Source organism: Triticum urartu, chromosome 2, assembly GCF_003073215.2.
Source record: "Triticum urartu cultivar G1812 chromosome 2, Tu2.1, whole genome shotgun sequence".
Lineage (NCBI taxonomy): Eukaryota > Viridiplantae > Streptophyta > Magnoliopsida > Poales > Poaceae > Triticum > Triticum urartu.
Window position 1 is genome coordinate 392085689 of NC_053023.1, and position 72089 is coordinate 392157777.

A 72089-nucleotide genomic window follows, 5' to 3' on the forward strand; every position below is an offset into this window, starting at 1 on the left:
TTACTAGAGTCAATAATCTAGTTCACATCGCTATGTGATTAACACCCATAGAGTACTAAGGTGTGATCATGTTTTGCTTGTGAGATAATCTTAGTCAACGGGTATGTCACATTCAGATCCGTAAGTATTTTGCAAATTTCTATGTCTACAATTCTCTGCACGGAGCTACTCTTAGCTAATAGCTCCCACTTTCGATATGTATCCAGATTGAGCCTTAGAGTCATCTGCATCAGTGTCAAAACTTGCATCGATGTAACCTTTTATGGTGAACCTTTTGTCACCTCCATAATCGAGAAACATATCCTTATTCCACTAAGGATAATTTTGACCGATGTCCAGTGATCTACTCCTAGATCACTATTGTACTCCCTTGCCAAACTCAGTGGTAGGGTATACAATAGATCTGGTACACAGCATGGCATACTTTATAGAACCTATGGCTGAGGCATAGGGAATGACTTTCATTCTCTTTCTATCTTCTGCCGTGGTTGGGCTTTCAGTCTTACTCAATTTCACACCTTGTAACACAGGCAAGAACTATTTCTTTGACTGTTCCATTTTGAACTATTTCAAAATCTTGTAAAGGTATGTACTCATTGAAAAAATTTATCAAGTGTCTTGATCTATCTCTATAGATCTTGATGCTCAATATGTAAGCAGCTTCACTGAGGTCTTTCTTTGAAAAAACTCCTTTCAAATACTCCTTTATGCTTTCCAGAAAATTCTACAATATTTCTGATCACCAATATGTCATTCACATATACTTATCAAAAATGTTGTAGTGCTCCCACTCACTTTCTTGTAAATACAGGCTTCACCGCAAGTCTGTATAAAACTATATGCTTTGATCAACTCATCAAAGCGTATATTCCAACTCCGAGATGCTTGCACCAGTCCATAGATGGATCGCTGGAGCTTGCACACTTTGTTAGCATCCTTTGGATCGATAAAACCTTTAGGTTGCATCATATACAACTCGTCTTCCAGAAATCCATTCAGGAATGCAGTCTTTACATCCATTTGCCAAATTTCATAATCATAAAATGCGGCAATTGCTAACATGATTCGGACGGACTTAAGCATCGCTGCGGGTGAGAAAGTCTCATCGTAGTCAACTCCTTGAACTTTGTCAAAAACCTTTTTCGACAAGTCTAGCTTTGTAGATAGTAACACTGCTATCAGTGTCCGTCTTCCTCTTGAAGATCCATTTATTTTCTATAGCTTGCCGATCATCGGGCAAGTCAACCAAAGTCCACACTTTGTTATCATACATGGATCCCATCTCAGATTTCATGGCCTCAAGCCATTTTGCGGAATCTGGGCTCATCATCGCTTCCTCATAGTTCGTAGGTTCGTCATGGTCTAGTAACATAACCTATAGAACATGATTACCGTACCACTCTGGTGCGGATCTTACTCTGGTTGACCTACGAGGTTCAGTAACAACTTGATCTGAAGTTCCATGATCATCATCATTAACTTCCTCACTAATTGGTGTAGGCGTCACAGGAACCGATTTCTGTGATGAACTACTTTCCAATAAGGGAGTAGGTACAGTTACCTCATCAAGTTCTACTTTCCTCCCACTCACTTCTTTCGAGAGAAACTCCTTCTCTAGAAAGGATCCATTCTTAGCAACGAATATCTTGCCTTCGGATCTGTGATAGAAGGTGTACCCAACTGTCTCCTTTGGGTATCCTATGAAGACACATTTCTCCGACTTGGTTTTGAGCTTATCAGGATGAAACTTTTTCTTACAAGCATCGCAACCCCAAACTTTAAGAAACGACAACTTTGGTTTCTTGCCAAACCACAGTTCATACAGTGTCGTCTCAACAGATTTAGATGGTGCCCTTTTTAACGTGAATGCAGCTGTCTCTAATGCATAACCCCAAAACTATAGTGGTTAATCGACAAGAAACATCATAGATTGCACTATATCCAATAATAGTACGGTTATGACGTTCGGACACACCATTATGTTGTGGTGTTCCAGGTGGCACGATTTTGTGAAACTGTTCCACATTGTTTTAATTGAAGACCAAACTCGTAACTCAAATATTTGTCCCTGCGATCAGATCATAGAAACTTTATTTTCTTGTCACGATGATTTTCCACTTCACTCTGAAATTCTTTGAACTTTTCAAATGTTTTAGACTTATGTTTCATCAAGTAGATATACCCATATCTGCTCAAATCATCTGTGAAGGTCAGAAAATAACGATACCCGTCGCGAGCCTCAACACTCATTGGATTGCATACATCAGTATGTATTATTTCTAATAAGTCATTTGCTCGCTCCATTGTTCCGGAGAACGGAGTCTTAGTCATCTTGCCCATAAGGCATGGTTCGCAAGCATCAAGTGATTCTAAAATCCCATCAGCATGGAGTTTCTTCATGCGCTTTACACCAATATGACCTAAACGGCAGCGCCACAAATAAGTTGCACTATCATTATTAACTTTGCATCTTTTGGCTTCAATATTATGAATATGTGTATCACTACGATCGAGATCCAACAAACCATTTTCATTGGGTGTATGACCATGGAAGGTTTTATTCATGTAAACAGAACAACAATTATTCTCTAACTTAAATGAATAACCGTATTGCAACAAACATGATCAAATCATATTCATCCTCAATGCAAACTCCAAATAACACTTATTTAGGTTCAACACTAATCCCGAAAGTATAGGGAGTGTGCGATGATGATCATATCAATCTTGGAACTACTTCCAACACACATCGTCACCTCGCCCTTAACTAGTTTGTGTTCATTCTGCAACTCCCGTTTCAAGTTACTACTCTTAGCAACTAAACCAGTATCAAATGCCGAGGGGTTTCTATAAACACTAGTAAAGTACACATCAATAACATGTATATCCAATATACCTTTTTTCACTTTGCCATCCTTCTTATCTGCCAAGTATCTAGGGCAGTTCCACTTCCAGTGACCATTTCCTTTGCAGTAGAAGCACTCAGTTTCAGGCTTGGGTCTAGCTTTGGGCTTCTTCATGGGAGCAACAACTTGCTTGCCGTTCTTTTTGAAGTTCCCCTTCTTCCCTTTGTCCTTTCTCTTGAAACTAGTGGTCTTGTCAACCATCAACACTTGATGTTTTTCTTGATTTCTACCTTCATCGATTTCATCATCATGAAAATCTCGGGAATCGTTTTCGTCATCCCTTGCATACTATAGTTCATCACGAAGTTCTACTAACTTGGTGATGGTGACTAGAGAATTCTGTCAATCACTATTTTATCTGGAAGATTAACTCCCACTTGATTCAAGCGATTGTAGTACCCAGACAATCTGAACACATGCTCACTGCTTGAGCTATTCTCCTCCATATTTTAGCTATAGAACTTGTTGGAGACTTCATATCTCTCAACTCGGGTATTTGCTTGAAATATTAACTTTAACTCCTGGAACATCTCATATGCTCCATGATGTTCAAAACGTCTGTGAAGTCCCGATTCTAAGCTGTTAAGCATGGTGCACTAAACTATCAAGTAGTCATCATATTGAGCTAGCCAAACGTTCATGACGTCTGCATCTGCTCCTGCAATAGGTTTGTCACCTAGCGGTGCATCAAGGACATAATTCTTCTGTGCTGCAATGAGGATAATCCTCAGATCACGGATCCAATCCGCATCATTGGTACTAACATTTTTCAACTTAGTTTTCTCTAGGAACATATCAAAAATAAAACAGAGGAGCTAAATGCGAGCTATTGATCTACAACATAGATATGCTAATACTACCAGGACTAAGTTCATGATAAATTAAAGTTCAATTAATCATATTATTTAAGAACTCCCACTTATATAGACATCCCTCTAATCATCTAAGTGATCACGTGATCCAAATCAACTAAACCATAACCGATCATCACATGAAATGGAGTAGTTTTCAATGGTGAACATCACTATGTTGATCATATCTACTATATGATTCACGCTCGACCTTTCGGTCTCCAGTGTTCCGAGGCCATATCTGCATATGCTAGGCTCGTCATGTTTAACCCGAGTATTCTGCGTGTGCAAAACTGGCTTGCACCCACTGTAGATGGACGTAGAGCTTATCACACCCGATCATCACGTGGTGTCTGGGCACGACGAACTTTGGCAATGGTGCATACTCAGGGAGAACACTTTTATCTTGAAATTTAGTGAGAGATCATATTATAATGCTACCATCAATCAAAGAAAAATAAGATGCATAAAAGATAAACATCACATGCAATCAATATAAGTGATATAATATGGTCATCATCATCTCGTGCGTGTGATCTCCATCTCCGAAGCACCGTCATGATCACCATCGTCACCGGCGCAACACCTTGATCTCCATCGTAGCATCGTTGTCGTCTCGCCAATCTTATGCTTCTACGACTATCGCTACGGCTTAGTGATAAAGTAAAGCATTATAGGGCGATTGCATTGCATACAATAAAGCGACAACCATATGGCTCCTGCCAGTTGCCGATAACTCGGTTACAAAACGTGATCATCTCATACAATAAAATTTAGCATCATGTCTTGACCATATCACATCACAACATGCCCTGCAAAAACAAGTTAGACGTCCTCTACTTTGTTGTTGCAAGTTTTACGTGGCTGCTACTGGGCTTAGCAAGAACCGTTCTTACCTATGCATCAAAACCACAACGATAGTTCGTCAAGTTGGTGAGGTTTTAACCTTCGCAAGGACCGGGTGTAGCCACACTCGGTTCAACTAAAGTTGGAGAAACTGACACTCGCCAGCCACCTGTGTGCAAAGCACGTCGGTAGAACCAGTCTCAAGTAAACGTACGCGTAATGTCGGTCCGGGCCGCTTCATCCAACAATACCGCCGAACCAAAGTATGACATGCTGGTAAGCAGTATGACTTATATCGCCCACAACTCACTTGTGTTCTACTCGTGCATATGACATCTACGCATAAAACCTGGCTCGGATGCCACTGTTGGGGAACGTAGTAATTTCAAAATTTTCCTACGCACACACAGGATCATCGTGATGCATAGCAATGATAGGGGAGAGTGTTGTCTACATACCCTCGTAGACCGTCCGCGGAAGCGTTATATCAATGCGGTTGATGTAGTCGTACGTATTCATGATCCAACCAATCCAAGTACCGAAAGCACGGCACCTCCGAGTTCTGCACATGTTGGGCTCAGTGACATCCCCGCCTTCTTGATCCAGCAAGAGGGGCGAAGTAGTAGATGAGTTCCGGCAGCATGATGGCGTGGTGACGGTGTTGGTGAAGAACAATCTTCGTAGGGCTTCGCCTAAGCACTACGAAAACTATGACAGAGGATAAACTACAGGGGACGGGGTTGCCGGCACATGGCTTGGTGTTTCTTGATGTGTCTTGGGTGCTAGCCCTACCCCTCTATTTATATGTTGAGCCCTGGGGTCGAAACTTGGAGCAAAAGCCTCCTCAAAGTTGGTTTTGCCCGAAAGGCAAGAGTCCCACTCGGACACCAGGACCAAACGCCATAATCCATGGCGTCTAGCCCAGACGCCATGGGCCTCGGTGTCTGGCCCGGGGCCAGACACCAGGGTCTCCGGCGTTTGGCCCCCTGGCCTCCGCAAAACTCCTTTTGCACCGAGTGATAGCCCCGTGGGCCTGACCCCTTGGCCTAACCATATCATCCAATATATGAATCTTTACCTCCGGACCATTCCGGAGCTCCTCGTCATGTCCGTAATCTCATCCGAGACTCCAAACAACATTCGGTCACCAACATACATAACTCATATAATACTATATCGTCAACGAACGTTAAGCGTGCGGACCCTACGGGTTCGAGAACTATGTAGACATGACCGAGACACTTCTCTGGTCAATAACCAATAGCGGAACCTGGATGCCCATATTGGCTCCTACATATTCTACGAAGATCTTTATCGGTCAAACCGCATAACAACATACGTTTGTTCCCTTTGTCATCGGTATGTTACTTGCCTGAGATTCGATCGTCGGTTTCTCAATACCTAGTTCAATATCATTACCGGCAAGTCTCTTTACTCATTCTGTAACACATCATCCTGCAACTAACTCATTAGTTGCAATGCTTGCAAGGCTTAAGTGATGTGTATTACCAAGTGGGCCCAAAGATACCTCTCCGACAATCGGAGTGACAAATCCTAATCTTGAAATACGCCAACCCAACAAGTACCTTCGGAGACACCTGTAGAGCACCTTTATAATCACCCAGTTACGTTGTGACGTTTGGTAGCACACAAAGTGTTCCTCCGGTAAACGGGAGTTGCATAATCTCATAGTCATAGGAACATGTATAAGTCATGAAGAAAGCAATGGCAACAAACTAAACGATCAAGTGCTAAGCTAACGGAATGGGTCAAGTCAAGTCAATCACATCATTCTCCTAATGATGTGATCTTGTTAATCAAATGAAAACTCATGTCTATGGCTTAGGAAACTCAACCATCTTTGATTAACGAGCTAGTCAAGTAGAGGCATACTAGTGACACTATGTTTGTCTATGTATTCACACATGTATTATGTTTCCCGGTTAATACAATTCTAGCATGAATAATAAACATTTATCATGATATAAGGAAATAAATAATAACTTTATTATTGCCTCTAGGGCATATTTCCTTCAGAGGTGTCGGGCGAGCCATTCATCTCGGATGCTGTGTTTGAAGGCCGTTAGGGCTTCGGCGTCCGGACAGTCGACAATTTGGTTCTTTTTAGTTAAGAACCTTGTCCATAGTTTCCGGGCTGACTCTCTGGGTTGCTGAACTATGTGACTGAGGTCATCGTCGTCTGGGGGCCGTACATAAGTACCCTGGAACTTGTCTCTAAAGGCATCTTCCCGATCTTCCCAGGTGCCAATAGAATTCTCTGGGAGGCTGTTTAACAAGTGCTGAGTTGGTCCCTTTAATTTGAGCGGGAGGTACTTGATGGCATGTAGATCGTCACCACGAGCCATGTGAATATGGAGAAGAAAATCTTCTATCCATACTGCAGGATCTGTCATGTCGTCGTATGATTCGATGTTAACGGGTTTAAACCCTTATGGGAACTAATGTTCCATTACTTCGTCGGTGAAGCATAGGGCCTGTGCGGCGCCTCTGTACCAGGCGACATCGTGGCGTAGTTCAGACGGAGGCCCTATGCGGTTTTCAACCCATGTGACGTTGTGTCTATCACGTTAAGTCTGATGGCCATCCTTGCGCGTTGGAGCACGCCCCCTTGATCCGTAGATTGATCTGGTCTGACCGGCTCTATTGTCCAGGTCTTGTCGTAGGTCATAGGTGTATCCTGGGCCGCTGGTTCTCTACCTCTATGGCGAGGTGGTGCGGGATGGTGTTCGGCTTGAGCTGTCGCTCTGTCCGGGCCACGCGGTGGTCGGTCAGGTTTGTCAGCATCGCGCACTAGCGGTATGGGCTCTGGGGCCCCTCGTTAAATTGTGGCAGTAGCTTGCGCTTCGGGTAGCTCTTTGGGGGTGCGAGGTCGTATTCCTCGGCTACCAAGACGTTAGTCTATCTGTCGTTGAGCAAATCCTGATCAGCTTGAAGCTGTTGCTACCTCTTTTTCAGGCTTATTGCAGTGGCGATTAGCCGTAGCTTAAAGCACTCTTGTTCGTGGGGTTCCTCTGGCACGATGAAGTCTTCGTCGCCGAGGCTCACATCCTCTTTGGAGATCAGTAGGTAATTACTGTCCTCCGAGTCCTCGTTCCCAACAGGATCATCGGGGTTACTTGCCCATCCTCCCAATCATCTTGTTCGGATGTTGGCTTTAGAGAGGCTTCAGGGTCTTCGGCATTCTCTGGATTGTTATTCTCTTCGATGCTGATATTGCTGTCTTTTTGGCGACACGATTTTGAGCGGCGCCGCTGGCGTCGATGTTTTGGAGGTTCTTCGGCAGGCTTATGCTCAACCGGATTCTCCTTGTCGTCGTCGCCGTCCTCTTTGGGTGTGTCCACCATGTACACGTCGTATGTGGAGGTGGTCTTCCATCGTCCGCTAAACGGAGGGTTTTTGCCTTGTTCGTCTCCAGCAGCGTCGTCCATACCGTCGACGTCTTTGGAGGCGTAATCCAAGATGTCGGTTAAATCCCCGATAGTGTCTATGAAGTGGGTGGTGGGTGGGACATAAAATTCCCCGCTCTCAGCCCCTAGTCTGGGCTAGGCATAATTTTGAAGCGATCCTTCCGCAATGGCGAGTGGTCACATTAAGTCCAGAGCCTCGTTTAAAGGTGAGGGTTGGACAGAGAAGTGAGAGTCCGTGGGGTCGTCCGGAGTTGGAGCCTCCTGGCGGCGCCCACTTGGCACGGACCTCGAGAGTTCGGACTTAGAGTCCGGCGGAGTGTCTGGCGCTTCTCTGGTTGCAAGCTCCATAAGTGCAGAGAGTCCGACGGGCTCTAGACTCCTGTCTTCAGACCTAACATCCTGCTCTAGATCTGAGGCCAGGGCGGTAATCGGGGTCGCAAACCCTTCGAGGATCAAATCTCCTCGGATATCGGCAATGTAGTTTAGGTTCCCGAAACTGATCTGATGACCAGGGGCGTAATTGTCGATCTGCTCAAGGTGACCAATCGAGTTGGCTCGCAACGCGAAGCCACCGAACACGAAAATTTGACCCGGGGGGAAATCTCCCCCTGAAATAGCATCATTGTGGATGATCGAATGAGCAATCGAACCCTTTGTCGATGACAAAGGGGATCTCTCAATGAAAGCACCAATGTCGGTGTCAAAACTGGCAGATCTCGGGTAGGGCGTCCCGAACTGTGTGTCTAAGGATCGAAGGTAACAGGAGGCAGGGGACACGGTGTTTACCCAGGTTCGGGCCCTCTTGATGGAGGTAAAACCCTACGTCCTGCTTGATTGTATTTGATGAGTATAGGGGTTACAAGAGTTGATCTACCCCGAGATCATAATGGCTAAACCCTAGATGTCTAGCATGTATGATTATGACTGCCTCTACGGACTAAACCATCCGGTTTATATAAATACTGGAGGGGGCTAGGGTTTCTACAGAGTTGGTTTATAGATAAAGGAATCTTCATATCCGAATGCCAAGCTTGCCTTCCACGCCAAGGAGAGTCCCATCTAGACACGGGGGAAGCCTTCTATCTTGTATCTTCATGGCCCACCAATCCGGCCCACGTCACATAGCCCAGACGCCCGGGGACCCCCTAATCCAGGACTCCCTTAACGGGCGCGCGCTGCACCCCTACCCGCGGGCCCGGCGAGGCTGGCGACCAAGGCGACCACCGTGTCTCCCTAGCCAGCCCCGCAGTCATGCCGCCCTATACGACTTCCTCCGCCGAACCAGAGTCCAAGACACTTCCTTTCCTCCTGCCAAGCTGGACGACCCGTCCCCTGCTGACTTCGATCCAGATCTCGCGCCCCCAACTCTGGGGAGAACCCCCCGGTCCGGTTGCACGCCGCACTTCCTGCTCCCAACGCCCCGCAGCACCGCCGCCCTGAGATTCCATGGCGCCGCTGCCATTCCCCAGCGAGATCCGCCGTGCGGAGAGCACTACTCGAGCAGCTCCTCTCTCAGGCGTGGATTCCACCACGGCTTCCACCTCATCCACGTCCGCCACCCCAAGCACCCAAAATGACCCCCGGCACCTCGCCCGAGCCCCCCCTCCCCACCCCCCAGGGGGAAGAGCACCTGGCCCCCCCTGGCCGGCGAGCCGCCCACCGGAACCACCCCTCCGGCAGTGGCGCCCAGCGCAGGGGAACGGTGAGAGCCGGACGAGAGTGCAATGCGCGAGCACGCCCCAACGGTCATATCTCCCTTTCCTAGAGAGTCCAGTCTGCCAAACAAAAACCTCCGCTAACACATCCGGAAAAGCGCCGATCACCACTCATCTGTCCGCGTCCACATTCTTCCCATTATATTTCACATAGATCATAGCACATAGTTCATCCCCCCTCCCCACTCCGCATGTTTTGCCAAGACCCGGGCAGGGATATCCTCTGCGGCCTTGTCCGACGCACCACAGGGTGACTCGCCCTCCATGGAGCGGCACGCCTTGGCCCTCCCATGGAAGGAATGCTAGGCCTCGGACTCGAAGCCTAACGCCACGGGGATCAAGCCCCAACACAAGGCTTACTCGGACTCCTCGGCTCGGCTTTCGGATTGGTCACGGGCCTCGAGCCGCTATTGGATCCATGCCACACTTGCTTGGACGCGTTGTCGAAGGTGCGCGATTGGGTATCCTCTCAGGTCCGGCGGAGAGCCAGCCGGACGGCTCGCTCCTCCTCGTGCATGCAAGGGATGAGATCCTTGTCGACGGATCTGGAGTTGTTGGACTTAGATCTGCTGCCCGCCGTGCCAGAAATGGTCGGAGATCACAAGTGGTACTCGGCGGATCGGAGTAGAAATGGAGTGGAGTGGCAAACACGACTAACATTTGGTCTGGGCGGCGGATAGGGACGAGATATATGTGTTGGGGAACGCAGTAATTTCGAAAAATTTCCTATGCACATGCAAGATCATGGTGATGCATAGCAATGAGAGGAGAGAGTGTTGTCCACGTACCCTCGTAGACCGTAAGCGGAAGCGTTATGAGAACGCGGTTGATGTAGTCGTACGTCTTCACGATCCGACCGATCCAAGTACCGAATGTATGGCACCTCTGAGTTCATCACACATTCAGCTCGGTGACGTCCCACGAACTCCGATCCAGCAGAGCTTTGAGAGAGATTTCCGTCAGCACGATGGTGTGATGACGGTGATGATGATGCTACCGACGAACGGCTTCGCCTAAGCACCGCTACGATATGACCGAGGTGGATTATGGTGGAGGGGGGCACCGCACACGGCTAAAAGATCAACTGATCAACTTGTGTGTTCTAGGATGCCCCCCTGCCCCGTATATAAAGGAGCAAGGGGGAGGCCGGCCGGCCCTAGCAGGGCGCGCCAGGAGGAGGAGTCCTCCTCCTAGTGGGAGTAGGACTCCCCTTTCCTAGTCCCACTAGGAGGGGGAAGGAAGGAGAAGGGGAGGAGAAGGAAAGAGGGGGCGCAGCCCCTCCCCTAGTCCAATTCGGACTAGGCCCATGGGGGCGCGCGGACAGCCCCCGTGGCTTCTCGTCTTTTTCCCTTAAATCCCAGTAAGGCCCATATGTACTCCCGTATTCCCGTAACTCCCCCGGTACTCCGAAGAATACCCGGATCACTCGGAACCTTTCCGATGTCTGAATATAGCCTTGCAATATATCGATCTTTACGGCTTGATCATTTCGAGACTCCTCGTCATGTCCCCGATCTAATCCGGGACTCCAAACAAACTTCGGTCATCAAATCGCATAACTCATAATACAAAATCGTCATAGAATGTTAAGCGTGCGGACCCTACGGGTTCGAGAACTATGTAGACATGACCGAGACTCATCTCCGGTCAATAACCAATAGCGGAACCTGGATGCTCATATTGGTTCCTACATATTCTACGAAGATCTTTATCGGTCAAACCGCATAACAACATACGTTGTTCCCTTCGTCATCGGTATGTTACTTGCCCGAGATTCGATCGTCGGTATCCTCATACCTAGTTCAATCTCATTACCAGCAAGTCTCTTTACTCGTTTCGTAATGCATCATTCCGCAACTAACTCATTAGTCACAATACTTGCAAGGCTTATAGTGATGTGCATTGCCGAGAGGGCCCAGAGATACCTCTCCGATAATCGGAGTGAGAAATCCCAATATCGATCTATGCCAACTCAACAAGTACCATCGGAGACACCTGTAGAGCACCTTTATAATCACCCAATTACGTTGTGATGTTTGGTAGCACACAAAGTGTTCCTCCGGTACTTGGGAGTTGCATAATCTCATAGTCATAGGAACATGTAGAAGTCATGAAGAAAGCAATAGCAACAAACTAAATGACCATCGTGCTAAGCTAATGGACGGGTCAAGTCAATCACATCATTCTTTAATGAAGTGATGTTGTTAATCAAATGACAACTCATGTCTATGGTTAGGAAAGATAACCATCATTTATTCAATGAGCTAGTCAAGTAGAGGCAAACTAGTGACACTCTGTTTGTCTATGTATTCGCACATGTACTAAGTTTCCGGTTAATACAATTCTAGCATGAATAATAAACATTTATCTTGATATAAGGAAATATAAATAACAACTTTATTATTGCCTCTAGGGTATATTTCCTTCAGTCTCCCACTTGCACTAGAGTCAATAATCTAGTTCACATCTTTATGTGATTAGTTCACATCTCCATGTGACTAATACCCAAAGGGTTTACTAGAGTCAATAATCTAGTTCACATCACTATGTGATTAACACCCAAAGAGTGATCATGTTTTTCTTGTGAGAGAAGTTTAGTCTACGGGTCTGCAACATTCAGATCCGTACGTATTTTTGCAAATTTCTATGTCAACAATGCTGTGCACGGAGCTACTCTAGCTAATTGCTCCCACTTTTAATATGTATCTAGATTGAGACTTAGAGTCATCTAGATCGGTGTCAAAAGCCTGCATCGACGTCATTCTTTACGACGAACTCTTTTTATCACCTCCATAACCGAGAAATATTTCCTTACTCCTCTAAGGATAATTTTGACCGCTGTCCAGTGATCTACTCCTAGATCACTATTTTACTCCCTTGCCAAAATCATGCTAAGGTATACAATAGGTCTGGTACACAGCATAGCATACTTTATAGAACCTATGACTGAGGCATAGGAAATGACTTTTCATTCTCTTTCTATTTTCTGCCGTGGTCGGGTTTTGAGTCTTTACTCAACTTCACACCTTGTAACACAGGCAAGAACTCCTTCTTTGAACGTTCCATTTTGAACTACTTCAAAATCTTGTCAAGGTATGTACTCAATGGAAATATATCAAGCGTCTTGATCTATCTCTATAGATCTTGATGCTCAATATGTAAGTAGCTTTACCGAGGTCTTTCTTTGAAAAACTCCTTTCAAACACTCCTTTATGCCTTCCAGAAAATTCTACATTATTTCTGATCAACAATATGTCATTCACATACACTTATCAGAAATGTTGTAGTGCTCCCACTAACTTTCTTGTAAATACAGGCTTCACCGCAAGTCTGTATAAAACCATATGTTTTGATCACTTTATCAAAGCATATATTCCAACTCCGAGATGCTTGCACTAGTCCATAGATGGATCGCTGGAGCTTGCTCACTTTGTTAGCACATTTAGGATCGACAAAACATTCTTGTTGTATCATATACAACTCTTCTTCAAGAAATCCATTAAGGAATGCAGTTTTGACATCCATTTGCCAGATTTCATAAAATGTGGCAATTGCTAACATGATTCGGACATACTTAAGCATCGCTACGAGTGAGAAAATCTCATCGTAGTCAACATCTTGAACTTGTCGAAAACCTTTTTGCGACAATTCGAGCTTTGTAGGTAGTAACACTACTATCAGTGTCCGTCTTCCTCTTGAAAATCCATTTATTCTTAATGGCTCACCGATCAACGGGCAAGTCAATCAAGGTCCATACTTTGTTCTAATACATGGATCTCATCTCAGATTTTATGGCTTCAAGCCATTTCATGGAATCTGGGCTCATCATTGCTTCCTCATAGTTCATAGGTTTGTCATGGTCTAGTAACATGACTTCCATAAAGGATTACTGTATCACTCTGGTGCAGACCATACTCTGGTTGTCCTACGAGGTTCGGTAGTAACTTGATCTGAAGTTTCATGATCATCATCATTAGCTTCCTCACTAATTGGTGTAGAGATCACTAGAACTGATTTCTGTGATGAACTACTTTCCAATTCGGGAGAAGGTACAATTACCTCATCAAGTTCTACATTCCTCCCACTCACTTCTTTCGAGAGAAACTTCTTCTCTAGAAAGGATCCACTCTTAGCAACAAAGATATTGCCTTTCGGATCTGTGATAGAAGGTGTACCCAACAGTTTCTTTTAGGTATCCTATAAAGACGCACTTTTCCGATTGAGGTTTGTGCTTATCAGGCTGAAACTTTTTCACATAAGTATCACAACCCCAAACTTTAAGAAACGACAGCTTAGGTTTCTTTCTAAACCACAGTTCATATGGTGTCATCTCAATGGATTTAGATGGTGCCCTATTTAATGTGAATGCAGTTGTCTCTAATGCATAACCCCAAAACGATAGTGATAAATCGGTAAGAGACATCATTGATTGCACCATATCTAATAAAGTATGGTTATGATGTTCGGATACACCATTACGCTATGGTGTTCCAGGTGGAGTGAGTTGCAAAACTATTCTGCATTGTTTCAAATGAAGACCAAACTCGTAACTCAAATATTCTCCTCCACAATCAGATCGCAGAAACTTTATTTTCTTGTTACGATGATTTTCCACTTCACTCTGAAATTCTTTGAACTCTTCAAATGTTTCAGACTCATGTTTCATCAAGTAGATATACCCATTTCTGCTCAAATCATCTATGAAGATCAGAAAATAATGATACCCACCACGAGCCTCAACACTCATTGGATTGCATACATCAGTATGTATTATTTCCAGTAAGTCAGTTGTCTGCTCCATTGTGTCGGATTTCGGGTTCCGGCAGACCCTTGAGGTTCGAACACTGGGGTGCGTGCGGAGATTTCGCCTCCTACCTACCTGCACTCCTCCGCCTTGCTAGGATCTAAACTACAGAAAGAACAACACAAGAGACACAGGGTTTATACTGGTTCGGGCCACCGTTGTGGTGTAATACCCTACTCCAGTGTGTGGTGTGGTGGATTGCCTCTTGGGCTGATGATGATGAACAATACAAGGAAGAACAGCCTCGCGAGGGTCTGTTCTTGGCTGGGGCGATGAACTGCTGGGAGGAGTTCAGTCACCTTTCTCTCTCTCTCTCTTTCTGATCGAAACCTCTCTCTAAAGAGCCTCCTTCTTCGAACCCCTCCACTTTCTCTTTCCCTCTTGCGGGTGGCTGATCCTATTTATAGAGGCCCTGGTCCTCTTCCCAAATATCGAGCGGGAAGGGAGCCAACAATGGCGGGCTAATTTGAAGGGGGACAGCTAGTATCAGCTATCCTGACAAAAGTAGTCTTCACCTGCGCAAAGCTCTGGTGATGACGCCGTCTTGGGCTCCACGGTGACCTCCGTCTCGTAGTCCTCCTGGTCTTGGTCTCGTTGCACCGAAATGGCAACCTTTGCCTGATGCCTCGGTACTCCACGGCTGCACTTGCCCCCTTTGCACCAAAGGGGAAAGGAGAACACTACGCGGGTTGGCACCCGTCTGGCGCCCTTGGTCATCATGGCTTGCGTCACGCGCACCTCGTGAGGTATCCTGCCTTGGTCTCTCCGCCTCCTCGTGAGCCAGCCTGACGAGGCCGTGCCTGAGGAAGCTCCGCGACGTCCGCCCCGCGAGGCTTGGCCCCTCGCGAGGGTCTTGGGTTTGTGTTGCTGAAGATGGGCCGCGCTGGGCCCCCCTTTGAGCCACGCCGCAGGCCGCAGGCAGGCAAGTCTGGGGACCCCCGTTCCCAGAACGCCGACGGTAGCCCCTGGGCCCAAGGCGCGCCCGGACTTGGCCGTGCAGGGAGGCGAAAGGGCAAGAGCGAAGCGCCGCGGGCCCTAACAGCCTGCGGCCTTGGGCGCCGTGTGGCGGTTGATTGGACGCGGGCGCCTCCACTTCCCCGTGGCGCCTCGGCAACCGCACGGACTGGACAAGTCCCTGCATGCAAAGTGGGTCATGATTACCTGCAATCGTGGAGGTCGGCAGTTGGCCTTCGCCGGCCATAAGTACAGAACAGCGCGCGCCCTTCTAGTCCATCCCCCCTTGCTTCTCCTTCTTCCCGATCCTTGCTCCGTCTTGCTGCGATGGCTCCGATCCGCTGGTTCTCGACGGCAGAGAGGGGAAAGGCTCCCCGAGAGGAACCATACCCACTCCCGCCGAAGAAACGGCTCGTCCCCCGTGGCCCGGACGAAGGGGCCCTTCAGGTGGTGTCGAGGCCTTGGTGCGAGCGGGCGCCGCCGGGGTTCCCGCTTCCATTGTACGCCCACGTCGAGGACCCCGAAGGAGCTGATGCTGACCGCCACGGGCGGCGCCTCCGTCGGCGCCGACGGGTCACGAAGGTGTGGGTCGTCCCCCCTGGGGTCCACACCGAGGGCTCCTCCCAAGAGTTCGTGCTCCACGTCGCCATTCCTCTTCAGTCTTGGATCCGCCTTCCTCCCTTCTTCGCCTCCATCATCCCGCAGGGGGAGCCCTGGAGCTCTGGCTGCAGCACGCCGGCTGCAGCACCCTCGCGACCGAGGCAGAGGTCGCGGTCGTTGCCCCGGGCGAGGTCTTCATGACTCGGGGCTGGAGAGAGATCTCCCGGGTTTGCAGGGTAAGGGGCGTCTTCGCGGTCCACTTGGATTACGACGGTGCTTCGGTGATGCTCTTCAAGGACTTCAATGCGAGCGGGCACCGGCTGGAGTGCTGCCCCGGGAAAGGTGGCCAGGACCCTGCCGCGATGAGGACTGGGCCCGCCAACCGCTCCCTTGGCGGCTCCTCAGGCGGTGGAGGCGTCGGAGGTTCCAGCGACTCCGGTGAGCTCTTCGCGACTCCGGAGATGAGCGACGACAGCTACGAGCCCCCGAGCCGGCGCCGCTCCTGGAGCAGGGCGGGCTCATCAGGCCGCCGCCGACTCTGATCTGGATGGGGTTGGCGTCGGTGCTTGATGGCTCACTGTTGATGATGGCGTCTTTTGCAGGGACGCGCGTAGTTTGTGTCCCTTTAGGATCTGTTCCCTGCGAGGAATCAAAAACGCGTCCCGTGGGGGCTTGTAAGGTGCCTGTGATCCTGTTTTGTTAATATAACCCTTGTCGTAGAATTGCGCGAGTTGCTCATTCCGTCTTAGCTTAGTCCTCCCTTTCGAACCTCACGAGGGCTTGGTGCTCTGCGCCGACAGGTCCCAGTCCCAAGGCGGCTTCAGCCGTCGCTGGTATGCCAGGTCGCGATGCCGTGGTCAAGGCCAGGAGGTGAGTGACCCGGAGTCCGGTAAGAGCCCCTGAGTCGCGATGCTCAGGAGGTCCCCTTTGGCGCCCAAGCAGCCGTTGTTTGGTGAGAAAGGAGAGCGGCGTCGATAACACGGGATAGCATTAGGTGCGGGGATGGTGCCACGGTAGCCGGCGCTTCCGGGTGATGACTTATCTCGAGGATCAGGGGCCGCTCTCTGGTGTGTCGCCGGGTCCGTGCATCGGCAGGTGCGAGGTTGCTTGGCGAGGTCCTCGTGTGTCTCTCCCCTCTCGCCTTTGCTCCCCTTTCTGCTCTACGTCCTCGGGTCCCGGCCCTCAAGCGAGTCTCGGCCGTCGCTGGTATGCCAGGTCGCGATGCCGTGGTCAAGACCAGAGGGTGAGGGCTAGAGAGCCAGTAGGAGCCCTGAGTCGCGATGCTCAGGCACCCCCCTTTAACGTGCAAGCGGTTCACGCGGACGAGAGCGAAGGAGACACCGCAAGGGCCTCTCCTGACGCGGCTCCTTCAGGAGGTCCTGCAGGTCCATCATAGAAAAAAAACAAGGGGTTGCCATGACAATTGACAGTCAGCCGTTGGTTGCTTCCGAGGGGTAGTGAGGAACTGAAGGCTTGATGAGGTGACGCTATGCGGGGCTACAGCGGCCAGAGCTCAGCCATCCAGGTTTGTCGGTGTTGCAGGGACGGATCCATGCGCAAGCGTCGTGCCGTTTGGGAGCAGCTCCGTTAGTTGGCGTCAGCTGAGCAGGCAACTAGGTAAAACACATTAGCCGCGAAGGAGTGGATTCGTTCAAATAGATGCTGGGAATGCGGACATCACTGGGTCAGGCCCGAGCAACTTGGGGGGTCATGCAGCCCGAGGGGCGCCCCCAACAAGGTAAGCTAACAACATGGAATAAAAAAGGGATACACGCCGCAGGGACGGACCCACGCGGCCTGGGAATAATGCTGCCCTGGGGGGGCGCTCCCAGCTGGAAATAAAACTAGAAAGATATCACCTGATGATGTTGAGGACGAAGGAGCGTTGATGTAGCAGGATCGGTGGGCTGCGGGAGCCGATCCTCACGAGCCCCCGGGCCCAGGGGCCTCGGGAGGCTCCGGAGACGCTGGCGGCTCCTTGCGGGCCATCTCCATCCCTGCCAGGGCCGCGGAATGCCTGGCCTCTCATGCCTCCGTGATGCCCCTCATGAGGCGCTGGTACGTGTCAGCCGCGTTCGGCAAGCCGTAAGGCATGCGAACGTAGCTGTGGGGTGGGCCTCCGCAGCGCCCCACTCGCGAGGGCCAGAGGCGCTCCAGAGAGGCGACTCGGTTGAGCCCTGGTATGTCGATGCAGACGCGCAGCCCACCATCTTCGCCTGGATGGGGAGCCACTGCTGGTAGGCGGCGGCCGCCTTTCATGACTCTTGACTCCTGTAGCTCCTGAATGGCCTTGCTCACGAACTCCTGAGGGTCTGGATCTCCTTGCCTTGCTCCTTCTTGAGGGAAACGTGCTTCGAAACACGCCTCCATGTGGTGCCCAAGCGCCTCCCTCGTGACCCTAGCTAGGTCGGTGGCCCTCCAGGGGAGAGCCCCCGAGCCCTGCCTGAGGAGGGCGCCGGGCGCGCTTTCCTATGCGATGGAAGGAGGTTCTCCCTGGGCAGGCGCAGGCCCAGAGGAGCCTGCCTCCTGAGTGGTCGGGTCGGACGATGTCTTCTTCTTCTTAGGGGCGGTCTCGGGAGGCCTCCTGCTTCCATGATCCGGGTCTTCCAGTGACGCTGCCTGAAAGGCTCATTCCAGGGAACACACCGCGTCCTTCTCTTCACAGGGCACCATGATGACTCCGCCGCTTCCTGGCATCTTGAGGACGTTGTAGCCGTGGTGAGTTACGTCCATGAACTTGGCCAGCGCTGGGTACCCAAGGATGGCGTTGTACGGCAGGCGAATGTGAGCGACGTCGAAGTCGATGAGCTCGGTGCGGTAGTTGTCGCGTGCCCCGAAGGTGACAGGGAGGCGGACCTGCCCAATCGGGACCGTGGAGCCGTCGGTGATACCGGAGAAAGGCTTGGTTGGCTGAAGCTGGCTGTAGGGCACTTGGAGGTTGTTGAACGTCTCCACGGACAGGACGTTGAGCCCTGCCCCGCCATCGATGAGGGTCTTGGTGAACACCACGTTGCTGATGATCGGGGAGCAAAGCATCAGGAGAACTCCGGCTGTAGCTGCACACTTGAGCTGATCTGCTGAGCTGAACGTGATGGCGCACGCCGACCACCTGAGAGGGCGCGTGGCTTCGAGCCTGGGGAGGACTGCGTTCACGGGCGAACTGCTTGAAGATGCGCTGAGAGGCTGGGGCTTGTGCCCCTCCCAGGATGCAGGCGATCACGCGCGGCTCCTGGAAGCCCCCAGCCCCCTCGTCCTGGTGGCGGTCCTCGTTTCTCCTTGGCTGCGGCGGCAGCGGGTGGAGGCCTGCGTTGCCTTGCGGGCGATCCTCGCGAGGCTGATCCCTCCAGTCTCCCTCGCGAGGCTGGTCCCTCCAGCCTCCCTTGCAAGGCGGGTCTTGCCAGCGATCCTCGCGAGGTTGATCGCACCACCCTTGGCGCGGGCCACGGTCTTCCCAGCGTCCTGCGTTCCTTCCTCCTCCTCGACCGTAGCCCCGGTCACCGCGGTCAGGGCGACGGCCGATCCTTCCTTCTCGCATGGCTCGGAGCTCTTGACATTCGTTGGTGTTGTGGGTGTGGAGGTCGTGGTACACACAGTACCGGCTGCCCTTGGAAGGTTCGGGCTGATCTCTGCCTCGCTTGGTGTCTGGTTCTGCCGCGAGCACGGCAGCCCCCTTGCGCTTCACATCCTTGGCCTTGGGCTTCTTCTCTTCTGGGTCTGCGGCAGGCAGCTTGAGGAGGGAGAGATGCCCTTCCTCGGCCCTGGCGCACTTGGTTGCCAGGTTGAACAGCTCCAAGGAAGTGCACAGGTCTTCATGCATCGCTAGCTCCTCCTTCATCTTGACGTCGCGCACGCCATCGGAGAAGGCCGAGATGATGGCCTCCTCAGTCACCTTGGGAATCTTGAGGCGCGCGTTGTTGAAGCGCTGGATGTACTTCTGCAGGGTCTTCCCGGGCTGTTGCTTGATGCGGCGCATGTCGCTCACGGTGGGTGGCCGGTCGCGAGTGCCTTGGAAGTTGGCGATGAAGCGGGTGTGCATCTCGTCCCAGGAGGAGATTGTGCCTGGAGCCAGGTTCAGGAGTCACGTGCGGGCCCCGTCCTTGAGTGCCATGGGGAACCAGTTCTCCATGACCTTCTCGTCTCCGTTGGCAGCTTCGATGCCCAGCTCGTAGAGCTAGAGGAACTCCGCAGGGTCGGTCGTGTCGTCATAGCGAGGAGGCAAGTCCGGCTTGAACTTGCCGGGCCACGCGACACTGCGTAGCTCGACGGTGAAGGCGCGGCAGCCTGCTGTGGCCACGGGAGGCCTTGGATGACGGGGAGCTTGGTCTTGCATGTCCCCACGCGCTGCAGCTGGGAGCAGCGCGGGGTCTTGATGCGCGGGAGCAGGAGCATGGTCGCGACGTGCTGGAGCAGGGAGCGCCCGGGCAGCTTCTTGCGGGCGAGGGACTTCTTGACAGCTCTGCTCTTGCCGCACTGGCGCCTGACAGAGCGGGTTCTGCCCAGGGGCCACGCGCCTTGGAGCCATGGCGCCGTCCTGAGGAGGAGGCGGCCGGGGCACCGCCGGAGCTTCATCGCCCGCGCGGGGCGGGGTGCAGTCCAGCGGAACAGACGGCGCAGGAGAGCCCCCTGTGGCGCGGACGAGCTCGGCGACGCGATCGAGCCATTCTTCGTAGACGTCATCGACGGGACGGTAGCGCAAGAGCTCGTTTGCCGCGATGAGTGCAGCCCGAGCCTCCATGGGCGCGCGGAGCGCGCGGGACGAAGATCCAGCTGGGGTGAGCGAGGGAGTTGCGGTGCGGCCGTCCTGCCGCACGGACGGATGCTGGGATGATGCTTGCTGCTCGTCCCCCGTCGGGCCGGTGGCGGCGTTGATGGTAGGTGACGGGGAACGGCGAGGACACCCGCCGACAGGGGCCGTCTGGGCGACGCGGGAAGCGAGTGCGGCCTGGCGCTCGGCGCGGGCCCAACGAGCGTCAGACATGGGCGTGATGGTCGGAGGAGAACGGGGTGGTGGAAGACGAATCCCGGCGCACCCCTACCTGGCGCGCCAAATGTCGGATTTCGGGTTCCGGCAGACCCTTGAGGTTCGAACACTGGGGTGCGCACAGAGATTTCGCCTCCTACCTACCTGCACTCCTCCGCCTTGCTAGGATCTAAACTACAGAAAGAACAAGGCAAGAGACACAGGGTTTATACCGGTTCGGGCCACCGTTGTGGTGTAATACCCTACTCCAGTGTGTGGTGTGGTGGATTGCCTCTTGGGCTGATGATGATGAACAATAGAAGGAAGAACAGCCTCGCGAGGGTATGTTCTTGGCTGGGGCGATGAACTGCTGGGAGGAGTTCAGTCACCTTTCTCTCTCTCTCTCTTTCTGATCGAAACCTCTCTCTAAAGAGCCTCCTTCTTCGAACCCCTCCTCTCTCTCTTTCCCTCTTGCGGGTGGCTGATCCTATTTATAGAGGCCCTGGTCCTCTTCCCAAATATCGAGCGGGAAGGGAGCCAACAATGGCGGGCTAATTTGAAGGGGGACAGCTAGTATTAGCTATCCTGACAAAAGTAGTCTTCGCCTGCGCAAAGCTCTGGTGATGACGCCGTCTTGGGCTCCACGGTGACCTCCGTCTCGTAGTCCTCCTGGTCTTGGTCTCGTTGCACCGAAATGGCAACCTTTGCCTGATGCCACGGTACTCCACGGCTGCACTTACCCCCTTTGCACCAAAGGGGAAAGGAGGACACTGCGCGGGTTGGCACCCGCCTGGCGCCCTTGGTCGTCATGGCTTCCGTCACGCGCACCTCGTGAGGTATCCTGCCTTGGTCTCTCCGCCTCCTCGTGAGCCAGCCTGACGAGGCCGTGCCTGAGGAAGCTCCACATCGTCCGCCCCGCGAGGCTTGGCCCCTCGCGAGGGTCTTGGGTTTGTGTTGGTGAAGATGGGCCGCGCTGGGCCCCCCTTTGAGCCACGCCGCAGGCCGCAGGCAGGCAAGTCTGGGGACCCCCATTCCCAGAACGCCGACACATTGTTTCGGAGAACGGAGTTTTTAGTCATCTTGCCCACGAGGCGTGGTTCGCAATCATCAAATGATTCATAATCAAGTGATTCCAAAAGCCCATCAGCATGGAGTTTCTTCATGCGCTTTACACCAATATGACCTAAACGGCAGTGCCACATATAAGTTGCACTATCATTATTAACTTTGCATCTTTTGGCTTCAATATTATGAATATGTGTATTACTATAATCGAGATTGAATAAACCATTCACCTTGGGTGTATGACCTCAGAAGGTTTTATTCATGTAAACAGAATAACAATTATCCTTGACTTAAATGAATAACCATATTGCAATAAACATGATCCAATCATATTATGCTCTACGCAAACACCAAATAACATTTATTTTAGGTTCAACACTAATCCCGAAGGTAAAGGAAGTGTGCGATGGTAATCTTATCAACCTTGGAATCACTTCCAACACATATCGTCACTTCACCCTTAACTAGTCTCTGTTCATTCTGCAACTCCCGTTTCGAGTTACTAATCTTAGTAACTGAACCAGTATCAGATATTGAGGTGTTGTTATAAACACTAGTAAAGTACACATAAATAACATGTATATCAAATATATATACTTTTGTTCACTTTGCCATCCTTCTTATCTGCCAAGTATACAGAGCAGTTCCACTTCCAGTGACCATTTCCTTTGCAGTAGAAGCACTCAGTTCCAGGCTTGGGTCTAGCTTTGAGATTCTTCATGGGAGCAGCAACTTGCTTGTTATTCTTCTTTGAAGTTCCTCTTTCTTTCGCTTTGCCCTTTTTCTTGAAACTAGTGGTCTTATTAACCATCAACACTTGATGCTATTTCTTGATTTCTACCTTCGCCGATTTCAGCATCGCGAAGAGCTTGGGAATTACTTTCGTTATCCCTTGCATATTATAGTTCATCATTAAGTTCTAGTAACTAGGTGATAGTGACTAGAGAACTTTATCAATTACTATCTTATCTGGAAGATTAACTACCACTTGATTCAAGCAATTGTATTACCCAGACAATCTGAGCATATGGTCACTAGTTGAGCTATTCTCCTCCATCTTGTAGGCAAAGTACTGTCAGAGGTCTTCTACCTCTCGACACGGGCATGAGTATGAAATACCAATTTCAACTCTTAGAACATCTTATATGTTCTGTGGCGTTCAAAACATTTTTGAAGTCCCGGTTCTAAGCCATAAAGCATGGTGCACTAAACTATCAAGTAGTCATAATACCGAGCTTATCAAAACATTCATAATGTCTGCATCTGCTCCAGCAATAGTTCTGTCACCTAGCAGTGCATTAAGGACATAATTTTCTGTGCAACAATGAGGATAAACCTCAGATCACGGACCTAGCCCGTATCATTGCTACTATCATCTTTCAACATAGTATTTCTCTATGAACATATCAAAAAATAAACAGGGAAGCTATATGCGAGCAATTGATCTACAACATACATATGCAAACACTATCAAGACTAAGTTCATGATAAATTAAAGTTCAATTAATCATATTACTTAAGAACTCCCACTTAGATAGACATCCCGCTAGTCATCTAAATGATCACATGATCCAAATCAACTAAACCATGTCCGATCATCACGTGAGATGGAGTAGTTTTCAATGATAAACATCATTATGTTGATCATATCTACTGTATAATTCACGCTCGACCTTTCGGTCTCCAGTGTTCCGAGGCCATATCTTCATATGCTAGGCTCGTCAAGTTTAATCCAAGTATTCTGCGTGTGTAGAACTGGCTTGAACCCGTTGTATGTGAACGTAGAGCTTATCACACCCGATCATCACGTGGTGTCTCGGCACGACGAACTGTCGCAACGGTGCATACTCAGGGAGAACACTTATACCTTGAAATTTAGTGAGAGATCATCTTATAATTCTACCGCCGAACTAAGAAAAATAAGATACATAAAGGATAAACATCACATGCAATCAAAATATGTGACATGATATGGCCATCATCATCTTGTGCCTTTGATCTCCATCTCCAAAACACCGTCATGATCTCTATCGTCACCGGCATGACACCATGATCTCCATCATCTTGATCTCTATCAATGTGTCGTCACATGGTCGTCTCACCAACTATTGCTTTTGCAACTATTGCTATCGCATAGCGATAAAGTAAAGCAATTATATGGCGCTTGCATCTTATGCAATAAAGAGACAACCATAAGGCTCCTGCCAGTTGCCGATAACTTTAACAAAACATGGTCATCTCATACAACAACTTATATCTCATCACGTCTTGACCATATCACATCACAACATGCCTTGCAAAAACAAGTTAGACGTCCTCTACTTTGTTGTTTCAAGTTTTACGTGGCTACTACGGGCTGAGCAAGAACCGTTCTTACCTACGCATCAAAAACCACAATGCGGTATAGTGATTGCTTTTTAATCTTCAGAAAAAACCCTGTTCATTGAATCCAATTCAACTAAAGCTGGAGACCACTAGCCACCTGTGTGCGAAGCACGTCGTCAGAACCAGTCCCGCGTAAGCGTACGCGTAATGTCGGTCTGGGCTGCTTCATCCAACAATGCCGCTGAATCAAGAATCAACTAGTGACAACAAGAAATATGTATATACCCACGCCCACAACTCCTTTGTATTCTACTCGTGCATATGACATCTACGCATAAACCTGGCTCGGATGCCACTGTTGGGGAATGCAGTAATTTCAAAAAAATTCCTACGCACACGCAAGATCATGGTGATGCATAGTAACGAGAGGAGAGAGTGTTGTCCACGTATCCTCGTAGACCGTAAGCGGAAGCGTTATGAGAACATGGTTGATGTAGTCCTACGTCTTCACGATCCGATCGATCCAAGTACCGAACATACAGCACCTTTGAGTTCAGCACACATTCAGCTCGGTGACGTCCCACGAACTCCGATCCAGCAGAGCTTTGAGAGAGAGTTCCGTCAGCACGACGGTGTGATGACGGTGATGATGATGCTATCGACACAGGGCTTCGCCTAAGCACCGCTACGATATGACCAAGGTGGATTATGGTGGAGGGGGGCACCGTACACGGCTAAAAGATCAACTGATCAACTTGTGTGTTCTAGGGTGCCCCCCTGTCCCCGTATATAAAGGAGCAAGGGGGAGGCCGGCCGGCCCTAGCAGGGCGCGCCAGGAGGAAGAGTCCTCCTCCTAGTGGGAGTAGGACTCCCCTTTCCTAGTCCCTCTAGGAGGGGGAAGGAAGGAGAAGGGGAGGAGAAGGAAAGAGGGGGCGCAGCCCCTCCCCTAGTCCAATTCGGACTAGGCCCATGGGGGGCGCGCGGCCAGCCCTCGTGGCTTCTCCTCTTTTTCCCTTAAATCCTAGTAAGGCCCATATGTACTCCCGTATTCCCGTAACTTCCCTAGTACTCCGAAAAATACTGGATCACTCGGAACCTTTCCGATGTCTGAATATAGCCTTCCAATATATTGATCTTTACGGCTCGATCATTTCGAGACTCCTCATCATGTCCCCGACCTCATCCGGGACTCCGAACAAACTTCGGTCTTCAAATCACATAACTCATAATACAAATCGTCACAGAACGTTAAGCGTGCGGACCCTACGGGTTCGAGAACTATGTAGACATGACCGAGACTCGTCTCCGGTCAATATCCAATAGCGAAACCTGGATGCTCATATTGGTTCCTACATATTCTATGAAGATCTTTATCGGTCAAACCGCATAACAACATATGTTGTTCCCTTTGTCATCGGTATATTACTTGCCCGAGATTCGATCGTCGGTATCCTCATACCTAGTTCAATCTCGTTACCAGCAAGTCTCTTTACTCGTTCTGTAATGCATCATTCCACAACTAACTCATTAGTCACAATGCTTGCAAGGCTTATAGTGATGTGCATTGCCGAGAGGGCCCAGAGATACCTCTCCGATAATCGGAGTGACAAATCCTAATCTCGATCTATGCCAACTCAACAAGTACCATCAGAGACACCTGTAGCGCACCTTTATAATCACCCAGTTACGTTGTGATGTTTGGTAGCACACAAAGTGTTCCTCCGGTACTCGGGAGTTGCGTAATCTCATAGTCATAGTAACATGTATAAGTCATGAAGAAAGCAATAGCAACAAACTAAACGATCATCGTGCTAAGCTAACAGATGGGTCAAGTCAATCACATCATTCTCTAATGATGTGATCTCGTTAATCAAGTGAAAACTCATTTCTATGGTTAGGAAACATAACCATCATTGATTCAACGAGCTAGTCAAGTAGAGGCAAACTAGTGACGCTCTGTTTGTCTATGTATTCACACATGTACTAAGTTTCCGGTTAATACAATTATAGCATGAATAATAAACATTTATCATGATATAAGGAAATATAAATAACAACTTTATTATTGCCTCTAGGGCATATTTCCTTCAACATGTGGGGCCGAGGTCGGCCCTTTTGACAGGGTAGGCGCGTCTGGACGACCTCAAATCCACCTCACATATGGACCGGGTTTGAGGGGTGGGTGGAATATATAGTATGGCTAGAGTATTTATGTTGTTGTACTGATCTGACCCTGATATAGGTATATAAAGAGTACAATATGGGGTGAGGCTCGGACTACAAGACAAGTCGTAGTTTGCTTAAACTATTCTATCTCTATCTCCTTACCTCTACACAATTATACTTCTAACATCCCCATTAGTTGTAGTGGGAGTGAAGCGGACGATTGCGACTTAATCTAAAGTACCGTGCTCGTGTCGTCATCTCCTCTTCGCCATCATCACCTACGTCACTGATTGGTCGGCACATGGGGCGGTGACCGCGTCCCCTTCCGGTGCCTTCCTTGTCTCTCCTCTATTCCCTCCCACAGTCACAGTGGGAGTGGAGTGAATGCTAGTGATGAAGCGGACATTGTTGACTAGGGTTGTTGTCGATGTGTTGCTGTAGATGTACTTGTCGACTCAATGTCGAGGTCATAGATCGTGATGTATACATGGTCGAAGTAGGCGTAGTCAATGTAGAATTTGTCGTAGTTGGTGTAGCCGCAATTGCCATCGGCACAAATTTTTTGCATGATCTGGATGACGGAGATGCAATCGACGATGTTTTGCACCTTGTGGAGTTCATATGGTACCATCGGGGCAACGGTTTTCTCCTTGAGTGGTACCTTTGCGAGCGTCTTGCCGATGTAGAGAATGCGGTTGTAGGTGAGACCACCAGTTTTGCCAAGAACGGGGAAGCCCACCGCACACAATAGTTTTGCCAATGTGTGCGCCATGCAGGGGCTATCACAATAGTGATGCCAGTGTGTCGATGTACTTGCTCTACATCGGTGTCATGGAGCATCTTGCAGTAATACTAACAGAAGACACGTGTCCATCCTTGTGAATGATTAGTGGCGGCGGCGGTGTGTTTGATGAAGATGTTGGTGAAGACCACGTTAATGAAGACCTTGGCGATGAGGTGTCGGCGATGAAATAGTAGGCATGAAGTAGCATGTCACTTGGATGTGTCCCTTGCTGCGGCATGTGTTGAAGCCTTGTTGTTGGAGAAGTCAGAGAATTTACATCTCTTCCCACACCAGCCTGGCTTGTGCTTGGCGATGATGTTGCTTCTTGTCTATTTGCTCGATGCTGATCTTAACTCGTAGTCAACTTGATGTTGTGGTTCGTCCTCATGTAGTTCGGCTTGATGCAATGCAGATCGGTCAGTGTAGTTGTTCTGCTTGATGTAGATGGCATGTGGGCAGACGGGTAGTCATTAGAGTCGGGTTGGACGAGATTGTGTATCAGCGTACGTGTTGAAGTAAAAATGCATAGCCTATCTTTCCCATCAATTTGATCTTTTGGATGAACTAACCGGTGTGTGCAATTCTATAGTATACAGGCATATATCTTGTATTTGGCAGACTACGATTAGTAATCACCTCCTACCTTATCTCTAGGAGAGGCTTCATACCCTTCAAGCCATGTATTTTCTATAACCCACCCGAGAGGCTCAATACAACACTCACCGCATTATGCCAATCACTCCTAACCCTGATCCTAAACCCTAGTCACCGCCGCTTCTGCACCGTGCCGCTCCCGGGGCAGTGGATCTCCATGCTCGCCACGAGAGGCCACGCCACCCATACCTAGGGTCCGTCTATCGATCATGTTGATCGACTACCCTAGAGAGTCTTTTTCCCGATTGTTTGATCTAGGTTTTTCTCTCATCGGTTGTTTGATCGACGTTTTTCTTGGTTATCTAATCTAAGATCGGTTTGCGTCACCCGCCGCCCGTGGACCCTCATGTGGCCCTACTCTGACTTCAGCGTCGACTATATCAGCCTCTTCTCCTACTTAGCGTCCTCGTTCGACGTGGCGGCCCGACAATCGTCTTCCGCACCACTGTCTGCACGTCAATCTTCAGGAGCCATCGTCGTTGCCTTCTCCGATTGAGGCACCACTAAAGGAAATATGCCCTAGAGGCAATAATAAAGTTATTATTTATTTCCTTATATCATGATAAATGTTTATTATTCATGCTAGAATTGTATTAACCGGAAACATAATACATGTGTGAATACATAGACAAACAGAGTGTCACTAGTATGCCTCTACTTGACTAGCTCGTTGATCAAAGATGGTTATGTTTCCTAACCATAGACATGAGTTGTCATTTGATTAACGGGAATCACATCATTAGGAGAATGATGTGATTGACTTGACCCATTCCGTTAGCTTAGCACTTGATCGTTTAGTATGTTGCTATTGCTTTCTTCATGACTTATACATGTTCCTATACTATGAGATTATGCAACTCCCGTTTACCGGAGGAACACTTTGTGTGTCTACCAAACGTCACAACGTAACTGGGTGATTATAAGAGTGTCTACAGGTGTCTCCAAAGGTACATGTTGGGTTGGCGTATTTCGAGATTAGATTTTGTCACTCCGATTGTCGGAGAGGTATCTCTGGGCCCTCTCGGTAATGCACATCACATAAGCCTTGCAAGCATTGCAACTAATGAGTTAGTTGTGGATGATGTATTACGGAACGAGTAAAGAGACTTGCCGGTAACGAGATTGAACTAGGTATTGAGATACCGACGATCGAATCTCGGGCAAGTAACATACCGATGACAAAGGGAACAACGTATGTTGTTATGCGGTCTGACCGATAAAGATCTTCGTAGAATATGTGGGAGCCAATATGAGCATCCAGGTTCCGCTATTGGTTATTGACCGGAGACGTGTCTCGGTCATGTCTACATTGTTCTCGAACCCGTAGGGTCCGCACGCTTAAGGTTTCGATGAAGTTATATTATGAGTTTATGAGTTTTTGATGTACCGAAGGAGTTCGGAGTCCCGGATGAGATCGGGGACATGACGAGGAGTCTCGAAATGGTCGAGACGTAAAGATCGATATATTGGACGACTATATTCGGACATCGGAAAGGTTCCGAGTGATTCGGGTATTTTTCGGAGTACCGGAGAGTTACGGGAATACGTATTGGGCCTTATTGGGCCATACGGGAAAGAAGGAAAAGGGCCTCAAGGGTGGCCGCACCCCTCCCCTTGGTCTGGTCCGAATTGGACTAGGGAAGGGGGGCACCCCCTTCCTTCCTTCTCCTTTTCCCTTCCTCTTTTCCTATTCCATATGGGAGGTGGAATCCTACTAGGACTAAGGAGTCCTAGTAGGACTCCACACTTGGCGCGCCCCCTCCTAGGGCCGGCCTCCTCCTCCCTTGCTCCTTTATATACGGGTGCAGGGGGGCACCCCAAAGACACAACAATTGATCATTGATCTCTTAGCCGTGTGCGGTGCCCCCCTCCACCATAATCCTCGATAATATTGTAGTGGTGCTTAGGCGAAGCCCTGCGACGGTAGAACATCAAGATCGTCACCACGCCGTCATGCTGATGGAACTCATCCCCGACACTTTGCTGGATCGGAGTCTGGGGATCGTCATCGAGCTGAACGTGTGCAAAAACTCGGAGGTGCCGTAGTTTCGGTGCTTGATCGGTCGGGCCGTGAAGACGTACGACTACATCAACCACGTTGTTATAATGCTTCCGCTTCCGGTCTACGAGGGTACGTAGACAACACTCTCCCCTCTTGCTGTTGTGCATCACCATGATCTTGCGTGTGCGTAGGAAATTTTTTGAAATTACTACGTTCCCCAATAGTGGCATCCGAGCCTGGTTTTATGCGTTGATGTTATTTGCACGAGTAGAACACAAGTGAGTTGTGGGTGATATAAGTCATACTGCTTACCAGCATGTCATACTTTGGTTCAGCGGTATTGTTGGATGAAGCGGCCCGGACCGACATTACGCGTACGCTTACGCGAGACTGGTTCTACCGACGTGCTTTGCACACAGGTGGCTGGCGGGTGTCAGTTTCTCCAACTTTAGTTGAACCGAGTGTGGCTACGCCCGATCCTTGAGAAGGTTAAAACAGCACTAACTTGACAAACTATTGTTGTGGTTTTGATGCATAGGTAAGAACGGTTCTTGCTCAGCCCGTAGCAGCCACGTAAAACTTGCAACAACAAAGTAGAGGACGTCTAACTTGTTTTTGTAGGGCATGTTGTGATGTGATATGGTCAAGACGTGATGAGATATAAGTTATTGTATAAGATGATCATGTTTTGTTGAAGTTATCGGCAACTGGCAGAAGCCTTATGGTTGTCTCTTTATTGCATAAGATGCAAGAGCCAAATAATTACTTTACTTTATCGCTATGCGATAGCAATAGTTGCAAGAGCAATAGTTGGCGAGACGACCATGTGATGACACATTGATATAGATCAAGATGATGGAGATCATGGTGCCATGCCGGTGACGATGGAAATCGTGACGATGCTTTGGAGATGGAGATCAAAGGCACACGATTATGATGGCCATATCATGTCACATATTTTGATTGCATGTGATGTTTATATTTTATACATCTTATTTTGCTTAGTTCAACGGTAGATTTATAAGATGATCTCTCACTAATTATCAAGGAACAAGTGTTCTCCCTAAGTATGCACCGTTGCGAAAGTTCTTCGTGCCGAGACACCACGTGATGATCGGATGTGATAGGCTCTACCTTCAAATACAACGGGTGCAAAATAGTTGCACATGCGGAATACTCAGGTTAAACTTGACGAGCCTAGCATATAACAGATATGGCCTCGGAACACGGAGACCGAAAGGTTGAGCGTGAATCATATAGTAGATATGATCAACATAGTGATGTTCACCATTGAAACTACTCCATCTCACGTGATGATCGGACATGGTTTAGTTGATTTGGATCACATGATCACTTAGAGGATTAGAGGGATGTCTATCTAAGTGGGAGTTCTTAAGTAATATGATTAAATTAAACTTAAATTGAACTTAAATCATATAGTCCTGAGAGTATTTTGCAAATCATGTTTTAGATCAATAGCTCGCGTTGTTGCTTCCCTGTGTTTATTTTGATATGTTCCTAGAGAAAACTAAGTTGAAAGATGTTAGTAGCAATGATGCGGATTGGATCCGTGATCTGAGGTTTATCCTCATTGCTGCATAGAAGAATTATGTCCTTGATGCACCGCTAGGTGACAGACCTATTGCAGGAGCAGATGCAGATGTTATGAACGTTTGGCTAGCTCAATATGATGACTACTTGATAGTTTAGTGCACCATGCTTAAAGGCTTAGAATCGGGACTTCAAAGATGTTTTGAACGTCATGGACCATATGAGATGTTCCAGGAGTTGAAGTTAATATTTCAAGCAAATACCCGAGTTGAGAGATATGAAGTCTCCAACAAGTTCTATAGCTAAAAGATGTAGGAGAATAGCTCAAGCAGTGAGCATGTGCTCAGATTGTCTGGGTACTACAATCTCTTGAATCAAGTGGGAGTTAATCTTCCAGATAAAATAGTGATTGACCAATTTCTCTAGTCACCACCACCAAGTTAGTAGAACTTCGTGATGAACTATGATATGCAAGGGATAACGGAAACGATTCCCAAGCTCTTCGTAATGCTAAAATCGACGAAGGTAGAAATCAAGAAAAATATCAAGTGTTGATGGTAGACAAGACCACTAGTTTCAAGAAAAGGGCAAAGGGAAGAAGGGGAACTTCAAGAAGAACGGCAAGCAAGTTGCTACTCAAGTGAAGAAGCCCAAGTCTGGTCCTAAGCTTGAGACTAAGTGCTTCTACTACAAAGGGACTGGTCACTGGAAGCGGAACTGCCCCAAGTATTTGGCGGATAAGAAGGATGGCAAAGTGAAAAAAGGTATATTTGATATACAGATTATTGATGTGTATTTTACTAGTGTTCGTAGCAACCCATCAGTATTTGATACTGGTTCAGTTGCTAAGAGTAGTAACTCGAAACGGGAGTTGCAGAATGAACAGAGACTAGTTAAGGCTGAAGTGACGATGTGTGTTGGAAGTGGTTCCAAGATTGATGTGATCATCATTGCACACTCCCTATACTTTTGGGATTAGTGTTAAACCTAAATAAATGTTATTTGGTGTTTGCGTTGAGCATGAATATGATTTGATCATGTTTATTGCAAAACGGTTATTCATTTAAGTTAGAGAATAATTGTTGTTCTGTTTACATGAATAAAACCTTCTATGGTCATACACCCAATGAAAATGGTTCGTTGGATCTCGATCATAGTGATACACATATTCATAATATTGAAGCCAAAAGATGCAAAGTTAATAATGATAGTGCAACTTATTTGTGGCACTGCCATTTAGGTCATATTGGTGTAAAGCGCATGAAGAAAATCCATGCTGATGGGCTTTTGGAATCACTTGATTATGAATCAGTTGATGCTTGCAAATCATGCCTCATGGGCAAGATGACTAAGACTCCGTTCTCCGGAACAATGGAGCGAGCAACATAGTTGTTGGAAACCATACATACTGATGTATGTGGTCCGATAAATATTAAGGCTCGCGGCAGGTATCATTATTTTCTGATCTTCATAGATGATTTGAGCAGATATGAGTATATCTACTTGATGAAACACAAGTCTGAAACATTTGAAAAGTTCGAAGAATTTCAGAGTGAAGTGGAGAATCATCGTAACAAAAATAAAAGTTTCTACGATATGATCGCAGAAGTAAAATATTTGAGTTATGAGTTTGGCCTTCAGTTAAAAACAATGTGAAATAGTTTCACTACTCACGCCACCTGGAACACCACAGCATAATGGTGTGTCCGAACGTCATAACCGTACTTTATTAGATATGGTGCGATCTATGATGTCTCTTACCAATCTACCACTATCATTTTGGGGTTATGCATTAGAGATAGCCGCATTCACGATAAATAGGGCACCATCTAAATCCGTTGAGACGACACCGTATGAACTATGGTTTGTCAAGAAACCTAAGCCGTCGTTTCTTAAAGTTTGAGGTTGCAATGCTTATGTGAAAAATTTTCAACCTGATAAGCTCTAACCCAAATCGGAGAAGTGCGTCTTCATAGGATACCCAAAAGAAAATGTTGGGTACACCTTCTATCACAGATCCGAAGGCAATATATTCGTTGCTTTGAATGGATCCTTTCTAGAAAAGGAGTTTCTCTCGAAAGAAGTGAGTGGGAGGAAAGTAGAACTTGATGAGGTAACTGTACCTGCTCCCTTATTGGAAAGTAGTTCATCACAGAAATCTGTTCCTGTGACTACTACACCAATTAGTAAGGAAGCTAATGATGATGATCATGTAACTTCAGATCAAGTTACTACCGAACCTCGTAGGTAAACCAGAGTGAGATCCGCACCAGAGTGGTACGGTAATCCTGTTCTGGAGGTCATGTTACTTGACCATGACGAGCCTACGATCTATGAGGAAGCGATGATGAGCCCAGATTCCGCGAAATGGCTTGAGGCCATGAAATCTGAGATGAGATCCATGTATGAGAACAAAGTATGGACTTTGATTGACTTGCCCATTGATCGGCGAGCCATTGAGATTAAATGGATCTTCAAGAGGAAGACGGACGTTGATAGTAGTGTTACTGTCTACAAAGCTAGAATTGTCGCAAAAAGGTTTTCGACAAGTTCAAGGTGTTGACTACGATGAGAGTTTCTCACTCGTATCTATGCTTAAGTCTGTCCGAATCATGTTAGCAATTGCCGCATTAATCTGGCAAATGGATAAACAAAAGTGCATTCTTTAATGGATTTTTTAAAGAAGAGTTGTATATGATGCAACCAGAAGGTTTTGTCAATCCTAAAGGTACTAACAAAATATGCAAGCTCTAGCGATCCATCTATGGACTGGTGCAAGCATCTCGGAGTTGGAATATACACTTTGATTAGTTGATCAAAGCATATAGTTTTATATAGACTTGCGGTGAAGCCTGTATTTACAAGAAAGTGAGTGGGAGCACTACAACATTTCTGATAAGTATATGTGAATGACATATTGTTGATCGGAGATAATGTAGAATTATTCTGCAAAGCGTAAAGGAGTATTTGAAAGGAGTTTTCAAAGAAAGACCTCGGTGAAGCTGCTTACATATTGAGCATCAAGATCTATAGAGATAGATCAAGACGCTTGATAAGTTTTTCAATGAGTACATACCTTGACAAGATTTTGAAGTAGTTCAAAATGGAACAGTCAAAGAAAGAGTTCTTGCCTGTGTTACAAGGTGTGAAGTTGAGTAAGACTCAAAACCCGACCACGGCAGAAGATAGAGAGAGAATGAAAGTCATTCCATATGCCTTGGCCATAGGTTCTATAAAGTATGCCATGATGTGTACCAGACCTATTGTATACCCTGCCCTGAGTTTGGCAAGGGAGTACAATAGTGATCTAGGAGTAGATCACTGGACATTGGTCAAAATTATCCTTAGTGGAATAAGGATATGTTTCTCGATTATGGAGGTGACAAAAAGGTTTGTCGTAAAGGGTTACGTCAATGCAAATTTTGACACTGATCCAGATGACTCTAAATCTCAATCAGGATACATATTGAAAGTGGGTGCAATTAGTTAGAGTATTTCCGTGCAGAGCATTGTTGACATAGAAATTTGCAAAATACTTTCGGATCTGAATGGGGCAGACCCGTTGACTAAACTTCTCTCACAAGCAAAACATGATCACACCTCAGTACTCTTTGGGTGTTAATCACATAGGGATGTGAACTAGATTATTGACTCTAGTAAACCCTTTGGGTGTTGGTCACATGTCGATGTAAACTATGGGTGTTAATCACATGGTGATGTGAACTATTGATGTTAAATCACATGGCGATGTGAACTAGATTATTGACTCTAGTGCAAGTGGGAGACTGAAGGAAATATGCCCTAGAGGCAATAATAAAGTTATTATTTATTTCCTTATATCATGATAAATGTTTATTATTCATGCTAGAATTGTATTAACCGGAAACATAATACATGTGTGAATACATAGAAAAACAGAGTGTCACTAGTATGCCTCTACTTGACTAGCTCGTTGATCAAAGATGGTTATGTTTCCTAACCATAGACATGAGTTGTCATTTGATTCACGGGATCACATCATTAGGAGAATGATGTGATTGACTTGACCCATTCCGTTAGCATAGCACTTGATCGTTTAGTTTGTTGCTATTGCTTTCTTCATGACTTTATACATGTTCCTATGACTATGAGATTATGCAACTCCCGTTTACCGGAGGAACACTTTGTGTGCTACCAAACGTCACAACGTAACTGGGTGATTATAAAGGTGCTCTACAGGTGTCTCCGAAGGTACTTGTTGGGTTGGCGTATTCGAGATTAGGATTTGTCACTCCGATTGTCGGAGAGGTATCTCTGGGCCCTCTCGGTAATGCACATCACTTAAGCCTTGCAAGCATTGCAACTAATGAGTTAGTTGCAGGATGATGTATTACGGAACGAGTAAAGAGACTTGCCGGTAACGAGATTGAACTAGGTATTGAGATACCGACGATCGAATCTCAGGCAAGTAACATACCGATGACAAAGGGAACAACGTATGTTGTTATGCGGTCTGACCGATAAAGATCTTTGTACAATATGTGGGAGCCAATATGAGCATCCAGGTTCCGCTATTGGTTATTAACCGGAGACGTGTCTCGGTCATGTCTACATTATTCTCGAACCCGTAGGGTCCGCACGCTTAAGGTTTCGATGACAGTTATATTATGAGTTTATGAGTTTTGATGTACCGAAGGAGTTCGGAGTCCCAGATGAGATCGGAGACATGACGAGGAGTCTCGAAATGGTCGAGACATAAAGATCGATATATTGGACAACTATATTCGGACATCGGAAAGGTTCCGAGTGATTCGGGTATTTTTGGAGTACCGAAGAGTTACGGGAATACGTATTGGGCCTTATTGGGCCATACGGGAAAGAAGGAAAAGGGCCTCAAGGGTGGCCGCACCCCTCCCCTTGGTCTGGTCCGAATTGGACTAGGGAAGGGGGGCACCCCCTTCCTTCCTTCTCCTTTTCCCTTCCTCTTTTCCTATTCCATATGGGAGGTGGAATCCTACTAGGACTAAGGAGTCCTAGTAGGACTCCACACTTGGCGCGCTCCCTCCTAGGGCCGGCCTCCTCCTCCCTTGCTCCTTTATATACGGGTGCAGGGGGCACCCCAAAGACACAACTATTGATCATTGATCTCTTAGTCGTGTGCGGTGCCCCCCTCCACCATAATCCTCGATAATATTGTAGCGGTGCTTAGGCGAAGCCCTGCGACGATAGAACATCAAGATCGTCACCACGCCATCGTGCTGACGGAACTCATCCCCGACACTTTGCTGGATCGGAGTCCGGGAATCGTCATCAAGCTGAACGTGTGCAAAAACTCGGAGGTGTCGTAGTTTCGGTGCTTGATCGGTCGGGCCGCGAAGACGTACGACTACATCAACCGCGTTGTTATAACGCTTCCGCTTCCGGTCTACGAGGGTACGTAGACAACACTCTCCCCTCTCGTTGCTGTGCATCACCATGATCTTGCGTGTGCGTAGGAAATTTTTTGAAATTACTATGTTCCCCAACAACCACCACCTCGCCACATGACCAGTTTGATCAGCCGGTTGCACATGTCTCTGCAGGATCATGTGAAGATTATCATCACATGATGCGCCTTTCTAACGATTGAGCAACGGGTTGCTGTTGCGTTGCCTTGTCGGGCTGCAGTGTCGTCGCCCCATGGTTCTCCACGTGTGAGCACCGACCCACGCGCTGCTGCTATGTCGCCCCTTTGGGGTGTAGCACCACGGCACGCGGTCCGCACTGGCGTCGTGAGGTCTTCCCCGCCGTCACCCCAACCTATATGTTGACACTGCATCGCCCTAACCTGCGTGTTACCATTGGGTCACCCCTTCGGGCCATAGCACCGGGAGACGCGGTCCACTCCACTGATGACGCATGATCAGTGAGGAGTTGTCACTTAGCGTCTGCTCTGCCAACGCCGACTGGGGTAAGACCGTCGGCGATGTCGTTGTTTGCCGTGGTGGCCCTCCTCACTGCAACTCCTTCATGAGCGGTAGGTAGCCGACGAACAAGGCTACCGCGGCCCTCCGGTGCCCTTCCACCGTTGGAGGGACCACGATGACGACGACGGTGGCATGGACGGCGACGACGTGCGGAGGGCAGAGTGTGTACGAGGTGGCCGTCTAGTATAGTGTGTAGTTTTTCTAGTTTGTAATTAAACAGTCGAAATATCAACCTTTTATGCAAATTATGTCTGAAATTTTATGAAATCCGCCGAGTTTGCATGAATTTTGTCTGGTCTTATGAAACCCTACTTGAAATGTATGCAGGTGTCGGAATGGGGGCTCCGCGGACCCAAGGAAAGGCTCAAACTCTGGGGTGTGCTCGAAGGACCTTGCCCAGCTCTAGCCCTCTTCCTACTACCTCACGATGAGGCTCCGGCATGTTCGAGCGAGAAGGGGGATGAACAACAGGTATGGAAGTTTACCCAGGTTCGGGCCACCTTGCGGTGTAAGACCCTACTCCTGCTTTGTGGTGGATTGCCTCGCATGGGAGAATGAATATATGAGTACAAGTGGCCTCTGGAGGCTTCAGGAGCGGCTCCGGGCTTGAGGGGTGGATGAACTCGATCCTCTCCTAAGGTGGCGACCGAGCTATACTTATACTGACCTTGGTCCTCTTCCCCCAAAAACTCTAGGAGGGAAGGGTTGCCACAATGGCCAATTTTGAAGGTGGAGAGGAGTACGTCTTATCCTGACTAAAGGTGGTCTTCTCCTTCCAAAGTTTCTGACATGACACGGTGGTGGGCTCGGTTATGACCTCCATCCTGGCGAGCCCGATGTCCTGGTCTTCTTGCACCAAGCGGCACCCTTTGGGGATTTCCTCAGGAACCCGCATGTTGTCCTTGCCTACTTAGCACAAAAGAGAAAAGCATCCTTATCCGGTCCCGCTGGCATGGCTCATGGCACCGCTCGTCGTGGCTCGTGTCACCCACATGTAGTGCGAGGGGGGCTTGGCGAGCCTAGAGATATCCACCCTGCGAGGGGCCTTGGGAGGCAGCTTCGGGAGGCTGCCCTGAGTGAGGCCCTCAAGAGCTCTGGACGACCCTTGCTGACATCCGTCTCGCGAGGCGGGAGCCCTCGTGAGGGTCTTACTGGTGAAGCCTTGTTGTTGGACCGCGCCGAGCCTTCTACTCGTGCCACGCGATGGGCCGCAGGCAGACGGACCTGGGTACCCCCAGTCCCAAAGGCCCGATAGCAGGCAACGTTGAATGGCCGGCTCCCACATCTGTGTCCATGTACTGGTCCCTCTGTCCATGGATGAATGTGGGAGGAAATTTGTGGCTGAGTGTTGGAGAAGCCCTAACAAGGAAGCCTCGTTAAGTTGACTACATGTTTGCCTACCTGATTCTGGGAAGAGTTTCCTGTCCCAAATAGAAATAGGCCTTCCATGGTAAGGGCATCTCCAGCACTGACCCGCAACCGTCCAGACCGCGGAAGCCATCCAACGCGGTCCTGTATCAGTCCACGGCACGGTCTGGACGTGATTTCTCCGGCAAACAGGAGAAAAAAGTGTGTGTGGGGGGGGGGGTTGCGGGAGTCCGGGCCGATCCCAAGCCCACTTTCTAACTGCACTGGCACACCAAAAAACCCTTCCCCCTCCAGCGTGTTTTCGGTCAATGCCTCCCTAGAGCGTTAGCGCCCACAGTCATGCCCGGCCAGAGCAGACACGACCGTTCGCTGGCGCCGGCATTGAAGCGGCGCGGCTGCCGAGAGAGCGCCGCCCGCGTCTTTTCCCGATGCAGGTGACTGCCGCACGTTCAACCGATATGGCGGCCGCATGTCCGTCTGCCGCCCGCATTGATGGCACTCAGTTGCCGAGGCATCTCCTCCAGCACCACCCGTCTGTCCCGCTGCCGCCCACCGGTGCTATATAAACCGCTGCCCCAGTGCCTCGTCCATAGCCACAGTTATCCCTCTCTGCACCACTCCCCGCCATGGATCCCTCCGCCGCCAAAGCTCTTTCCGACGGGCTGACGTCGGAGCATGAGAAGGCCATGGCCGCCATTGCTGCCAACTAGCAGGACGGCAGGCAGCCGGAGGACGTGCGGATGGAGGACACCTCCGACGACGAGCCAGTGCCACCTTCATCTCCCTCCGTGGCACCCTCCTCCTCCGCTCCTCCCTCGCCGATGCATTTCACCGTGACCAAGGCAAGGCCCGTGCCCATTGTATGGACATGGTGTGGGAGGAGCGGGAGGAGGAGTTTCGGTAGGCGCAAGCAGACGCCAACTACAACCACAACCTCCTCTAGGAGCATCTACAGGCGGGAGAGCAGGTCGCTGCCCGCAGGGTGGTCGCGCCAGACGTGGATCTGGCGGAGTAGGAGGCGCTTCTCAAGTCCTACCGCTTCGCCCGCGAGATCTGCCTCGCCCGCTGGCAGTACCGGCAGCGAGTGGCGGAGGTGGCGGCCACCGGCAAGGAGTGCGACAACGCCACGGGCGAGGCGTTGTTCCGCGACACCAACAGGGAGGACATCGCCGAGGCCGCGCCCCGGTGCCACGACCACGAAGAAGTCGGCACGTTCGCGGGCGGCGACAGCGACGAGGAAGAATAGTGCACGGTAGGTCGCCGTCGCTCGGGTCCCAGGAAGGCCACTACCCCTTCCCTCCCGTCGATGCCAAGCTTGGTGGGCTGAGCATCTTCGGCCGATTAGTCGCCTGGCGGCGACGTCGAGGCGGACAACTTCAGTTCCCAGGGCTCCGGAGGCGGAGGTCCGGAGGCGGAGCTGGAGAGCGCCGAGCCAGAAATGGAGATGGTGAAACTTCAGTTCTCGGGGCTAATGGCCGGAGACGGGGTCCGGACGTCGGCGATCATTTAGAATATATATTAATTATACTCCATGGCCCGCCTAAAACCGCTTTGATGTTTATAATAAAACCGCTTTGATGTCCCAGAATGTCCATTCTCTCGTTCCACCCCACATATGACACAAACATCAGAGATTTTCAGGTGACAGATACATTTGTTTTCCATAGTAGCAAGAGAATCAGTAGCTAGTTGTCAGGCAAACATTCGTACCTTATGAGGAGCAGGGCACCTCCATAACATCGTCCAAACAAACACGGCAGTCATCCAATGCCCTGCTCATAGCGCACCTCATAGTGTGAACTTTTTCCTCGGAGGCGAGCTTGTAAGCGCTCCTCATGGAAGATTCTCTCTATTGTTTATATCAAATTTTGAAAGTTCCTTTTATTGCCAAAATGGCTGATGACATGAAGTGTAAGTGAATGGCAGCAGGGCGGATTAATTCTCTCCGCATGGCAACAACAAGCGGCACGGGACATCCTATTTAGCACATACTCCCTCCATTCCAGAATATAAGATGTTTTGTTCTCCGTGCAAGTCAGCCATTTAGATGTTTCGCCAAGATTATAGAATAAACTAACAACATCCGCAATACCAAATAGATAAGATATGAAAGTACATTTTATGATGGATCAATTGACATAAATTTTGTAATGTGAATATTGATATATTTTTCTAAAAACTCAGTTAAACATGGCCTCGTTTGACTTTTGAAAAAACAAATACACCTTATATAAAGGAACGGAGGGAGTAGAAAGCAATGGGTGACGCGCAAACATGCAACCCCCGCTCCCCATGCAAGCTTCTAGGTCAGCCCATACATGGGGGACATGGCACGCTCTTGCTTTGTTCCTTCTTTTTTCTTATTTTTTGCTTCTTTAAAAAATGTTTGGGATTTCAAAAAAAGTTTTGAAACTTCAAAAAATGTTTAAGGTTTTGATATTTTTTACAAATTTCAAAACATGTTCACAAAATTAACAACTATTCCCGCATTACAAAAGTTGTTCTGACTTCCAAATATTGCGAATTTGAATAATATTCCTGGATTCCAAAAAGATTCAAGATTTTTTTATAAGTGTTCACAATTTTAAAAACTGTGCCAATTCTCAGTAAAATTTTATAAATTCAAAAGGACGTTCATTAATTTACGAAATATTTTAAATTTCAAAAACATCCACTGACCCAAAAAATTCTCGCGAACTCATATTTTTAATGAATTAAGAACCTGTTCCCATATTACAAAAAATGTTCACAAATTTTAAGAATTGTTCGCTACTTTAAAAAAGAACTCATTGATTCAAAAAAGCTAAAGAGGTTTTTTTAAGTCAGAAATTTAATAAATGTTCATGAATTTCAAAAGAAATTCTAGAGTGCAAACAATATTTACAATTTCAAAAATATATTCACAAGTTTGAAAAAAGTTCACAAATTTCGAACAAAATGCATGAATTTAAAAATATTCACTAGTTTGAATTTTTTTATGAATTTATAAATGTTTCTATATTTGAAAAACTATGGATTTCAAAATTGTTCACGAGTTTAACAGAGTGTTCATGAATTGAAAAAAAGTTCACATGTTTGAAAAAGCATGAATTCGAAAAAAATAATCATGGATTTCAGAACATATTCATGAGTTAGAAAATGGTTCGTGAATTTGAGAAAAGTTAGCATATTTGAAGAAGCATGAATTCAAAATTTCTTCTCTATTTTATGAAGAATTTAAAAACTGTTCACGATTTAAAAAATTGTGATTTTTTGAAAAAGTTCATGAATATTTTAAAGAGTTTGCAGATTTGATAATATAAAAAGGAAAATTTAAAACAAAAAGACGGACAGAAAACAGAGCTAGACTAATGGGCCTGCCCTTTACCGTAGGTGGTGGTGTGCATTTGGTTGCTATAGGGGAGCAACTAGGTGACGAGCGCTCCTTCGAGAGCCTCACAATGATCAGTGCTACTTGGCGCGCTCTCAACCGCCCGTCACGTGTCGCACTCTGGACGCTCCCTTCGATTTTTATTTTATTTTTCGCACACATTTTCGGCCTTTGAATTGTTTTTTCCAGGTTTTTTCGACGTTTCGGTTTTTCACCGGTCTTCCTTACCTTTTGGATTAAAAACTTGAAAAAAATTGTGTGAAAAAACTCGTTTTATTTTTTTTCCGCGAGAGTCACAATTTTGCTTCCGCGAGGGGCACGGGTTTGCTTTCACGAGAGTAACGACCGTGCCTCTCGAAAACGAAAAGGCGCATTTGTTGTTTTTTTCCTTCCACGAGAGGCATGATTTTGCTTCAGTGAAGGCACGGATGTGTTTTCGCGAGAGTCACGGCCGTGCCCTCGGAAACGAAAAAGATGTTTCTGTTTTTCTTTTCTTTCGTGAGAGGCACGGTTTTGCTTCTGCGAGAGGCACGCATGTGCCTCTCGGAAACAAAAAAAGCACGTTTTCTGTTTTTTCTTTCTTCCGCGAGAGGCGCGGTTTTGCAACCGTGAGAGGTATGGTTGTGTTTTTGCGAGAGGCACGGCCGTGCCTCCTCAGAAACGAAAAAAACATGTTTTATTTTTTTCCTTCCGCGAGAGGTACGGTTTTGCTTCCGCGGGAGGCACGGTTGTGATTTCGCGTGAGGCACGAGCGTGCCTCTTTCGGAAAAGGAAAAAACCCATGCTCCCGGTTCGATTTTTTTGTCCTGTTTTTTTCGTCAAAAGCTATCAACATGAGATCTAGTTTTGAATATCTCGGCGCAAGGAATCCAACGATAAAAACGGTCCTAGATTTGGACGCATGATTTGAAAGATAAAAGATTTTGAATAAACGGATGTACGAAAATAAAGAAAACTCTCAGGTTGCGACAAGTGACGCACGTGCAGTGTGCCACTTGTCACAATCTGAAAAGATGAGAATGATCTTTGCAATGAGTATTTCTCAATTAATGATTTCGCCCGGAATATGATCTTCGCCACTGCACGAGCGCCGATATTTCTCGTTTTGAGCAAGACAGGGGCAAACGCAAGATGGTCCGGCCCAGCCACACGGAGGCCACAGCCTAGTTTTTGTTTAAAAAATTATGTGTTCAGTTATTTTTATTTTTGTATTTTTTTATAATTTAAAATACACTACGTATATATTACAATATCACTCTTCAAAAACACATTTGAAAAATCTTGAACAAGTAGTTGGGAAAATGTTTAATAATTAGTAAATAATATTAAACTGGAATTTGAAAATGTTGAACAAATATTAAATAAGTCTTAAAAATATTGAACAAGTATTTGAAAAATGTTGAATAAGTATTAAACCTGTTGACCAATTATTTGAATTTTTTGTAGGAGTATTTGAGAAATGTTAAATTAGTATTTAAAATGTTGAACAAGTATTTAAAAAATGTTGAATAAGTATTAAAAAATGTTGAATTGGTATTTTAAAATATTGAATTAAAAATTGGAAATATTGAATAATTCTTAGAATGTTCAAGAAGTATTTGAAAAATGTTAACTAAGCGTCCGGACAATGTTGAATGTGTATACCAAAAATGCTGATCACTTAATTAAAAAAATATTTTGACATACACGACAATGTGGAATGAAAATGAAAACAAACACAAGAAAAAAGAAAAACAAAAAACAAAAAATGGACAAGAAAACCAAAAGAAACAAAGAAAACGAAAAAATAAATACAATAAAACAAGGAAAAATGAAAATGAAAAAAGAGAAAACAAATGAAAAAAGAATTAAAAAAGGGGAAATGGAGAAGAAAAAAAGGAAAGAAATAACAGAAAACAAAAAAAAGAGGGGAAAACCCTGAAATAAAGCAAATAAAATAGAAGAAAAAAACCTAGAAAAACCTATCAAGTACGTAGCGCCTTAGAATTTTACATGAGATGCATGCTATCCTAGTGGCTAGCAATGTATTTTCTTATGTATTTTCTCTTTTAGGTGCGAGTAATGGGCCGGCCCGATTAATACAATGCTTCAACAAGAGATCCCTTCAACCTCGCTGAATGGGAGAAAATAGTCCTCGCGCCAGTGCAGAGGACTAGGCATCAGGCCCCACTCCCTGTTGCTGCGCTTTTTTCTTATGTATTTTTCTCTTTTAGGTGCTAGTAATGGGCCGGCCCGATTAATACAACGCTTCAGCGAGAGATCTCTTCAACCTTGCTGATTGGGAGAAATAGTCCTCGCGCCTCTGCACAGGACTAGGCGTCAGGCCTACGATACACGATCATTCACAACAGGCTGCCGGGAAGATACGCTTTGGGCGACAATATTTTTATTGTAAAACTATTAGCACATGTACTACGTGATCATGTTCTATGTGCACATGCTATGTCTGCACGAAGATTTTCAACCATGAAAATGTCAAAAGAAAAAAATTAAAATAAATATATCTCGAGTCTGTTAATTTACTAATGTGAGAAAGGTTCTCACTATTGTTGCCATCAGATTTTGGCATGGAAAAAAGTGTAATTAAAATAGCCTTATATTGAAAATCTTTAACATGAAAGTTCTTTGTATCGTCGAAATGTATAAACTTTGATATTTAGATCGTTGCCATCCAAGATTGTATACGATCTTGATAGTCAAAATAGTGTGCTGCAACACCGGAGTATGAGGATGTCAGACTGTTCGCCCGGACCCGTACAAAGGCCGGACAGTGGACTCTGTCCGGTTTGGACGAGGGACCTTAGATAACATTCCAACATAAAAAAAACATAGTCCCGGAGAAGGACCGGATAGTCTTGGCCTTGTCTGGCCTATGTTTTCTAATTTATTCTTGCACTTAGCCGGAGCAATTACACCTTCAAGATGATCCTGAATCGGAAAACGTTCGGCAAGAAAGTTGCTGATCTCGTCGAGACGAACATGTTTTATCAGAGGTCAACAGAGATAGAATTCTTGAAATGGGTGGGCGACCTCTCACACTGTCTATAATGCTACTGTATGTTGGTAGATACTTCCTTCGTCCCACTGAAACACTGTCTAGCCAAAATTTGGGTCTGAGGCCGGATGACCGCGGGTGATTCCGAGTCGGATCATAGTTTGGTACTTTGGCCGGGAACTCGAGTTGCCCCCTCGAGCCACACGCGCCGATCGGTATCAAACGCATGGCGTGTGTATGATATGGACCTACACATGTCCACTACTATACCATATACCCGTGGCTTCTGGCCGGCGCCAAGAGCCAGACCGCACGACATTTATGGATCATTTTGTACGTGTTCGCGTGCCTGATGAGCCAAATATGAACTTAGCATATATACGATCGAGGAGGAGACTGTTGCTTAGCTTTCAGCTAATCCACTCCACCAGTGGCAGTGCTCCCACTGAAATACCCAGGTTAGAGGACTCGATCTGCATGCATGCTTTGATTCTAGCCCGTTTGTGCCGTCGGTTTCAGTAAATCTCGTGCCCGGTGACGACCCCCATCTCAGCACGTGCCAAGAGCTGAAGACTAGGATTCAAGTGCAGCAGCTTTGCTTCCATTTAATCCCAGGCCAGGCCTGCCGACTTATTTGGGCCATCGATCTGACCATCGCGTCACCTTTACAGGCGAGGTGAAGATGCAGCACTAACCCACTGTGAAAGATAAGGTAGACACTGTGCCTACCTACCTGGAGATGCCAGCCCACTGTCTGCAGCCAGCAGCCGATCTGCTTACCTGCGGTTCATATGGAACCTCATCCTGCACTGCAAGCTACAGAAGCGTTTGTAGCCACCATTGAATTCTAAGAATGCGTCGTGGCGTCATGGCTCAGATCCTCGCCGACGTCGGCCCGCGCGTAACTAACTATTCGTCCCTGGTTACATGGTGCGGGGGCAGAGGGCACATGCGTGCGAGCTGAACCGGGTACGGAGATCCATCCTCTTGTTTGTGCCCATGGTGACCTTATCGGCGCCGTTGCGTGCGTATCGTCTGCACGCGCAAGTGATCAAACATCCAACCCTCAGGTGGTCGGCGGTGGAAAATACGTTCGTCATTCGCTGCTCTCGTCTTGGAGCGGAGGATTCTTCTAACCTTCCATTTGTTCATGCTCTGAAGCAAACGAATCGGCCAGGGCAGTACATGGATGATTCAACGATCGGCGTCATTTGCCTCCATCTTGGTTACACAAGTTAAAGTTGGAGGAAGCTTTCTGCATATGGCAAGGTCCTTGCTGCCGTCCACATGGTAAATAAACAGCTTCTCAAGACATTCAGACCCGAATTAGATACAACGATTGAGGCCCTCCCTCCCTCTCCCGCGCCGCCTCCTCTGAGGCGACTCGGGGGCAAACCCTAATCGCCTCAACCCGCTTCTCCCTGCGCGTCCCCCCTCTCCGCCGCCGCCGCGTGGTACTGGTGAAGGTGGCGGCGGGGATCTTGGCGTCTCCTCCTCGGGCGGGGAGCCACGGATCCATGGCGGCGGCCCTGGCTGGTGGCACGCGGCGCCGGCGTGGACAGGTGGGCCACTTCCCTGGCCATGTGGATGGCGGGGAGGTGGTGGGCTTCGGCTGCGGCGGCGGTTCCTCGCTGGTTGTTGGTGGCCGTGGTGATGTTCGTCCTCGACCCCGATCTACTCCGATCTGCAGCGGATCCGGCCTTGGTGGCTTCGGTCACCATTCTTGGGTGTTGGCCTTGCAGATCCGGTGGCTGGAAGGGTTACGGGGGAATCTCTTGGCCGGCGTGGCGACCACTCCGATGGCAGTGCCTTTGGGTGTTGCTTCCCTCGTTGGAGGCTTCGGAGAGGAAATCCTTCCTTCCACCCCTCCCAGGAGCTCAGGTGAAAACCTCAGACCCTCCTGTTCCAAGCGACGACGACACCACGGTGGCGTGCTCCTTCCTGAAGGCGTTGCTCGGGGGCTGCTCAAGCGGCGGTGGAAGTGGTGGCGGTTCAGTGTCGACACATGCATTCTGGCCAGCTTCATCTTGGAGGCTGCGGCGACGTAGGCGACGCTCGTCTGGTGGAGCTACTGCCGATGGTCGAGGCATCGTCGGTAGTCTGCGCCATCAGGCTCGGGGTGTTCAGGGGGAAACCCCGGATCTGGGTCTTCCGTATCGGATGATGATGGCATTCTATCGCTTTCCCTTCTAGGGGCATCGTTTTGGAGCAAGTGCTGGCTGGAGGGATGGTGGAGCGGTGCTTCATCTCACACATTGATGGCGGCGGAGATCGATGGCATGGCGCTGTGGAGACTCGGCGTCCGATGCGCGGAGATGGGCTCGCGCAAGAGCAGGTTGCTGTTTGGCGTCATGGTGACGTCAATGGCAGAGTGGCCAGACAAGGTAGAAGCCTCAATATGATCTGAAGACCTGCGAAAGATGGCGGCGATGACACATGAGTGCGTCTGACCGGATTGTGCCCCAGACCCGGTATGTGGCTCGGCTGGGGCTTCCGAATGAGTTTCGGCTTCCGGCTTTTGATGTTAGGCTAGGTGAGTGGTTTGGGTAGTGGCCCAACTAGCACCCCTTCATCATATTGGATAGGAGTAGCGGCATATGTTGCCAAGATGGTGGATTCAGGCACATTGTTGTAATACTTTGTACGGTCCTCAAAAATAATCAATAAAGTGGTCGTATTCATCTCCCAGATGTAGAGGCTGGGGGTCATCCTCCTTTTCTAAAAAAAGATACAACTATGTCTGAAACATGACCTTTTCGAGGTCAGCTACACAGACCGGTCAAATTTGGAGACCCCATCAGTCCACTAGTTTTTTTTTTGAAAAATAGGTTAAACCCTGGCCTCTACATCAATCGATGCATGCAACCATCTTTATTAATTATTTCACAAAGGTATGACAAGAACATACATTAATCCACTCGAAGCCACCACTCACACCTACAAACTCGATAATATGGAGTGTTCTCACTTCCTATATCTAAAACCGGTGTCGTCGCCGATCCATTCACATAATGTATCGGGACCAACAGCCGTTGCAGTCTACCTAAAGCGCACACCACATGCGTACGTTTTAGAAATCGCCATCATCATCGGATCCACTTACCCATCTTCAGGAGAGAGATCCACATCATCCTTGCCAGTCTGGACATCCGTCGACGCCGCCACGGCACCACTGCCCTGCGCTCGTCCGTCTAGACGCGAAGACTTTGGAAGATCTATCGTGCGTAGCACTTGCCAACCAGACATGACTCAGTGTAGCACCTGTCGGCCAGGCATGACTTGACAGCTCCACCGAATCTCCGTGCAAGACAGTGGGCATAAATACAATTCTGTTTTAAAAAATAGACTCTAACCCTAGTAAAATTTTAACTAAGCCATCAAATTTCAATTTATCTGTGTTGCAAAAGTAGGGATGGCACCTGCAGGGTATGGTACGAGTGGAGCCACCCCGTACCCTTACCTGTCCATCCTGAACTTACCTATCACCCATACCCATATCCATCAAGGGTATAACTTTCTTCATACCCGTCACTTGACAGGGTAATTGGGTACCCGCGGGAAAAAATACCCGAGTTTACAACACATCAAATTGAGCAGAAGTAGTTATAAAAGGCAACATATAATCATAATAAGTTATTAATAGCAACACATATTAAACAATAATGTACAACAAAATATTGTAACAACGACACATTCACATAAACAAAAAAAACTTGCCTATAAAGCATAAAAATGTTAAACAACAACACATAATCATAAATAACAACACATAGTCATACACCTTAAGTTCATAAAATCATGATAAATTCTAGAGATAATTTGAATGCATGTTAGAGTTTCTACCTAGCGCGATTGGGGAGGAAAATTTAATACGTTAGGACATTAAAGGAAACCCACTTGTCAACATTTTAGATGGGTACATGGGTACACTTGCATGACTTATACGATCCCATACACGTACCATCTCTACCTGATGGGTATGATATTTTCCCATTTAAGTACCCATGAGTAAATTTTTGTCCCATACCCTTACCCTAATAGGGTTTTTACCTGCAGGGTACGCGGGTAATGGGTACCCATTGCCATCCCTAGGCAAAAGTATTAGCCCCTAAAATTCCTTTCGGATACTAATCCAGGGCAATTGCAACTTGTTTATTTTAGTTTCAGACATGAATTTTATATCACTTACAAATGCACACTTGGTATATGGTAGTCTAATAATGAAATAGGAACATAAACATATTATTAGGAATGTCATCCTGAACTTGCTCATTGTTAAACATGACCCTCTTACAAGTGACCAAGGTAAGTAAACAAAATCATCAATCAATAAAGCTCCTAAAAGAACATTCATTACCAACTAATTTGAGGTCGTTAAGAAAGTTGCTTGATGTAGCAGAACTAACAATAGATCTGCTTAGACCATATATGTTCCTGTTTTGAATGACAAAGCGCCTCCAGGTTGTATGGATGACTGACCACTTAGAATGCACAAACTTGTATTGAAAGAAGAGGTGTGTTATGGCATGATACAATTTAAACTCCATTAGGATGACTGACCACGTAGAATGTAGAGACTTGCATTGAAAGAAGTGATGTTTGATTGAGTGCAAAAGCTATAACACTTGCTTCCTTTCCATTTGCAACGAAAGAGGTCGTATTTAGTTAGCACACAACTCCCCTATGAAGATATCTGATATGTCTCCAACATATCTATAATTTGTGATTGTTCCATGCTGTTATATTATCATTCTTGGATGTTTTACAATCATTTTATAGCAACTTTATATCAGTTTTGGGACTAACCTATTGACATAGTGCCCAGTGCGAGTTGTTGTTTTTTGCTTCGCAGAATATCAGTACCAAACGGAGTCCAAACACAGCGAAACTTTTTGGAGATTTTTTCTGGACCAGAAGACACCCAGTGGGCCAAGAAAGTACTAGAGGGAGGCCCGTGGGGAGCACAACCCACTAGGGCGCGCCCAGGGGGGTTGTGGCCCCCACGGAGCCCTCCTGCACCGCCTCTTCGCCCTATAAATTCCCAAATATTCTAGAAACCCTAGGTGAGTCGATGAAACACAATTCCAGCTGTCGCAAGTTCCAGAACCACGAGATCCAATCTAACACCATCACGGAGGGGTTCATCATTCTCATTGGTGCCTCTCGGATGATCGTGAATAGTCCACCATAGACCTAAGGGTCCGTAGGCAGTAGCTAGATGGCTTCCTCTCTCTCTCTCTTGATTCTCAATACAATGGTCTCTTGGAGATGTATTTGATGTAACTCTTTTTTTGCGTTGTGTTTGTTGGGATCCGATGAACTTTGAGTTTATGATTAGATCTATATCCATGAATATTATTCGAGTCTTGTTTGATCTCTTATATGCATGATTATTAATAGCCTCGTATTTCTTCTTCTTCGAATCTTTGGTTTAGTTAGGCCAACTAGATTGATTTTTCTTGCCATGGGAAGAGGTGCTTTATGATGGGTTCGATCTTCCGGTGTTCTTTCCCAGTGACAGAAGGGGCAGGAAGACACGCATGTATCATTATTATTAAGGATAACAAGATGGGGTATATTCCTACATGAATAGATCTCGTCTACATCATGCCATCGTTCTTATTACAGTACTCCGTTTCTCCATGAACTTAATACACTAAATGCATGCTGGATAGCGGTCGATGTGTGGAGTAATAGTAGTAGATGCAGGCAGGAGCCAGTCTAGTAATCTTGCACATGATGCCTATATATTGATCATTGCCTTGGATATCGTCATAATTATTCGATCTTCTATCAATTGCCCAACAATAATTTGTTTACCCACCGTGTGATATTTCTCGAGAGAAGCCACTAGTGAAATCTACGGCCCCTGGGTCTATTCTCTATCATATTTGCTTTCCGATCTATTGTTTTCTATTTTTATTTTCAGATCTATATTTCTAAAAACCCAAAAATACATTCCTGTGGTTTTTTATTACTTATTCTATTTCATGTTTTATCGAGATCTATTTATCCAATCTACCGCAAAACAATTTATCTTTTTACCAAGGAGGGATTGACAACCCCTCTTACGCGTCGGGTTGCAAGTATTTGTTCTTTGTGTGTAGGTACAATTTTCATAGTGTTGCTTGGTTGTCCTACTAGATTGATACCTTGGTTTCACAACTAAGGGAAATACCTACCGTAGTTGTATTGCATCATCCCTTCCTCTTTGGAAAAATACCGACACAGTTTCAAGAAACATTAATATCACATGAAAATTTTAACTTTGTGTCTTCGATCTCAATAATTGTTTATTCTTGTCCACTGAAATCTCTTAGTGTAAGAGTGCACGATAAATAGGGTTGACTATGAAGGATCCATCTTTAGTTAGATTCCAAAAAAACACATCCCATCCTTGCGTCAGGTTAATCGAATTAAAATTGGACATAGGATTTGTCCATGACACAAGACGAGGGCCGATATCGAACCCGCCTAAAGGATGCATCTGGTAGGAAGGAGTTGAGCATGTGCTCAAGAGTGTCATTTTTATTGCATACAAATGTAGAATAAGTCTAGATACTATTCCTAGATAGTATAGTTTCCTAGCTACTTGTTCTCCCAAAAACTTAACTTAGAATCGTCCATTATTGAAAAGGATCCAAAGAAGAAAATATGTTCATTTGCCGCCATCATAACAACCCAAAAACTGTGAATCTTCATCCATCCAATATGCGCTGAAGGGTTTTCCAAATTCCATCCTAAGTAAGTAGCTTGAACAACCATTTACTAAGTAAGGAATCATTCTTGACCTAGAGGTCTTGAGTATGTAAACCTTCTTAGTCTTTTTATCGACAAACCACACTCCATTTGTTAACCTATACTATCTCTTTTAGAAATAAGAATCGGAATATGAAATAATTTGGTCTTTACATGACCCCTTTTAGAAATTAAAAAAATGGAGAGCATGTAGAGAACCATGTTTGTGAGAACAGAATTGATCAAAATCATTCGTCCTCCAATGAAGTGCAGTTTTATTTTACAACTGCTCAACCCTTTCTCTAAATGCTCTTCCACATGTTTCTGCTCCGCGTTAGTGATATGGCGATAATGTATCAGAATTCTAAAATAATAAATGGGGAATTGGTCTTGTGCGCAAACAAACATGTCAGTATATTGTGTGGCCACCTCCTAGGTTTCTCTGAAATAGAACAATTCACTTTGATGGAAGTTAATTTTAAGACAAAAAATTTGTTCAAAAGATGAAAGTAAGAGTTTAGAATTTCTAGCCTTATCAAGGTCATGTTCCCTAAAAAGAATCACACCCTTGTATTCCGCAAGATTAAGGGGCCCCATACACAAGATGAGGCAGTACTCCCGCAATTTAGCCATCCTGTTGGGCGCGTTCGGTCATAATAACCAACATGTTGTCCACCATCTTGAATAACATTGGAGATATAGGGTCACATTGATGTAGTCATGTTTTGGTGTGGAAGTAATGGCTATGTCATCATTGAATTTGATAGCCACACTACCTCAAGTAACTAATTTTTTGATTCATTCATGCCATTTCTCAGATAAACCTTTCCTTATCCCGGTCTATCGGAGAAATAAACATTCGGCTTTATCTTAAGCCTTTTCAATGTCAAATTTGAATACTACTGCATTGAAGTTCTTACGGTGCATCCCATGAACGGTCTCGTTAAGGATAACTAGTCCATTGAGTATATTTCTTCCTTGCATGAAAATTGGTTGTGATAGCCAAAAAAGATGGTCAACAACCACATTAAGCCTATTAGAGGCAACTTTGGTGAAAGTTTGAAGTTGACACTAAGGATCCATATCATCTGTATTGATAGATTTGTTCATCCTCCATAATCTTTGGCAACAAATCAATCTCACAAAATTAAGCCTATATAGGTCAAGTGGCTGATGTGAAGAAAATTGAACAACACCATTAGGTCAGCCTTGAGGACATCTGAGATGTACTGATAGAACCTTATGGGAAGCCATGAAGTAAGGGAGCTTTGTTCTGCTACATTAGAAACACCGGAGCTCACCTCCTCCACAGAAAAAGGGGTCGTGAGGATATTATTCTCTTCTGAAGTGACCTATAAAATATCATCCCTCTAGGTCTAATCGAGGGTAGAATTCCCTCCGTCTGGAGCCCTAGACAAAGACTGGTAGTATGGAGTGATATAAATTTTAGCTCCGCCTGACCCTCAATGCATCTCTCATCTTGTTGGAGACTAAAAGTACACTTATTCCTATGTTGTCCGTTGGTGACCATGTGAAAATATCGTGTATTGTTGTCTCTTTCCAAAATAAATTGGCCTTTGGATCTTTGGTACTACTTGATTTCATCTTCTCGCAATAGATGTGCTATCTGCTTGTTGGATTGATGTTTCATACCAAACAAATGTTGAGATGAAGTGTGGAACCCAACGATTTTATCGAGATCATTAATAATGGTGGTGGCGGCGGGGTCGTCTTCTTCCTCCACCACCGCTGCCTCTCTCGTGCATATTTAACCTGATATGTCTCCAATGTATCTATAATTTTTTATTGTTCCATGCTATTATATTATCTGTTTTGGATGTTTTATATGCATTAATATGATAGTTTATATTATTTTTGGGACTAACTTATTAACCTAGAGCCCAGTGCTAGTTTTTGTTTTTTCCTTGTTTTTTAGCTTCATGGAGAAGGAATACCAAACGGAGTCCAAACGAAATAAAACCTTCACGATGATTTTTCTTGGACCAGAAGACACCCCGGAGACTTGAAGACCAAGTCAAAAGAGCCACGAGGCGTCCACAAGGGTGGAGGGCGCGCCTAGGGGGGTAACATGTCACCCTGCCTTGTGGGCCCCACGGTGACCCCTGACCTAGTTCTGCCTCCTATATATTCACCTATATTCCCAAACCACCAGAGGAATCCACGAAAACACTTTTCCACCGCCGCAACCTTCTGTTCCCATGAGATCCCATCTTGGGGCCTTTTCCAGCATCCTGCCGGAGGGGGATTCGATCACGGAGGGCATCTAGATCAACTCTATTGCCCTTCCGATGAAGCGTGAGTAGCTTACCTCAAACCTATGGGCCCATAGCTAGTAGCTAGATGGCTTCTTCTCTCTCTTTGATTCTCAATACCATGTTCTCCTCGATGTTCTTGGAGATCTATCCGATGTAATCTTATTTTACGGTGTGTTTTGTCAAGATCTAATGAATTATGGATTTGTTATCAGATTATCTATGAATATTATTTCAATCTCCTCTAAATTCTTTTATGCATGATTTGATATCTTTGTAATTCTCTTCAAACTATCGGTTTAGTTTGGCCAACTAGATTGGTTTTTTTTGCAATGGGAGAAGTGCTTAGCTTTGGGTTCAATCTTGCGGTGTCCTCACCCAGTGATAGTAGGGGTAGCGAGGCACGTATTGTATTGTTTCCATTGAGGATAAAAAGATGGGGTTTACATCATATTGCTTGAGTTTATTCCTCTACATCATGTCATCTTACTTAAAACGTTACTCTGTTCTTCATGAACTTAATACTCCAGATGTAGGCAGGAGTCGGTCGATGTGAGGAGTAATAGTAGTAGATGCAGGCAGGAGTCGGTCTACTTAACACGGACGCGGTGCCTATATTTCATAATCATTGCCTTAGATATCGTCATAACTTTGTGCTTTTCTATCAATTGCTCGACTGTAATTTGTTCACCCACCGTATTATTTTCTATCTTGAGAGAAGCCTCTAGTGAAACCTATGGCCCCAGGGTCTATTTTCATCATACTAGTTTCCGATCTTCTATTTTTCATCATACTAGTTTCCGATTTTCTATTATCCATCATACTAGTTTCCAATCTACTATTTTGCAATTTTTTACTTTCCGATCTATAAACCAAAATAACCCCGAAAATATTTACTTTATCTTTTGTTTAGTTTTATCTATCTCTATGAGATCTCACTTTTACAAGTGACCGTGAAGGGATTGACAACCCCTTTATCGCGTTGGGTGCAAGTGTTTGATTGTTTGTGCAGGTATTGGTGATTTTTCCGTTGTCTCCTACTGGATTGATACTTTGGTTCTCTAACTGAGGGAAATACTTATCTCTACTTTGCTGCATCACCCTGTCCTCTTCATGGGAAAAAGCAACGCAAGCTCAAGAAGTAGCAGGAATAATTTCTGGCGCCGTTGTCGGGGAGATCTACACCAAGTCAAGACATACCAAGTACCCACCATAAAACTCTCGTGTCTTGCATTACATTATTCGCCATTTGCCTCTCGTTTTCCTCTCCCACTTCTAAAATGATTTTCGAAAATATTTGCCTTTTTCTTCGCCCCTCTTCCATTCGTCTTTTCATTCACTTTTTGTTTGCTCGTGTGTTAGATTGCTTGGTTTGTCACGATGGCTCAAAAGAATACCAAATTGTGTGACTTTTCAAATAGTGATAAGAATGATTTTATTAGTTCTCCGATTGTGAAGGAAATATGCCCTAGAGGCAATAATAAAGTTATTATTTATTTCCTTATTTCATGATAAATGTTTATTATTCATGCTAGAATTGTATTAACCGGAAACATAATACATGTGTGAATACATAGACAAACAGAGTGTCACTAGTATGCCTCTACTTGACTAGCTCGTTAATGAAAGATGGTTATATTTCCTAACCATAGACAAAGAGTTGTTATTTGATTAACGGGATCACATCATTAGGAGAATGATGTGATTGACTTGACCCATTCCGTTAGCTTAGCACTTGATCGTTTAGTATGTTGCTATTGCTTTCTTCATGACTTATACATGTTCCTATGACTATGAGATTATGCAACTCCCGTTTACCGGAGGAACACTTTGTGTGCTACCAAACGTCACAACGTAACTGGGTGATTATAAAGGAGCTCTACAGGTGTCTCCAAAGGTACATGTTGGGTTGGCGTATTTCGAGATTAGGATTTGTCACTCCGATTGTCGGAGAGGTATCTCTGGGCCCTCTCGGTAATGCACATCACATAAGCCTTGCAAGCATTGCAACTAATGAGTTAGTTGCAAGATGATGTATTACGAAATGAGTAAAGAGACTTGCCGGTAACGAGATTGAACTAGGTATTGAGATACCGACGATCGAATCTCGGGCAAGTAACATACCGATGACAAAGGGAACACCGTATGTTGTTATGCGGTCTGACCGATAAAGATCTTCGTAGAATATGTGGGAGCCAATATGAGCATCCAGGTTCCGCTATTGGTTATTGACCGGAGACATGTCTCGGTCATGTCTACATTGTTCTCGAACCCGTAGGGTCCGCACGCTTAAGGTTTCGATGATAGTTATATTATGAGTTTATAAGTTTTGATGTACCGAAGGAGTTCGGAGTCCCGGATGAGATCGGGGACATGACGAGGAGTCTCGAAATGGTCGAGACGTAAAGATCGATATATTGGACAACTATATTCGGACATCGGAAAGGTTCCGAGTGATTCGGGTATTTTCGGAGGTACCGGGGAGTTACGGGAATACGAGGAAGAAGCAATGGGCCTTGATGGGCCTTAGTGGGAAGGACCAGGAGGTGGCGCACGCCTCTCCCAAGCCCAGTCCGAATTGGACAAGGGGTTTGGGGCGCGGCCCCTCTCTCCCTTCCTTCCCCTCTTCCCCCCTTTCCCCCCTTCTCCTAGTTGGACTAGGAAAGTAGGAAACCTACTCCAACTAGGAGTAGGAATCCTACTCCCCTGGCGTGCCCCTCCTAGGGCCGGCCTCCTCCCCCCTTGCTCCTTTATATACGGGGACAGGGGGCACCCCATGAACACACAAGTTGATCCACGTGATCGTTTTCTTAGCCGTGTGCGGTGCCCCCTTCCACCATAATCCTCGATAATATTGTAGCGGTGCTTAGGTGAAGCCTTGCGACGGTAGAACATCAAGATCGTCACCACGCCGTCGTGCTGACGGAACTCTTCCCCGACACTTTGCTGGATCGGAGTCCGGGGATCTTCATCGAGCTGACCGTGTGCTAAAACTCGGAGGTGCCGTAGTTTTGGTGCTTGATCGGTCGGGCCGTGAAGACGTACGACTACATCAACCGCGTTGTGCTAACGCTTCCGCTGTCGGTCTACAAGGGTACGTAGATCACACTCTTCCTTCTCGTTGCTATGCATCACCATGATCTTGCGTGTGTGTAGGAATTTTTTTGAAATTACTACGTTCCCCAACAGTGGCATTAGAGCCTAGGTTTTATGTGTTGATGTTATATGCACGAGTAGAACACAAGTGAGTTATGGGCGATATAAGTCATACTGCTTACCAGCATGTCATACTTTGGTTCGGCGGTATTGTTGGACGAAGCGGCCCGGACCGACATTACGCGTACGCTTACGCGAGACTGGTTCTACCGACGTGCTTTGCACACAGGTGGCTGGCGGGTGTCAGTTTCTCCAACTTTAGTTGAACCAAGTGTGGCTACGCCCGGTCCTTGCGAAGGTTAAAACAGCACCAACTTGACAAACTATCGTTGTGGTTTTGATGCGTAGGTAAGATTGGGTCTTGCTTAAGCCCGTAGCAGCCACCTAAAACTTGCAACAACAAAGTAGAGGACGTCTAACTTGTTTTTGCAGGGCATGTTGTGATGTGATATGGTCAAGACGTGATGAGATATAAGTGGTTGTATGAGATGATCATGTTTTGTTGAAGTTATCGGCAACTGGCAAAAGCCTTATGGTTGTCTCTTTATTGCATAAGATGCAAGCGCCAAATAATTGCTTTACTTTATCGCTATGCGATAGCAATAGTTGCAAGAGCAATAGTTGGCGAGACGACCGTGTGACGACACATTGATATAGATCAAGATGATGGAGATCACGGTGTCATGCCGGTGACGATAGAGATCATGACAGTACTTTGGAGATGGAGATCAAAGGCGCAAGATGATGGCCATATCATGTCACATATTTTGATTTCATATGATGTTTATGTTTTATACATCTTATTTTGCTTAGTTTGACGGTAGCATTTTAAGATGATCTCTCACTAATTATCAAGAAGTGTTCTCCCTGAGTATGCACCGTTGCGAAAGTTCTTCGTGCTGAGACACCACGTCATGATCGGGTGTGATAGGCTCTACGTTCAAATACAACGGGTGCAAAACAGTTGCACACGCGGAATACTCAGGTTATACTTGATGAGCCAAGCATATACAGATATGGCCTCGGAACACGGAGACCGAAAGGTCGAGCGTGAATCATATAGTAGATATGATCAACATAGTGATGTTCACCAATGAAACTACTCCATCTCACGTGATGATCGGACATGGTTTAGTTGATTTGGATCACGTGATCACTTAGAGGATTAGAGGGATGTCTATCTAAGTGGGAGTTCTTAAGTAATATGATTAAATTGAACTTAAATTTATCATGAACTTAGTCCTGATTGTATTTTGCAAATTATGTTATAGATCAATAGCTCGCATTGTTGCTTCCCTGTGTTTATTTTGATATGTTCCTAGAGAAAACTAAGTTGAAAGATGTTAGTAGCAATGATGCGGATTGGATCATCTGAGGTTTATCCTCATTGCTGCACAGAAGAATTATGTCCTTGATGCACCGCTAGGTGAACAGACCTATTGCAGGAGCAGATGCAGATGTTATGAACGTTTGGCTAGCTCAATATGATGACTACTTGATAGTTTAGTGCACCATGCTTAAAGGCTTAGAATCGGGACTTCAAAGATGTTTTGAACGTCATGGACCATATGAGATGTTCCAGGAGTTGAAGTTAATATTTCAAGCAAATACCCGAGTTGAGAGATATGAAGTCTCCAACAAGTTCTATAGCTAAAAGATGGAGGAGAATCGCTCAAGCAGTGAGCATGTGCTCAGATTATCTGGGTACTACAATCGCTTGAATCAAGTGGGAGTTAATCTTCCAGATAAAATAGTGATTGACAGAATTCTCTAGTCACCATCACCAAGTTAGTAGAACTTCGTGAGGAACTATAATATGCAAGGGATGACGAAATTAATTCCCAAGCTCTTCGTGATGCTGAAATCGACAAAGGTAGAAATCAAGAAAAACATCAAGTGTTGATGGTTAACAAGACCACTAGTTTCAAGAAAAGGGCAAAGGGAAGAAGGGGAACTTCAAGAAGAACGGCAAGCAAGTTGCTACTCAAGTGAAGAAGCCCAAGTCTGGATCTAAGCCTGAGACTGAGTGCTTCTACTGCAAAGGGACTGGTCACTAGAAGCGGAACTACCCCAAGTAATTGATGGATAAGAAGGATGGCAAAGTGAACAAAGGTATATTGGATATACATGTTATTGATGTGTAATTTACTAGTGTTGATAGCAACCCCTCGGCGTTTGATACTGGTTCAGTTACTAAGAGTAGTAACTCGAAACGAGAGTTGCAGAATAAACAGAAACTAGTAAAAGTCGTGGTGACGATGTGTGTTGGAAGTAGTTCCTAGATTGATATGATCATCATCGCACTCTCCCTATACTTTCGGGATTAGTGTTGAAACTAAATAAGTGTTATTTGGTGTTTGCGTTGAGCATGAATATGATTTGATCATGTTTATTGCAATACGGTTATTCATTTAAGTTAGAGAACAATTGTTGTTCTGTTTACATGAATAAAACCTTCTATGGTCATACACACCAACGAAAATGGTTTGTTGGATCTCGATCGTAGTGATACACATATTCATAATATTGAAGCCAAAAGATGCAAAGTTAATAATGATAGTGCAACTTATTTGTGGTACTGCCGTTTAAGTCATATTGGTGTAAAGCGCATGAAGAAACTCCATGCTGATGGGATTTTGGAATCACTTGATTATGAATCACTTGATGCTTGCGAACCATGTCTCTTGAGCAAGATGACTAAGACTCCGTTCTTCGGAACAATGGAGCGAGCAACAAACTTATTGGAAATAATACATACGGATGTATGCGATCCGATGATTATTAAGGCTCGTGGCAAGTATCGTTATTTTCTAAACTTCAAAGATGATTTGAGCAGATATGGGTATATCTACTTGATGAAACATAAGTCTGAAACATTTGAAAAGTTCAAAGAATTTCAGAGTGAAGTGGAAAATCATCGTAACAAGAAAATAAAGTTTCTACGATCTAATCGTGGAAGAGAATATTTGAGTTACGAGTTTGGCCTTCAGTTAAAACAATGTGAAATAGTTTCACTACTCACGCCACCTGGAACACCACAATGTAATGGTGTGTCCGAACGTCATAACCGTACTTTATTGGATATAGTGCAATCTATGATGTTTCTTACAGATTTACCAACATCGTTTTGGGGTTATGCATTAAAGACAGTTGCATTCACATTTAAAAGGGCACCATTTAAGTCCGTTGAGATGACACAATCTGAACTGTGGTTTGGCAAGAAACCAAAGTTGTCGTTTCTTAAAGTTTGGGGTTGTGATGCTTATATGAAAAAGTTTCATCCTGATAAGCTCAAACCCAAATCAGAGAAATGTGTCTTCATAGGATACCCAAAGGAGACTGTTGGGTACACCTTCTATCACAGATCCGAAGGCAAGTTATTCATTGCTGAGAATGGATCCTTTCTAGAGAAGGAGTTTCTCTCGAAAGAAGTGAGTGGGAGGAAAGTAGAACTTGATGAGGTAACTGTACCTACTCCCTTATTGGAAAGTAGTTCATCACAGAAATCTATTCCTGTGACTACTAGACCGATTAGTGAGGAAGCTAATGATGATGATCATGTAACTTCAGATCAAGTTACTACCGAGCCTCGTAGGTAAACCAGAGTGAGATCCGCACCAGAGTGGTACGGTAATCTAGTTCTGGAGGTCATGTTACTTGACCATGACGAGCCTACGAACTATGAGGAAGAGATGATGAGCCCAGATTCCACGAAATGGCTTGAGGCCATGAAATCTGAGATGAGATCCATGTATGAGAACAAAGTATGGACTTTGATTGACTTGCCCAATGATCGGCGAGCCATTGAGATTAAATGGATCTTCAAGAGGAAGACGGATGCTGATAGTAGTGTTACTATCTACAAAGCTAGAATTGTCGCAAAAAGGTTTTCGACAAGTTCAAGGTGTTGACTACGATGAGAGTTTCTCACTCGTATCTATGCTTAAGTCTGTCTGAATCATGTTAGCAATTGCCGCATTTTATGAAATCCGGCAAATGGATGTCAAAACTGCATTCCTGAATGGATTTCTTAAAGAAGAGTTGTATATGATGCAACCAGAAGGTTTTGTCAATCCTAAAGGTGTTAACAAAATGTGCAAGCTCCAGCGATCCATCTATGGACTGGTGCAAGCATCTCGGAGTTGGAATATACGCTTTGATAAGTTGATTAAAGCATATAATTTTATACAGACTTGTGGTGAAGCCTGTATTTACAAGAAAGTGAGTGGGAGCACTACAACATTTCTGAAAAGTATATGTGAATGACATATTGTTGATCGAAAATAATGTAGAATTATTCTGCAAAGCATAAAGGAGTGTTTGAAAGGATTTTTTTCAAAGAAAGACCTCGGTGAAGCTGCTTACATATTGAGCATCAAGATATATAGAGATAGATCAAGATGCTTAATAAGTTATTTCAATGAGTACATACCTTGACAAGATTTTGCAGTAGTTCAAAATGGAACAATCAAAGGAAAAAGTTCTTGCCTGTGTTACAAGGTGTGAAATTGAGTAAGACTCAAAACCCGACCACAGCAGAAAATAGAAAGAGAATGAAAGTCATTCCCTATGCCTCAACCATAGGTTCTATAAAGTATGCCATGCTATGTACCAGATCTATTGTATACCCTACCACTGATTTTGGCAAGGGAGTACAATAGTGATCTAGGAGTAGATCACTGGACATTGGTCAAAATTATCCTTAGTGGAATAAGGGTATGTTTCTCGATTATGGAGGTGACAAAAAGGTTCGTCGTAAAGGGTTACGTCGATGCAAATTTTGGCACCGATCCGGATGACTCTAAGTCTTCATCTGGATACATATTGAAAGTGGGAGAAATTAGCTAAAGTAGCTCCGTGCAGAGCATTATAGACATAGAAATTTGCAAAATACTTACGGATCTGAATTTTGGCAGACCCGTTGACTAAGCTTCTCTCACAAGCAAAACATGATCACACCTTAGTACTCTTTGGGTGTTAATCACATAGCGATGTGAACTAGATTATTGACTCTAGTAAACCCTTTGAGTGTTGGTCACATAATGATATGAACTATTGGTGTTAAATCACATGGCAATGTGAACTAGATTATTGACTCTAGTGCAAGTGGGAGACTGAAGGAAATATGCCCTAGAGGCAATAATAAAGTTATTATTTATTTCCTTATTTCATGATAAATGTTTATTATTCATGCTAGAATTGTATTAACCGGAAACATAATACATGTGTGAATACATAGACAAACAGAGTGTCACTAGTATGCCTCTACTTGACTAGCTCGTTAATGAAAGATGGTTATATTTCCTAACCATAGACAAAGAGTTGTTATTTGATTAACGGGATCACATCATTAGGAGAATGATGTGATTGACTTGACCCATTCCGTTAGCTTAGCACTTGATCGTTTAGTATGTTGCTATTGCTTTCTTCATGACTTATACATGTTCCTATGACTATGAGATTATGCAACTCCCGTTTACCGGAGGAACACTTTGTGTGGCTACCAAACGTCACAACGTAACTGGGTGATTATAAAGGAGCTCTACAGGTGTCTCCAAAGGTAGATGTTGGGTTGGCGTATTTCGAGATTAGGATTTGTCACTCCGATTGTCGGAGAGGTATCTCTGGGCCCTCTCGGTAATGCACATCACATAAGCCTTGCAAGCATTGTAACTAATATATTAGTTGCGAGATGATGTATTACGGAACGAGTAAAGAGACTTGACGGTAACGAGATTGAAACTAGGTATTGAGATACCGACGATCGAATCTCGGGCAAGTAACATACCGATGACAAAGGGAACAACGTATGTTGTTATGCGGTCTGACCGATAAAGATCTTCATAGAATAGGTGGGAGCCAATATGAGCATCCAGGTTCCGCTATTGGTTATTGACCGGAGACATGTCTCGGTCATGTCTACATTGTTCTCGAACCCGTAGGGTCCGCACGCTTAAGGTTTCGATGATAGTTATATTATGAGTTTATAAGTTTTGATGTACCGAAGGAGTTCGGAGTCCCGGATGAGATCGGGGACATGACGAGGAGTCTCGAAATGGTCGAGACGTAAAGATCGATATATTGGACAACTATATTCGGACATCGGAAATGTTCCGAGTGATTCGGGTATTTTCGGAGGTACCGGGGAGTTACGGGAATACGAGGAAGAAGCAATGGGCCTTGATGGGCCTTAGTGGGAAGGACCAGGAGGTGGCGCGTGCCCCTCCCAAGCCCAGTCCGAATTGGACAAGGGGTTTGGGGCGCGGCCCCTCTCTCCCTTCCTTCCCCTCTTCCCCCCTTTCCCCCCTTCTCCTAGTTGGACTAGGAAAGTAGGAAACCTACTCCAACTAGGAGTAGGAATCCTACTCCCCTGGCGTGCCCCTCCTAGGGCCGGCCTCCTCCCCCCTTGCTCCTTTATATACGGGGACAGGGGGCACCCCATGAACACACAAGTTGATCCACGTGATCGTTTTCTTAGCCGTGTGCGGTGCCCCCTTCCACCATAATCCTCGATAATATTGTAGCGGTGCTTAGGTGAAGCCCTACGACGGTAGAACATCAAGATCGTCACCACGCCGTCGTGCTGACGGAACTCTTCCCCGACACTTTGCTGGATCGGAGTCCGGGGATCGTCATCGAGCTGACCGTGTGCTAAAACTCGGAGGTGCCGTAGTTTCGGTGCTTGATCGGTCGGGCCGTGAAGACGTACGACTACATCAACCGCGTTGTGCTAACGCTTCCGCTGTCGGTCTACAAGGGTACGTAGATCACACTCTTCCCTCTCGTTGCTATGCATCACCATGATCTTGCGTGTCCGTAGGATTTTTTTTGAAATTACTATGTTCCCCAATAGATTGCTCCCGCCACTATTGTGGAATCTTATGAAATCAATGCCGCTTTGCTGAATCTTATTATTAAAGATCAATTTTCCGGCCTTCCTAGTGAAGATGCCGCATCCCATCTGAATAATTTCATTGAGTTGTGTGATATGAAAAATAAAAAAGATGTGGATAATGATATTGTTAAATTGAAGCTATTTCCATTCTCACTTTGAGATCGTGCTAAAACTTGGTTTTCATCTTTGCCTAAAAATAGTATTGATTCATGGAATAAGTGTAAAGATGCGTTTATTCCCAAGTATTTTCCTCCCGCTAAGATCATCTCCCTTAGGAACGATATTATGAATTTTAAGCAACCAGATCATGAACATGTTGCACAATCTTGGGAGAGGATGAAATTGATGATACGAAATTGCCCTACTCATGGTTTGAATCTGTGGATGATTATACAAAAATTTTATGCCGGATTGAATTTTGCTTCTAGAAATCTTTTAGATTCGGCCGCGGGAGGTACTTTTATGGAAATTACTCTAGGATAAGCTACTAAACTCCTAGATAATATTATGGTTAGTTATTCTCAATGGCATACCAAAAGATCTTCCACTAGTAAAAAAGTGCATGCGATTGAATAAATTAATGTTTTGAGTGGAAAGATGAATGAACTTATGAAATTATTTTCTAGTAAGAGTGCTTATATAGATCCTAATGATATGCCTTTGTCTACTTTGATTGCAAATAATAATGAATCTTTGGATGTGGATTTTGTTGGTAGGAACAATTTTGGTAATAACGCGTATAGAGGTAATTTTAATCCTAGGCTGTTTCCCAGTAATTCCTCTAATAATTATGATAATTCCTACAACAATTCTTATGAAAATTATAATCATTTGTCCTATGATTTTGAGAATAGTGTTAAAGAATTTATGATTTCGAAAAAAGTTTCAACGCTTTGATTGAAGAAAAATTGCTTAAGATTGATGATTTGGCTAGGAACGTGGATAGAATTTCTCTTGATGTTGACTCTTTGAAAATTAGATCTATTCCACCCAAGCATGATATTAACGAATCTCTAAAATCTATGAGAATTTCCATTGATGAGTGTAAAAAAGAACCGCTAAGATGTGTGCTAAGCGAGATTGGTTTGTAAAAGCGTGTTCTTCTTGTTTTCACGAAAATAATGATGAAGATCTTAAAGTGATTGATGTGACTCCTATTGAATCTTTGTTTTCCAATATAAATCTTGATAAATATGGGAACGGAGATGAGTCAACATTAGTTAAAAGGCGTCCCAATGATTCGGAGTTTTTAGATCTTGATGCAAAAATTGATAAAAGTGGGATTGGAGAGGTCAAAACTTTAAGTAGCAATGAACCCACTCTTTTGGATTTCAAGGATTTTAATTATGATAATTGTTCTTTAATAGATTTTATTTCCTTGTTGCAATCCATGTTGAATTCTCCTCATGCTTATAATCAAAACAAAGCTTTTACTAAACATATCATTGATGCTATGATGCAATCTTTTGAAGAAAAGCTTGAATTGGAAGTTTCTATCCCTAGAAAACTTTATGATGAGTGGGCGCCTACTATTAAGATTAAGATTAAAGATTACGAGTGCCATGCTTTGTGTGATTTGGGTGCTAGCGTTTCCACAATTCGAAAAACTTTATGTGATGTGCTAGGTTTCCGTGAATTTGATGATCGTTCTTTAATTTGCATCTTGTGGATTCCACTATTAAGAAACCTATGGGAAAGATTAATGATGTTCTTATTGTTGCAAATAGGAATTATGTGCCCGTAGATTTCATTGTTCTTGATATAGATTGCGATCCTACATGTCCAATTATTCTTGGTAGACCTTTCCTTAGAACGATTGGTGCAATTATTGATATGAAAGAAGGAAACATTAGATTTCAATTTCCATTAAGGAAGGGCATGGAACACTTTCCTAGAAAGAAAAATAAATTTCCTTATGAATCTATTATGAGAGCTACTTATGGATTGCATGCCCAACATGACAATACCTAGATATGTGTGTTTTTATGCCTAGCTAAGGGCGTTAAACTATAACGCTTGTTGGGAGGCAACCCAATTTTATTTTTGTTCTTTGCTTTTAGGTTCGGTTTTGCAATAAATAATTCATCCAGCCTCCGGTTAGATGTGTTTTCATGTTTTAATTAGTGTTTGTGCCAAGTAAGACCTTTGGAATGGCTTACAGTGATAGTTGTTTTGATCTTGCTGAAAAACAGAAACTTTTGCGCTCAGGAAAACAATTCTCATTTTTTACATAAGCGCGATAAAATACTGATTATTTTTTCAGAATATTAACATACAAATTTCCCAGGTTGTCCTAATTGTTCATAATTGTTGGAGTTACAAAGTATTCGAGAGTTACAGATTACTACAAACTATTCAGTTTTTGACAGATTCTGTTTTCTATGTGTTGTTTGCTTATTTTGATGGATCTATGGGTAGTATCGGGGGGGGGGGGTATGAACCATGGAAAAGTTGGAATATAGTAGATATTACACTAATATAAATAAAGAATGAGTTCACAACAGTACCAAAAGTGGTGATTTATTTTCTTATACTAACGGAGCTTATGAGATTTTCTGTTGAGTTTTGTGTTGTGAAGTTTCCAAGTTTTGGGTAAGCATTTGATGGACTATGGAATAAGGAGTGGCAAGAGCCTAATCTTGGGGATTCCCAAGGCACCCCAAGGTAATATTCAAGGACAACCAAGATCCTAATCTTGGGGATGCCCCGGAAGGCATCCCCTCTTTCGTCTTCATATATCGGTAACTTTACTTGAGGCTATATTTTTATTCACCACATGATATGTGTTTTGCTTGGAGCGTCTTGTATGATATGAGTCTTTACTTTTTAGTTAGCCACAATCATCCTTTTTGTACACACCTTTTGAGAGGGACACGCATGAATTATGATTTATTAGAATACTCTATGTGCTTCACTTATATCTTTTGAGCTAGGCAATTTTGCTCTAGTGCTTCACTTATATCTTTTTAGATCACGTCGGTGGCTTTATTTTATAGAAATTGTTGAACTCTCATGATTCACTTATATTATTTTGAGAGTCTCTTTAAACATCATGGTAATTTTCTTTGGTTGTGAATTTAGTCCTAATATGGTAGACATCCAAGAGGGATATAATAAAAACTTTCATATAAAGTGCATTAAATACTATGAGAAGTTTGATTCCTTATGATTGTTTTGAGATATAGAGATGGTGATATTAGAGTCATGCTAGTGAGTAATTGCGAATTGGAGAAATACTTGTGTTAAAGTTTGTGATTCCCGTAGCATGCATGTATTGTGAGCCGTTATGTGATGAAGTCGGAGCATGATTTATTTATTGATTGTCTTCCTTATGAGTGGCGGTCGGGGACGAGTGATGGTCTTTTCCTACCAATATATCCCCCTAGGAGCATGCGCGTAGTAATTTGTTTTGATGACTAATAGATATTTCCAATAAGTATGTGAGTTCTTTATGACTAATGTTGAGTGAGTCCATGGACTATACGCACTCTCACCCTTCCACCATTGCTAGTCTCTCTACTGCCGCACAACTTTCGCCAGTACCTTAAACCCACCATATACCTTACTCAAAACAGCCACCATACCTACCTATTATGGCATTTCCATAGCCATTCCGAGATATATTGCCATGCAACTTTCCACTATTCGGTTTTATTATGACACATTCCATCATTGTCATATTGCTTTGCATGATCATGTAGTTGACATCGTATTTGTGGTAAGGCCACCATTCATCATTTTTTATACATGTCACTCTTGAGTCATTGCACATCCCGGTATACCGCCGGAGGCATTCATATAGAGTCATATTTTGTTCTAAGTATCGAGTTGTAAATAAATAGAAGTGTGATGATCATCATTATTAGAGCATTGTCCCATGTGAGGAAAGGATGATGGAAGCTATGATTCCCCCACAAGTCGGGATGAGTCTCTGGACTTTACAAAAAAATAAAAGAGGCCAAAGAAGCCCAAATAAAAAAAGAGGCCAAAGAATCCCAAAAAAATGAGAGAAAAAAGAGAAGGGGCAATGTTACTATGCTTTTCCACACTTGTGCTTCAAAGTAACACCATGATCTTCATGATAGAGAGCCTCCTATGTTGTCACTTTCGTATACTAGTGGGAATTTTTCATTATAGAACTTTGCTTTTATATTCAAATGATGGGCTTCCTCAAATTGCCCTAGGTCTTCCTGAGCAAGCAAGTTGGATGCACACCCACTTAGTTTTCTTTTGAGCTTTCATAAACTTATAGCTCTAGTGCATCCGTTCCATGGCAATCGCTACTCAATCACATTGATATCTATTGATGGGCATCTCCATAGCCCGTTGATACGCCTAATTGATGTGAGACTATCTCCTTATTTTTGTCTTCTCCACAACCACCATATTCTATTGCACCTATAGTGCTATGTCCATGGCTCACGCTCATGTATCGCGTGAAAGTTGAAAAGGTTTGAGAACATCAAAAGTATGAAACAATTGCTTGGCTTGTCATCGGGGTCGTGCATGATTTGAATATTTTATGTGATGAAGATGGAGCATAGCCAGACTATATGATTTTGTAGAGATAAGCTTTCTTTGGCCATGTTATTTTGAGAAGACATAATTGCCTTGTTAGTATGCTTGAAGTATTATTGTTTTTATGTCAATATAAACTTTTGTTTTGAATCTTATGGATCTGAACATTCATGCCACAATAAAGAAAATTACATGAATAAATATGTTAGGTAGCATTCCACATCAAAAATTCTGTTTTTATCATTTCCTACTCAAGGACGAGCAGGAATTAAGCTTGGGGTTGCTTGATACGTCTCCAATGTATCTATACTTTTTGATTGTTCCATGCTATTATATTATCTGTTTCAGATGTTTTATATGCATTAATATGCTATTTTATATTACTTTTAGGACTAACTTAATAACCTAGAGCCCAGTGCTAGTTTCTGTTTTTTTCCATGTTTTTTAGCTTCATGGAGAAGGAATACCAAACAGAGTCCAAACGGAATAAAACCTTCGCGATGATTTTTCTTGGACCATAAGACACGCAGGAGACTTGAAGACCAAGTCAGAAGAGCCATGAGGTGGTCACAAGGGGGGAGGGCGCGCCCCCTGCCTTGTGTGCCCCATGGTGATTCCCTGACCTAGTTCTGCTTCCTATATATTCACATATATTCTAAACCACCAGAGGCATCCACAAAAACACTTTTCCACTGCCGCAACCTTCTGTTCCCATGAGATCCCATCTTGGGGCCTTTTCCAGCATCCTGCCGGAGGGGGATTCGATCACGAAAGGCATCTACATCAACTCTATTGCCCTTCCGATGAAGCGTGAGTAGTTTACCTCAGACCTACGGGTCCATAGCTAGTAGCTAGATGGCTTTTGCTCTCTCTTTGATTCTCAATACCATGTTCTCCTTGATGTTCTTGGAGATCTATCCGATGTAATCTTCTTTTGCGGTGTGTTTGTTGAGATCCGATGAATTGTGGATTTATGATCAGATTATCTATGAATATTATTTCAATCTCCTCTGAATTCTTTTATGCATGATTTGATATCTTTGTAATTCTCTTCGAACTATCGATTTAGTTTGGCCAACTAGATTGTTTTTTCTTACAATGGGAGAAGTGCTTAGCTTTGGGTTGAATCTTGCGGTGTCCTCACCCAGTGACAGTAGGGGTAGCGAGGCATGTATTGTATGGTTGCCATCAAGGATAAAAAGATGGGGTTTACATCATATTGCTTGAGTTTATTCCTCTACATCATGTAATCTTACTTAAAGCGTTACTCTGATCTTCATGAACTTAATACTCTAAATGAAGGTAGGAGTCGGTCGATGTGTGGAGTAGTAGTAATAGATGCAGGTAGGAGTCAGTCTACTTGACACGGACGTGATGCCTATATTTCATAATCATTGCCTTAGATATAGTCATAACTTTGCACTTTTCTATCAATTGCTTGACAGTAATTTGTTCACCCACCGTATTATTTGCTATCTTGAGAGAATCCTCTAGTGAAAACTATGCCCCAGGGTCTATTTTTCATCATACTAGTTTCCGATCTTCTATTTTCCATCATACTAGTTTCTGATCTACTATTTTGCAATCTTTCACTCTCCGATCTATAAACCAAAAAAACCAAAAATATTTACTTTATCTTTTGTTTAGTTTTATCTATCTCCGTGAGATCTCACTTTTGCAAGTGACCGTGAAGGGATTGACTACCCCTTTATCGCTTTGGGTGCAAGTGTTTGATTGTTTGTGCAGGTATTGGTGATTTGTGTGTTGTCTCCTACTGGATTGATACCTTGGTTCTCTAACTGTGGGAAATACTTATATCTACTTTGCTGCATCACCCTAGCCGGATGCACTGGCTCCGAGCGTCGCTCCTCTGCAGTGGCTGGTCTGCTCGTTGTTGGGAAATTTACTAGAAAACAAAAAATGGGCCTACGATCACTGATGAACAATATGAAGATGCATTAATGATTTGGATCCGATCATAGCCGACTCTGAGTTCTAGAAGAAGAAGACGAGTTGGTGTAGATCGTACTTGGAGTCCCTCAAACTGTAGATGAACGATCCCGCAGACCTACCACGAACAGTCCCTCGAACGGAAGACCGAAAGCATGGCTTCTCTACAAGTTGCAAATGTACGATCTTCATGATCTGGCAGCGCTTCGCCGTCCAGAACTAATCATCACTGGAGAATTAGAGGGATGAGATTAGAACCACACTAGGCTTCTAATTATGAGTATTAGAGGATCTACTTCAAGCTCTAACTGATCAATTTGGACCAACTAGAACTAGAACTTCAGAACTAGAGGAGGCTCCAATACATGTGTGTCTCAAAGGTGCAAAAGCCTCTAGTATATACTCCATTCATTCCTTTATGTAAGGTGTATTATTTTCGGCACGGTGACCAAGGCACAAATTTATAGACAACTAAGGACAAAATTACCCTTCGCAAATCGTTGGTTAGTGGCAAGTAAATCAATTAGTCCAGGAAATAAAGAGATAGACACAATTGAGAGAGCGATACTTCCCTTTTTGCCACAAGGAGAGATACATGAAATAATAAAAGATATAATTTCCTTTTTTTCTATAGGGCTATGAACATAATTAGGAGGAATTAGAACAAATGCACCTAACATTGTGGAATTTTATCGAAAAACAAATACACCTTATATAAAGGAACGAAGGGAGTATAGGTTAGAGGGGAGAGGAGGCGGTGCCACAAGGAGGGGAAGACTCCCCTCCTTGCGCCGACGAAAGGGGGAAGGGGGAGTCCTTCCCCCACCCCACCTTGGCCTCCCCTCTTAGGCCCTTGTGGCCCAACTTGGCTTCAACCTCTTGGCCTGTTAAGGCCCGTCGATATTTAATTAATTATAAAAGCATCCTAATAATTACTAGAGACTTTTATTATTAATTAAACATCTCAGAAAACATTTACCATATATATATATTATTTATCGGTAATACGGAGTATTACCTGATAAACTCTGAAACCCTTCCGATGACCCCGAAACACTTCCGGTTCCTCTCGAAACTATTTCCAATATTAAAGAAACTATTTCACGAAAAAAATCCTCGTCATTCCAGTCCTACTAACACTCAGCAAATCTCGATTACCTTAAGCTTATGACTCTGTAGGTTCGGTAAAACATACACATGAACAAAACCCCTTTGTTCAATGACCGATAGCGGAATAGGGGTCGTCCATATCGATCCCTATGAGTACACA